The following is a 72089-nucleotide window of genomic DNA, read 5'->3' as shown; positions in this document are numbered from 1 at the left end:
CCTACCTGGGCTTGGTCAGCCATGCACCTTACTCTAAATGGAGCAGGACCATTGTGTGTCACTCCAGGCTGACGTGCTCGGTGTCCATCTTGCCTCTTCCATGTTTTCAAGGCTGGATTTCAGGGCTAAGGATTCCAGAGTGGTGGAGCCAAACGAGGGACACACTGGATCCCTGAGTGACTGCCTAGAGGGGAGCCATCCTGGAAACATGCGAGATCCTCATCAGTTTGTAGGAGGAAGAAATGCAGATTGCGGGTAGGCACTGACGTTTGGGCTTGATTTTTTATGGAAGCTAATTAATTACTCTGAGGAAAACAGATGGAGACTGTTGTCATGCCCACTTTACAGATGAGAACACTGAGGCAAAAAATGGTAAGTAATAAGTCTAAGGTCAAAACTCAGTGAGTGATAGAGCTGAGATTAGACCCAGCTCTCTTGAGCTCTAAAATCTGTGTTATTTCTTTTTATTTGGTCACACCCTGTTCATTTTTTTTGTAGTTCTCATCTCATTTTCCAAGATGGATATCACCTTGTACTTGTTCCAACAGTTAAAGTGATTTCTATATTAGGGACTGAAATCCACGATGTTCTACCTTTTGTCCTCCCTAGGTGTACAGGAGAGCTACCCCCACCAGAAATTATACTGAAGAGGGTATTGAGCACGTTAGAGAACTGTTTGTAATTCCCTTCTTTTTATAATCACACACTACAATCACATCTGGCTAAAGAGAGAATCAATGACCAATAACCTTGCAAACTGTCTCAAGCCTAACGAGTTTTATTTTCTAAATATCAACACTACCATGTACCTTGCAGACCTGTTTCACAGTTTACAGAGAAAATATGCCTATATAATTGGGAGCGAGGAGGTGGTATAGCAAGAAAGTTAATGGCACGAACTTTTTAAGTCAGGAAAAATGACATCGTTGTCTAACTCTTTCATTTACTCCTGTGTGACCAGACATAAGTCACATAATCAGTGCCATCAATTTATTCCTTTTTAAGAACAGAAATTTATCTCACCAGGTTGCTGTGCTAATTCAATAAAACAATGCTTTGGACTCCGAGGTTTGAATTAGAGTAAGCTGGAGTGAAAAAATCAGCATGCACAGATATATTGCCCATTCCTCTAGGTAAGAAATATAGTCTGTGTAATTATTATTCATTCTAATTTTCATTATTCCTTGCGGGCAGGAAACACAGTGGTTTCATTCTGTGGGCCCCTTGTCTTTCAAAAGTATACGACAGAGTAAGTGTTCAATGAATGTTTTGGAAAAAGAGGAAAGGATAAACCATGTGGGTATAAACCACATGAGTAGAGACAGAAGGAATAATACTACCAGAAAAGCACAGCACACCGAGATCGCACACACCAAAGACGTGATGCCCACATCATGGTTGGCTTGGGGGGCAGAAGCCTCCTCCTCCTACTCACTTCTTATCACCATTCAACATGCTCCTGGTGCCCAAGTAGACAGAATAAGAGTTTGACAGATTCTAAGATACCTACTGTGGCATATTTGCAAGTGGGTGTGGTTACCGTATATGCACTAATAGATTAGCTCAAGAGATTGGATCTTCTCTTTCTTCCAACCTTGCGGAAGACGGAAGATGCAGTCACCTGTCCCAGCGACTGTTCTGAGGCCAGTCCTCTCCTAGTTGCCCTTCTGCGTGTTAAAGTCCATATCTTGTGGACTACAGGAAGAGGCAGCAGTGGGAATGTGGAGAAAAGGACAGGCCAGACAGCTTAATTCTTTCATGTGAATTCTCAGCGGTGGATTTGAGGATTAAACCCAGTTAGCAATCCTCACCCGAGTCTCCTTGGACGAAGTTTCCTCTATTCCCTGCGGCTCCAGAGCTCCTGGGGAGGAGTGTCGGGCTGGGCAAGGGAGTTAACACATCTCTGATTTTTAACATTTTATTTATTTTGTTTGTGTTATTTTTTAACATTTATTATCTCATTTTCAACTCCCAAATGACAATGTTACTGAAGGGGTCCCTTTTATAATACCTGGAGGCTTCAGCGCTGATAGACAACATCCCTGGGCCAAGATCACAGGACATGTCTGTAGCCAAGGGGAGCATGGGACTCAGATCTTCAGAATTCACCTCAAACAACTCAAAGCACAATTCTCCCAGGGTTTTTTCTAATAGTCTAATAGACCCTGGGGCATATTTTTTTTTTTTAAGAATTCAAAACAATTTTTTGAAGTATAGTTGATTTACAGTGTTGTGCTAGTTTCTGGTGTACAGCACCATTGTACACATATATATATATTCTTTTCCATATTCTCTTTCATTATAGGTTATTACAAGCTATTGAATATAGTTCCCTGTGCTACACAGTAGGTTCTTATTGTTTATCTACTTTATATTCAGTAGTTTGTATCTGCTAATCCCAAACTTCTAATTTATCCCCCAACCATAAGTTTGTTTTCTATGTCTGTAAGTCTGTTTTTCTTTTGTAAATAAGTTCATTTGTGTAATTTTTTAAGATTCCACATATAAGTGATATCATGTAATATTTGTCTTTGACTTACTTCACTTAGTATGATAATCTCTAGGTCCATCCATGTTGCTGCAAAAGCATTATTTCATTCTTTCTTATGGCTGAGTAATATTCCATTTCATTCATATATATATATATAATATATATATATTATATATATATATAATATATATATACACACAAACACATATACACACACACACACACACATACATACATACACCACATCTTCTTTATCCAATCATCTGTCGATGAACATCTGGGTTGCTTCCATATCTTGGCTATTGTAAACAGTGCTGCTATGAACATTGGGGTGCACGTATCTTTTTGAATTAGAGTTTTCTCCAAATACATGCCCAGGAGTGGGATTGCTGGATCATATGGTACATGGGACCTATTCTAATAGTCTTCTGGACCAGAGAACGAGAGCTCCCCTCATTTATTTTATTTAGAAGAAACATAGTGCCTGGGAAACAACAATGACCATGAATCGCACAGAGTCACATCGGAGCTGGGTGGAGCCCCAGTATTGTATGTTTTCCACTCTCCATCATGTTGCTTATTTTTTAAGGTCCTCGCTCCCCCTCCCCAGACAGGAGCCCTGTCTCTGGGTTCTCACAATAGATTCTATTTTCAAAGATGGCAGCAGCCACAGTGCCTGTTCTGTGGGCTCTTCGGCAACGTGATCTTGTCACTTCCCCACCAAGAGATGGAGCCCACTGATTTGCCCCTTGACTTGCAGCTGGCCCTCTGACCGACTGCTCTGACCCACAGAACGTGGCAGAAGTGACATTCTGAAACATCTGCACTTGGATGTTAAGAAGGCCTGCCAGCTTCTGCTTTTGTGCTTCGGGGGAAGTCAGCCACGGTGTAAGAGGCCTGACGACCCTGAGATCGCGGTGCTAGGAGAAACCAAGGCCAGCCACGTGGAAGGGCGCCATCCTGCTCGAGCCCCATTCCCACCAAGAGCCAGCACTGGTTTCCCAGCCTTGTGAGTGAGACCATCGCAGAAGCAGATCCTCCAGCCGCAATGAGCCCGCTCAGCTGATGCCACGTACATCAAAGTCTCCCTAACCATACTCTGCTCAATTTGCAGAAACAAAAATATGATGGTTATCATTTAAGCCACTTAATGTGGAGGTGGTTTGTTATGCAGCGAAAATAACCACAAGTCCCCAGGGCATCTGCCCCATCAGAGCAGTTATTCTACTGAACATTGATTATCATCTCATCATTCATCTGCCTCCCCAGGGCTTGTTCCCCGTGGAGGACCCAGAGTCCAGAACAGTACCCGGCACGTAGAAGGAGTGCAAAGAATCCTTGCCGAAGAGAGTGGGCTGTGAATATGAACAAGCCTCTGCGCTGTCTAGCCTGCGGCAGACACACTTGCAATGACCCTGCCTGGCTGTACCGCGAAATGGGACCCCCTGTAAAGGGTCCACCCATCTGTCTCCACGTCTCCCTGCATCTCAGAATTCCCAGCTGCTCCCAGGAAACACTGAACTTAGCCAAATGACACGCTTCCTTCCTTCACGCTGCTGTGTTGCAATATAAAGTGCTTGTGTTAAGAGGGCCGTGGAAGGTTCGCTCATTTTTCATCTGCTACATGGCTGCAGATAAAATTTAATTAAACAGATCCCTGCAGTCATGTGCCCACTGCCCCGGATCAAGTCAATTATTTTCCTTTCCTGCTCTTTACTGGAGAAGATGCAGGGGCAGGGGTTTAAGCTACTGATGTGCTGTGTGACTGAGATACAGGAGGGCTTCTCTTCAAAAGAGGAGTCACAGGGTCCATGGAAGGGCCAGATCTGGCCACAGAATATTCCAGACCCTCATTCTCTGACCTCCTCCTGTCCTTGCCTCTACTACCCAGCTCTGGACTCTGATGGTCTCTCTACTGAAATATTGTCATAGCCTCCTTGTTGTCAGTTTCACCCAGATTCAACATCAAACTCACACTTAAATCAGAACCCCCTCACCCTTTTTTTTTTTTAAAGACACACAAATCTAATCACAGCATCTCTTACTCCTGGAAGGCAACCACAGGAAATTAAAGTCTTTACTATTCCAACCTTACCACTTCCCTTTGCTTCATGTGTAGCCTAAGCTAACAGGGCTGGGAGTGAGGGCAACGGACCTAGTTTTGGCCAGTAAGACTTGGTGGTTTCACTCCATGAAAAAAGACACAGAGGGGAGACCTGCCTCTTCTTTATGCCGTGAGCACGGCTGTGTGAGAATGGGATGCTCAGACGTGGGGCAGGCATCAAATGGTCTAAGGCAACAATCCAACTTCCCAGGGGAAGGCAGAGTGGAAACTCAGGCAGGACTACAGTACTTGATGACACTTCTCAGTCACTTCTCAGTCCCAGCTTGGCGTAAGACAATTAAGTATCTTTGGTGTCCATGCCTCCAACTACATTGTTGCTATGAAACTTCCATGACTACTACTGATAGTAACACACTTACAGAATGAATTATGGAATGAATTACGCAGCCAAAGGAAACTGGATACCATATTGACTTAGGTCAACCAAGTTTTATCACATGGTCTGACCTCCCAGAAATGGTGCCATTTTCCCCTGAACAAGAGTCTATAAACATGGAGAAAAGAACAACCCTTTGGGTAGGCTACCAACAATCTGCCATAGCCTTAAAATAGCAATAGGATTTTGCCAACAACAGTAGAGAAGAGAAGGTGTCTAGGCAGAGGCATCGGTACGCAGGAAGGCATGGGGGTGTGTGAAGAATGGGGAAAGGCTTAGCGCTTGTACGAGCTCAGGCAGGTTATCGCTTTCCTAACTCCTCCAGGTGAACTTAGTCACTCGTCCCTCTATCCAACACCTTAAAAAGGTACATACGTCATTGTAATATAATTGAGTCTACTTTCCCCAAGACACTGCCAACTACAGTACCACGTCTTAAGTTATCTTATTCATGTTAGTATCATCTTCCACCATCCAGCGCCTCAAACACACCAATCACGCCAATAAATGCTTGTTGAATAAATACACGAATGACATTATCTCATTAGAAGTGCCCTGGGAGTGAAATAAATCAGACAGAGAAAGACAAACACCGTATGTTCTTTGCTTATATGTGGAATCTGGAAACAAAACAAAACCACCACCAAACTCGTAGAGAAAGAGATCAGACTTGTGGTTACCAGCTGAGGGGATGGGAAGAGGGGAAACTGGAGGGAGGTAGTCAAAAGGTACAAACTTCTGGTTATAAGATCCATAAGTACTAGGGATGTAATATACAGCATGATGCTTAGAGTTAACGTTGCCGTCTGTTACATAGGAAGGTTGTTAACGTACCATCTACTAAGAATTCTCACACCAAGGAGAAATTTTTTCTTTTCTTTTCATTGTATCTATGTGAGATGCTGGATGTTAACCAAACCTACTTGCAGTAATCATTTCATAACATGTGTAAATCATCATGCTGTACATCTGAAATTTATACACTGACGCGTGTTAATTATTTCTTAATAAAACTGGGGGAGAAAAAGAAGTTCTTTGGAAGTAAATCTGCCACTAGACAGCCCATGGCCAAACTCTCAGAGCCCAGGGACTGGAGTGATGCCCACACTGGAGATAAATACACTTTGCACACTCATCTATTTACGGAGCCACTGTGAAGATTCCTAGCTGGGAAATGCGTTGTACATGCTAACAGTAAAGGTGATTGCTTAAAACTCTAGACTTGTATGGGCTTCCCAGGGACAAACTATCAGTGGATGAACACTTGCACTAAGGAAGAAAGGATGCTTGCCCACTGTGAACTGGAAACCCATACTGAGGGCGATTAAGGCAGAGATGAGGTTCATTATCCCTTTAGGACCTTTCTCAGAGCCTGTCATGTCGAGTCTCCGAGCCCAGCTCCATAAACCTCTACAACATCCTTGATCATTTGCCAACCAGCCTCTGTTTGAACACCTTTAGGGTAAATGCTCCTGTGCTGGGGGCCAAGAGTACCTACAAGGTTATCTGGTCACAGGTTCAATGGCTCAGCAAAAGGAGCTTTGAGTGGCAAGGGAGGGAAGGAGGAGGCTTTCCAGAGATGCCTCGTTCCGAGTCCCACTCATGGACCACCGTTCCCTGGCCTGGCCTTGGCCTTGACAGAGTTTCCAGGACAAGAGCTGCTCCTGTCCTTTGCTACAAGCCTCTGACTCAGCTCCTCACGTTGACTTTTTCTGAAAATGACCTATTTCACAAGCACATTCACTGCTTCATCCCATCCCAGGTCTCTGTCTTTGCCAAGACTCAGGCTCTTGGGCATTTTTACGTCAATCCTTCATAGAATAGGATTTCGCTTTTCACCATGACACAGAGGTTAAGAGCGGAGGAGCTGGAAATAGATTAATAAGGGTTCAAATCTTGGCTTTTTCTTTATTTTTTCTCGTTTATTCATCCATTAAATACATATTTTCTGATTGCTTGCCGTGTATCAAACAGTCTACTAGGTGTCAGGCAATGAACAGGCCATAAAAGACCATAAAACTTACCTTTGTGTATGTGTGTGGGGGGTGGGGCTGGGTATATCAATAAGTAGATCCGAATATCATGTTTAATATATGCTGGTTATCTTTATTACCACCACCACCACCACTACCATCACCATCATTTGGAATTAGGTTTGGCTGTGAGTGACAGAAAATCCAACAATGGCTTAAACAAATCTATTAGATTTTTTTTTTTTTTTCATTTGACCTAAACTCTAGAGGTAAGCTGTCCAAGCCTGGTGTGATGGCCCCACAGTCAGCAGGGACACCAAAAACCTTCTTTCACTTTGCTTACCATGCTGGACCTCTTGGTCTAGAGCACATGGTAGCAGTGCCTCTATATCCCTTTAAGTCTTCACCATTCCAAACACAGACTCTCTGCCCCCTTCTCTAGCCAAACACTTGCGGATGAAAACCTGACAGTGCTAGGGAAGTAATGCTTCCCAAGAGCATCCTTCAGCCAATGACAGACAGGTGTTGGGGTATAAATACCCCAGCTCCCCCACCTTTCAAGCAAAATGCCTCTGAAGCATGTGCTACATGATTTCCCAGAGTTCCCCAGCAGGATGGATCTGCCATAATTTCTTCATTAACACACCCTATACTAGCTTCCTTCCCCTCTCCTCTCACTTCCCCATCTCCTATCAGTGCTTTCTGGGATCACCTGCCATGTAAATAACTTGCTCTCAGATCTCTGAGAGTCCACTCTTCTGAGAGAACCTAATCTATGGTATGACTTAAAATGGCCACTTATGCTCCACCCGTCTAATCCACATTCCAGCCAGCAGGAAGGAGGAAGCACTGAAAAGAGGTGAGCCCCTTCCTTTAAAGAACATTTCTTGGTAATTTCATAGGATATCTCTGCTTACACCCCATCAACCAGAACTTACATAGCTTCATTGGGTAATGAAGGAAGCTGGGAGGTTTAGTTCTTATTCTGAGTGGTTGTATGTCTTGTGCAACCAGGCATTCTATCATTAAAGAAGGGGAAAATGGCTTTAATGAGCCAGCTTGTCAATGTCCAGGGGATGTGACAGGCAGAGCCTCGTGGTGAAGGCTGAGGATCCATGAGCAGATGTTTGGGTTCCTGATCAACCATAAATAGCATTTCACAAAGTTCCTCTCTGGCAGCCCCCTGAGCCATCACACCTTGGTGCCTGCCTCCCCACCTGCTCTCCAGCACAGTCTAAGTATAACTTACTCGATCTCTCCAATCCTGGGAGAAAAGCCAGGACTTAGCTACATCAAACCATGCCAGGATGCAATTTGTATATTAAAATCATTCAAGCTGGCTTTTCCTTCACCTTAATTTTAGATTAAATAACAAGTGGCACACAAGACACCCCCCCCCCAGCCCTCAAAGGCTTAGATGTCTTAGATGACTCAGAGAGAGGCATGACAGGTGCATTAAAAAGACGCAAGATGACGGTGGCCAATGACAAATGAGTGGTCCCGGGGTGAAAGCCACAGGGGGAAGCTCTACAGACACTGCAAAGCCCTGGAATATCTGTGCTGCAGGGAAATGGAGAAATTTAAGAAACCACCCACTGCATGCTGACTGCACGCAGCAATGCACTATCTGAAGACACCTAAATGTCACAACCACTCTATGAGGTAGGTTTCTTCTACCGGCACTATTTTAAAGATGAGAAGCTAAGGCTTTGATAGAATAACTTGTCCTCAGTCACACAGCCAGTAAGAAAGACACTGAGAATAAAATTTTTTAAATGTGAATAATCATAATGGTAATAATACACATTTTAGCTCTTTTTTATGTGCCAAGCGCTGGGCTGGGTGCCTGTCATGCTTATGCAATTTAAGCTTCACAACAGCCCTTCAGATTATTATATCCATTTTAAAAAATAAGAAACTGAGACTGAGAGAGATTTATAAGCTTGAAAAGAGTGACACCAGGACTTAAGAGACCATCTTGTCCAACTGCCAATCAGATGTCTGAATCCCCTTTAAGGAAGCGTTTACCTGTTGTCTAAAATGGCCAACGTCAGAGTCTCTTAGACTCATTCATTCCTTTCCTGGAGGAAGCCAGTTGGACAGTCGCTGTTTCTGACATCCTAGACTGTGAGCCCCCATGGGAAGGACCATTTCTTATACTGAATAGCCCACCCAAAAGTTTGCCCTAGGACAGAGCTTGGAGAACTTGGAGAAGGATCAGAGAGTAACTATTTTCACCTTTACCACCTACATCGTCTCTGTCATGACTACTTAACTCCATCATTGTAGCTCAAATGTCGCCAACAACACGTGAACAAATGGGCATGGCTATGCTCGAAGAAAACTTCATTCATGAACACTGAAGTTGGAATGTCATAAGATTTTCATGTATCGCAAAATAGTATTCTCCTTTTGATTTTTCCCCCCAGCCATTTAGAAACGTAAAAAGCAATACTAGCCTGTGGGCAACACAAAATCAGGCAGCAGCCCAGACTTGACTCATGGGCTTGCCAACCTCTGGCTTAGGATCCAGAAAACTATCTGGACAGAAGTGGGACAAAGGAGCCCTGGTCTTCCTCCCTATACTTAAAAAAGGCACTAAGACAGATGACAGTGCATTTGCTTTTCTGATAAAGTGGTAAATGATTAGAGAACTGGGGTATAGTTTGGGGCCAGCCTACCTCAATTTCAAGGGCTAACCTTGAGGTTTGCCTGCTTTCTGAAGACTAGAATGGAAAGTCGAACCCCTATAATAAAAGCCTATAGAGCCTCACTAAGGAGGTTAACGTTTTTTTTAAATCGCCTTTTGGGTGCGTAGTACCATGTGATAGTTCCTGAGATTAGTATGCTAGTGTTTTTTCTTTTTTTAAATCCCTAAATCTTTTTTTTAATTGAAGTATAGTTGATACATAAATTACAGGTGTACAATATAGTGATTCACAATTTTTAAAGGTTATAATCCATTTATAGTTATTCAAAATATTTGCTATATTCCCCATGCTGTGCAATTTATCCCTGTAGCTTATTTAATTAATTTGCTTACTTAATTTTTTTTATTGATGTATAGTCGGTTTACAGTGTTGTGTTAATTTCTGATGCATAGCACAGTGATTCAGTTATGCATGTATATATGTATTCCTTTTCATATTCTTTTTCATTATAAGCTATTACAAGGTATTGAATATAGTTCCCTCTGCTATACAGTAGGACCTGATTATTTATTTTATATAGAGAGTATCTGTAAATCTCGAACTCTCATTTATCCCTCCATCCTCCTCTTCCCCTCTGGTAACTACAAGTTTGTTTTCTATGTCTGTGAGTCTGTTCCCGTTTTGCAAATAAGTTCATTTGTCTCATTTTTTTTTTTAAGATTCTACATATAAGTGACATCATATGCTGTTTTTCTTTCTCTTGTGTGCTAGTGTCTTATTGCCTTATATTGCCATCAGGAATGAGGAAAGTATTATCCGTATTTCATAGATAAGGAAACCAAAACTCAGAGAGGTTAAGTGACTTGCTCAGTATCACCCAGCTGACAGTAGGAATTCCCATCCAGGGTTGCCTGACACCAGTTTCTTGCACTGCAAATCCTGCACTGGGTGAGCAGAGAATTGAGCCACAGTCAGCTTCCCTCTGGAAAGATTGGCAGTGGCTTCAAGCTGGTCTGCAGCAAATCCATTGCTTCAGGCTTGATCCAGGAATATCCACTGCTGACAGCTGTCTCTAATCTAACTCCCCTCTTAGCTTCCAGTCCTACCCAGCAGCAAGTGATGCTGGAAGGCCTATGCCCTGGTGGCAGGTGAGGATCAACCCTACAGAAGGAGGGATTAATTAGAAGACTCAGTGGGGTGCACCTGCACAGAATCCATGCTTCCTACAAAAACAGCTTGTGCTAGGAGTCCACGTGCTGCTCAGGATGAGGAGTACCTGGTAGGGTAGGGGCAGAGGAGTTGATCCATGGGCAGTGTTTTCAATAATAATGACAAGAGTGATCAAAGCTGGCATCATAAAAGGACCTTTCCTCACACTGGGCTTGGGTCAAGAGGCATCACAAATGTTATTTTACTTAATTCTCAAGACAACTCCAGGAGGTGGGTTTTACCACACTTATGTGCAGATGGAGGGACTGAAGCTCAGCTGATCAATGCATCAAGCTGAGAAAGTATGTTGAACTGTAAAGTCCATGCTCTTCTACCTGCTGGGCTCAGGAATGCAGCTCCAAGGTGTCAAACTGGACCTTTATCCTCCTTTGGCTTGCAGTGGCTCAACAGCAATTGACCCAGATATGTCTGAAATGACCCAACAGAACTGGTTTAAAAATAAACATTTCAAGGAGGGGAGGGTAAGATAGGGGTATGGGATTAAGAGATACAAACTACTGTGTATGAAATAGATAAGCAACGAGGATATATTGTACAGAACAGGGAAACATGGTCGTTATTTTGTAATAACTTTAAATGGAGTATAATCTATAAAACTTCTGAACCACTGTGCTGTACACCTGAAACTATTATAGATTGTATATCAACTATACTTCAATAAAACTTTTAAAAGCATCTACGTAGGAAATTTCTTAAAAATGAATATCTCGGGCAAAGAGTAAGTCAAATCCATATGGCATTAAACAAGAAATTTGACAGTCATCATCCATCCATTTGTTTATTCATCTGGTCATCATCCATCCATCCAAACACCTGTCCAACTATCCGATTAATCAATCATTCATTTAAACATATAATCAATATTGCCTGGGTGTCCCCTATTAGTCAGGGGACTACCTTTAAAGAGAGAAAGTTAAAAAAGGAATAAGTCCACTCACAGTGGTTAACAGTTTAAAGAGGTCGCATTTCTCAGTGTGTCAATGGGAGTAAGTTGTGGGAAAGAAGAGCAGACGAAGACCCTTGGAAAAGGGACACTCAAGGCCAGGGAGTCAGATGGGTCATCTACCTGGACACGAATGAATTTGTGTTCCTTGATTACTTCCATCTCTTTTTCCTCCAGCCCACTGCGTTCATTGGTGTCAAAACTATCATTCCTTAAAAGATCGGAATTTGGATCAGCGAACAGATGTCACAAGTTGGTAAAACAAAGGTACTTGGTGAAGTTGTGAAGAATTCTTAACCTGGATTGTCCTGTGAAGGGATATGCACCGGAAGGCACTGGGCTCCTTGGGGGTACTCAAGGAGACCCTGATGACCACCATCCCTGTGTGCAAGAGTTGCTCCCTGACCAACCTTGGGTCAGGGACCATTTTGACAAGGCCCAACCTCGGGCTCAATCCTTGGCTCATTTAGTCCACTTTTAGCAAGAATCCTGCTGACTCAGTTCAGCCAAAATAGCGCTTACCCCGATGTTTCCTCTAGTGATTTTCCAGGCACTGACCCCTCACCTTGATTCTTGGCTATAAATCCCTACTTGTCTTTTGTATTTGGACTGGAGCCGAGTTCTATACTGAAGGCTCTTCCCCTGTTGCAACGAACCCTGAATAAAATCACCTTTCACCACTTTAACTTCTGTCTGGCTCTGGTTTGCTCTGACACATGGATGCTGTAGAAGGAACGTCCACATGGAAAAGATTTCTGTATTTCCTCAAAAACAACTCACTAGAGGATACCTGCTCTGAGAAGCAGTGTATCCTAGTGGCCGTGAGTCACAGGGAGTAAAAAACACCATCTGGACATGTAAAGTCTTTGGGCTGATAGTCAATTCAATACTCTCATCCTCAGATTCCAGCTTTTATTAACTGGCAAGGTATGAAATCCTTCTCTGCTTCAGTTCCCTTATGTGTAAAATAATGGCATCACTGCAGAAAGATGTGAGGATCAAATCGGGAGATGAGTACCTACCAGAGGAACTGACACTGCAAGCGCTCGATAGATACTAGCAACGGTGATTATTGCTGCTAATGGTAACTAGTCATGTAACCAGTAGCGGTCATCAGTACTGGGTGTGGGAAGATGAAGGCATATAGCCTTCGAGTCAGAGAACATTTATGGAGCACCTGCAATTTTACACAATCCCTAAACTCAAGAATCAATACAAGTAATTAGAGCAAAGGGGTACAGAGTGATCAGTGTTGTGGGAAGGCAGCGGAGAAGAAATTATTTCCAGCTTGGGGCATAGCAGGGCTTCAAAGGATGAGGTCATATTTGGGATCATGGCCCAACTAGAATTTATCCACTAGGAGGGGTCTGGAGGGCATGTCAAGGGGCGAGCTCAGCACACACACGCAAAGACCCACTGGCACACCCCGTTTCAAAGCTAACACCTGCCACCACCCTTTTCCCACAAACCTAAAACCCCAAATGCTCTGAAAACCAACATGTTTTCGTAACTAATTTTTGTGACAAACCTGAGCGGATCTCATATAAGTGTTTATACTTTTTATTTTTCCATTTTGGTAATGTTTCATGGCAGAATAGTCAAGACTTTGGTTATAGGTTGTTACCCCAGAACCCATAGGGGATGCTCTGTATTAATACGGTGTGTGTATCACATTGTCTTCCGTTGAAATAATTCTAAATTTCAAAACATGTCTGATTTTGAATAAGGGGATGTGAACTTTTATTAAAACTTCCTAATATTTATTGAGCACTTATTATATCCAAGCATTTCTCTAAGCACTTAACCAAGTTAATCCTCTTGATGTAGGGAGGTATTATTATTATTATTATTATTATTATTATTATTATTATTATTATTATTATTATTATCATCACAGATGAGATACATGATGTACAAGGAGGTTATTAACTTGCCTAGACTCACAAAGCTAGGAAGTTTTAAAGCCAGGATTCAAAGTCACAATGTCTTGACTCAAAAACTTTATTCTTTTTTTTTTTTGAGGCAGGTGTAGGGAGATTTGTGTGTGTGTGTGTGTGTTTTTAATACTATCCTTAGCCACTTCTGCATCCTATAATTAAGTAAGAGCAAGTGCAGCTGATTGTATCATTTACTCACAATTCTTCCATCCTTCCTTCTCTCTCCTCTCTTTCCATACCTTCCCCTTTAGAGAAGGACTACACTTCCCACTGCATTGATGTTGGCTTGCTTTAGCCAAGAAATGGTGTAGAAAGTGACATGAGCAGAGACTTTCAATGTGCTTTTGTGGTTTGGCTTGGCCTCTCATATGCTTGTGATTTATTACGGACAAAGCATGATCCAAGTAGCTGGATGCATCTCAGAATGACAGACAAGTAGACCAACCCTGAACCCAGTCCAGAACTTGAAGCAGAGCCGCCTCTGCCAAATCACAGACTTATGAAGGAGAAAGAAAAAATAAAATAAAATAAAAATAAAACCCAAAAAACAAAAACCAAAACCCCCACAACTGCTCATTGTTGTAAGTCACTGAGATTTGGGGATTGTTTGTTACCTAGCATTAGCATAGCAATAGCTGACTCATTTGAATTGCTGAGCATGAGGTGGGTAAGGGAGCATTTCCTGAGATGAGGATTTAAAGCTGACACTAGCCATAATGGAAAGTATCCTAAAAAAATGTTAAAGATTTTGAATTCTATCCCAAAAGCAATGGGGAGTCTTCAACTGCTTCCATGCACAGGCATAAAATGATATGACTTCTATCATCCACACTGCAACAGAGTTATTTCTTGAAAACACAAAGTGAGTCACTACATCCATCCCCCATCACCACACATACACTCAATACATGTTAACAGCTTTCTACTGGTCTTAGGCTAAAACCCCAAATTGTTAACATAACCCAGCGTCCTTCTGTCTGACCCCTGCTCAGCTCCCCAGTGTCTTTTACCATGCTTCCCCTCTCACTCTGCTCCAACCCCACCAGACTTCTTTCAGTTTCTTGAATGTGCACCATTCCTTTTCACCACAGGACCTTTGCATATGCTTTGCTTGCTGCTAGAAAAGCTCTTTCACTGACTCTTTGCACTTAACTCTCTGTTTAATTGTCCCTTTCTTCTCAAAGCCTTTCCTGAGCTCTTTGGTAAGTCAATTTCCCCAGTTATATGTGCTCTGAGCATCACATGTCTCTCTTTTATTTAACTTATCACAGGTTTAGTTTCATGTTTGTTCATAAAATTTGATTACTGTCCGTCTCGACCACTAAATAGTCAACTTCCTGGAAGCAGCTACAGGGTCTTTTTCTCCCCCTTTATCTTCGTATCCCCAGGATTAGTACACTTCCTGATACGTGGCTGGTGCTCAGTAAATTTTGTTGGATAAAAGAATGCTGTCGGCTGACAGCTTAGGCAGCAGTGAGGACAATGGATTCTTTTGGCTGCCGAAAGCACACAAGAACAGAACTAATCCTTCTTCCTTACATCACCCCTCTCGGCTCCCACTTGCTTTCTCTGAGACTTTGCCAAGACAGATCTCTTACAAAGCAAGAGTGTGGTGGGACTGCGTTATCAATCTGTTATCACCAACCGGGAAATATGACCTCAGTGCAGTGCAATATGGTCCATATACCTGGCAGGTGTTCATCCCCTGTCTCTCAACATCACACCGAAATTTTACAATCCAAAAGACCCCCGTAATTGGAGGAGGATGAAACATCTGGATGTTGCAAACTCTCTCGACAGGTTGTCTATATCATCACCTTCAAAATCGATGCACAAGAAATGAGGGTTTCTCAGACAGCAGAAATAGTGGCTGGCAGAGGAACGAGCTGTTTAAGTTCCCCTGATCGCCACCTCCCGGGTATTAAGCAAAGACCATCTGGATTTCCTTTGGGAGTGACTGGGAATCTGGGATCTGGAAATTGAAGAGGCTCTGGGTAGAACGGAATGATGACTTCATTTCAAATGTGTCTGTGCTAGGGAAAAGGACATCCCTGTCACTCACATAATATTTGTGAAATAAATAAATGACTTCAGTAAATAATTAATCAAGACTCCAGCATCATTTTGACCATAAGATGGAAGTCAGTGTCTGAAGAAAGGTCAAGTGAAGGGTAGTTAAGTGGGAGCAAGAAGGCAACGCGGAGAAGCTAGAGACTGGAACACGAGCCGCAGGCAAAGTAGAGCAGGGGGAACTATGACCTAAACTGACTATGATTCAAAAATCAACCGCGAGGGCACCAAAGAGAGAATAAATCTTAGAGACTATAAAAATCCAACTGCTGATATCCAATGTCGGTGAGGACCTAGCGGGAGTAGAAATTGCCTTGATTCCTTTGGAAGGCACTTTGGCATTATATTTAAAAAACTGAGACGCATATATACTTCATGTACAATTCTTCTCCTCAGTGTATTCCTAGAGAAACACTCATCCAAGCGCCAGAGAAGGCAGATGATGGGACGTTCACTGCAATGCGTTCATCACAGCAGAAAACTGGGAACAACCCAGCTACCCAGTACTAGAGGACTGATTAAACAAAGCCGTCTATGTAGCCAGCTATGGGATACTAAGCAACAATGGGAAAGATCTTCATATGTGTAAACACGTCCAAAATATATTGTAAGCAAGTTGTCAAATGCTGTAGCGAGCATGTTATAGTGATCTTAAACACACATATTTAAAATAATAACATTGTATACTGTGCATTTTTTGCTGACATATATATGTGTGTAATTGTGAAGCGGGTGGCTCAGTGGGTTACACCCCAGATGGTCAACAGTAGTGGGGTGGGGACTGGAATTGGGTGTGGAGGGGGGTCATGGAGATCTTGGCACTGTCTACATTACTCTGTTCATTTCACAAGGGATAACAGAGCCAGACTTAACTAGTGAAATTAAACTTAAAAAAACAGAACAAAACAAAAGAAAAAAGACCCAAGTTGTTCAAAAGCATGAACGCATAACAAAGAAACTAAAGAACTGAACTGAGTGAAATTACACTTGAAACTGCAGCCAGGAGAGAGGGCAGGTTGCTCAGAATGAGACGGAGGTTTCTTGATGCCTGGATGTGGTTCTGAGGGCTTTTATTGACGGCTGGTCTCTCTGTGGACATTCTCAGCCCTGTGTTACCTCCGGGTACCAAGGAACTTCTGACAAATGTGGAAAAGGAGGCTGTTTCATTATGGATCAGCAACTTGGGAGACGGGGGGTGTGGAGAAAAGTAGCAACGAGGAACAGGAAAATCATCACATCTCTCAGATACAGAAAGGTTCCCCAGGCACCACTGCCAACATCGGGCTTATTTAAAGTTTTTACAAATCATCTTAAAGGGATTATGGTTAAATATCGAAATGTACAAAGTACATTTAAACTTTGGTGTAGGAAAATGCCAAGCAGATAAGGATAAACAAACCACAGGGCAGAAACGACCACAGGTCTGACCCAGTCTAAGAATTCTTACATCTCACCACATCGTTGTGGAGGATTAAATACGATTGCTCAGGAACGCCCTTGGAAAATTGCACAACGGTACACAAACGTTGTTTATTACTCTGATTATGACATAGCTGGTTTTACATCAGAATTTGGTAACAGAGCTAGAACAGAATCCATAGTGGAATTTGGTCTTCCATTCAGCTATCCACTCCGACTGCGCTCTATAAGAATGACTTTGCCTTTACAGGGAATCAGCCTCTGGTTTTTTGTTTTTGTTTTTTGTCTGTTTTGTTTTTCAAATAGAAGTACTATATCCAAACTTAGAAGTTGGAGAAGTACAACAGAAAAAAACAAAAACAAAAACAAAAACAACAACAAAAAAAAAACGCTACCCGTAGTCTCAATAGCCCCAAAATGTCACCCAATATTTCCTGTATGAGTAACTGAATAAATGAAAGAATGAATCCACTTGTATTGTTCATTTGCTGCCTTTCCGTTCAGTCTTTCCTCGTTAAGCAGGCTTTACGTAGTGGGAAGTGCAGAGAGCCCTGCATTTTTATAGCCTGCATTTTCCACTGATAACACAAACAGCTCCTTCTGTTGCTCCATAGTCTTCAGAAGTGTGCAATCTTTCCTGGATTGGATGTATTTAATCCAGCCTCCATGCGGGAACAGTTGTCACAGCCTCCACACCCTTTTCCAGGGGATATCTTTGTACAAAGTTTTCCATTCTTTTGCCACCTGATGCCCAAGAACGTCTCAGGGCTAGGGAGGTCTATTCAACATCTTGTAAAAACCCATGATGAAAAATAACCTGAAGAAAATAGAACTGAATCGCTTTGCCGCACACTTGAAACTAAGGCACTATTGTAAATCAACTATACTTCAATTAAAAAAAAAAAAGAAAAAAGAAAAAGAGAAAGTATGTCCAAGTGGCTAAAATATGGTTGATGGCTGGTGGCTGGCAGGGTCCCCATGGTACAGACTTGACTATTAGTGTTCACAGGTACAGTTATTGTTACCATTTTGTGTTAATGAAGGGGGATTGTCTTCTGAACTGCTTGGTTTATTTCCTTCATTTTTAAGCTCAAGAAAGAAAACACATCTCCAGGTGCTGCAGAGTTTACTGTAAAAAGGAGACAGGGCAGAGAACACACAGTACCGTAAATTTCAATATAAAATCGCATCCACGGAAATAATTCTATGGAGAGACAGATGATTTCAAAGAATAAGTCAGCCCGGAGTGATGAAAGCTTTTTCAGTTCTCTTTCAGAAAGGGTATGGAATAGCAGATGACCCTCCTCCCCGAGGCTGTCAAGAGCAGGCAGATACAGTAAGACATGTGATTACAACCCTGTGAGACTAACTGCCCCCAAAGCAGACAGAATGCATCCGTTTGTTCTTGACTTCCTTCTTCCAAGAATTCTGTTATTGGCCAGAGTTTTCAAGACCCACTTTGTATTGTTCACTTTGTGATGGAAACTCGATCAGCTCCTGTTTCTCCTCCCCCTGGTCCCCAGGTTCTGGCCCCAGGTCCTTTACTATTACTGAGTTCTGGAGCCCATCAATTGGAACAGCCCCGACTACCTAAGACTTGCTGCCAAGTAATTCTGGGACCAAGTGACACAGGGGGATTCTATTCATCCCCTGAATTCTCTCAGCCCCTACACTAAATGGGCTAATGTCACCCTACGGACCACGCCGCCATTCATTTGTTGATTCAGAGTCATTTCAGCAGATACTGACTGAACACCCATCATGAGCCACACACAGTCATAGCTCTGAAAATAACTGCGAGAACAAAGATCCCGCCCTCATGGAACTCCATTCTAGCGCTGGGAGATGGATAATAAAGGAGTGAATCCAGAAACAACGCAAGGACGAAAATGCTGTGAGGACATAAAACAGGGTATTGGGTTGCAAGTAACTGGGGTTGGAGGGAGAATGTTCTGGTCTGGATGGTCAGGGAAAGGGATCTCTGAGAAGCTAAGATCTGAGATGAGACCTCCCCAAGCAAGAGCCAGCCAAGCGAAAATCTAAAGTAAGTGTGTCCCGGGCAGAAGAACGGCAAAAGAGAGGCCCCAGAGAGGAAATGAAGTAGATGGGGTCAAAGAACAGCAAAGAAGCCCCTGGTGGGTTTTTCTGGTTGAAGTTCAAAGAGCAAGGGGAAGAGAGCTAGAAGATGAGGATGGTGCCAAGGCCAGAAAGCAAAATCACTTGGGTAATAAAGGGCTTGGTGTAAGGAATACAGTATTCACTAGGGTGAGAAGCATCTGCCTCGATGAGCATCTGGTCAACCTGCTTCACACTCCACTCTCTCAACAGAACTGGTGTTTTCTCCAAAAATCCTGATGGAGATTTTGCAGACTTGCCCCCAAAAGGACATCTCTCCCAGCCCATGGCACAGCTGGAACTGACTGCAACTTTGTGGTTCACTTCGTAAATCTCTGTTCACATCAGGCCTTCTGAACCAATTCTTCTTTGCCTTTGGATTTGACACATCGGGCATTCTGGAAGCGAGTAAGCACCCCTAAGCCCATATCCTACCCCTACTAAGTGGGGTTCCACTTGGCCCTGTATCCTTCCTGCTCCCCACTGGCCAAGGGGCTGGTCCTAGCATCCCTTGTCCTGACCATGCTCTTGTTAAAGCTTAAACTGCACATCACAGTGCCCCCAAAACAGTACTGCTAAGCTTAATCATCAGACCCATTTATTCGGCTTAGCTCCAAATAACTCTTGGCTGTTTCACAAAATCAAATCTGGAGATTTGTCACAATTGAGGACATTTAAAAATTATGTTCAGACTCTGATGGCAATTTCCAAAAAGCAGTTCCCAGAATAGCTGGGAAACTGCCATGTAATTGGAATAAAGCTCTGACCTCCTCAGGGGTCTGCTGGGAAGAAGGACCACATCCATGCGGATGCGTAAGAACCAATGCATTTGTTACTAATCGGCCTCGTTACCGACCTACCACCCATGTGTTTGCGGTCATAACTCCTACAGCACTTTGGGGTCCAGATTCTCATCTGGTAAATTAGGCACCAAACTGGGAGAGCCAGGGCAGCAAAGCTGAATAGTCACATAAAATATCTGCATTTTGGGCAACTGCTCTTTTCAGGGCATAGCTTCCAGACCCTTCATCCTTCTGGCTGCCCTATTTTCACCTGTAGTTTTCAATAAGCATTTTTAAAAAACAGTACAGAGCATAGACTTCTCTCATCCTCGTGCAGTCTGAGCCCTGCAAAGAGGTACTGAGATTTTCTGCAGAGAAGGCCACCCATTTCCCCCAGGGCCAGGGCCCACTTCCACAGGTGATGGCTTTGATCAAGACAGGGTCTACTTTTTAAAACTGCTGTCGTCAGCTTTAAGAAATTGGAAGGGAACCCAGAAAATCAAGACTTCAAAACTTTCTTAACAATATTGCAAGATCTGTGCACATTGAGTCCACTTTGCTTGCCAGGTAACGAACATCTGGATGCCCTGTTGCAACTGTTCCCTTCTGGTCAGGAGATGAGCCCCCATTCGCCACCGTCCCCACCTGGTCCCACGAGGTATATGTGTTTCTGATCTCTGTGTAGGTTTCACAAACCAAACCATGAACAGTGGCAAACATATCTGATTTGGAGTCAGAAGGACCGACTTCTATGCATTCACAGCCAAAAAAGCATTGTCGATCATTTATGAGGTGTCAGATGTCACCCCAGACTCTGAGGATACGGTCATGAGCAAGAGGACACAGAAGTTGCCCTTGGAAAACCTCCAGCTTGGGGTGCGGGGAGGGAGAAAGGACATAAACAAAGTGTTCCCTGCCTTTCTTACTAATTGCAAAGGTGAAACGTGCTTCCAAGGAAAACTGGAGGTCAGGGCAGCCTTCTCTGGTACAGTGACATTTGAGCTGAGGTCTCAAGGACAAGGCGACATAGACAGAGGATGTGAAACACAGAGGAAGAAGAGTCCTGGGATAAGGAAACAGCAGGTGCACGTGCCTTGAGGCACGGAGGAGGCTGGCACAATCTTGGGAATTAAAAGAAGGGTTTTTTTCATTTTTATTTTATTTTTAATACTGTAGATAAAACCTCAGGAGGATTTTATTACTGTTTCTTTCTTAAGAACAGGTCCCAGCTCCCTATCACGGTGACCATCTTTCCAATATGCTCAGCATTGTTGAGCAAGAGACAGGTGTGCGTGCCCTTCCCCCTGTTTTCACACATAGACGCGTGAATCCCTGGCAGGAGAGGCACACTGTCTTTTTTTTCCGCCCTAAAAAGACAATGAAATATATGTAACTCGTAAGTCCCCAACCTCATCAGCCCGTGACTACAAAATGAGATTATGCTCTCTCTTCTTTCATAGGCAAATTATTATGGCCTGAGGCCCTCCAACTGTCTCCCAGCTGTTTCTGAGAGCTTCCCTGGGCCTCCTGTGTGTCCACAATGATGCTTTTAGTTTCAGTTTGCTCTGAGCCTCTTGTCTTACCGGGCCCATCTGTCCTTGTTGGTGACTACAGCTAACGGAGGACTTGGCTTTGGGGAGAGGATGCTGTTGCTTACATCCAGAGGGACAGTCCTGGTGAGTTTCCACACTTGCTAGGGCAATCTGGATTCAGAAGCCTCTTTGGAGCTGGGAAACTTAGCCAGTGCAGCTCCCAAGTGTTGGCTGCCCCAGAAAGCCCAGGCTGCAGGGTTGTCTCCATCCTTCCTGTCCCCTCTTGCCTCCCGGTGGCCAGAAGGCCCCTCACTCCCACCAACGGACCCCTCGACACTGCAGAGCTGGGATTCTTTACTAGATAATCACGAGCTACTCGCTAAATCTCTCCGTTCCTAATTCTGTATTTACAAAACGGATATGCTCACCGACTTCACCGTGTCCCTGGGAGAACAGAAGAAGTAAATGAATGTTGGCGGATTCTGGACCTTGAACAATACCCATCGATGCCTCACACAAGGGATCCGAGCTCTGCCCAGTTAAACGCTGTAACTGACATCCCAGTGCTGGACCAGACAACATGGGACAGTGGAGGCCAGGGGTTCTCAAGACTCACCATAATCTAGCCCCTACCCTCTCTACAGTTGCATTGCCCACCAGTACCCTCTGCAAACCCAGTGACACACACCAGATTTCAACAAGCACACTGTTGCTTCCCTGTGTCTCTGTGCTTCATGCCCAACTAGAATAACTTTTCTCTCTCTCCACTGGCAAAGAAAATCACATGCAATTCCCATTAATTGAAACGGAAGAGATCACTCAACTCAAAGTCATACAAGAAAAGTAAAAGTGAACTGACAGGTTTGTGCAACTGAACAGTCCGTGGATAATATTTCAAGCACCACTCGGTCTAGGGGTCAAATGATAGCAGAGGGCAGAATTTCTCCTTCTTCGTTTCTTGTCTCTTTTCCCCTGATGTTGACTCCATTCTTACCCCCTATAAACTCACCCCCACCACCAGCCGCAACGGTTCCTAGACCAACTTCCTCTCTTGTTGGCCATCAGCTAGACAGATGTTCAATTTTCCTATTAACCCGCAAAACAGTCCCAGAAAGGTATTGCCTTGTCCCTAACTGATCCGACTTGTGTGGCCAGAAAACAACATGCCTGACTGTGCATTCTGCCTGAGATGTGGGAGCTGAGTTAACTTCACACTAAGGGCAAGGCCTCAGAGATCCCCAGAATCTCCATGTCACATGTCAGCTACCTGGTGACAAAAAGCACAAATATTTGCAACGGCTACTCCTTGGACCACACTCTCCATTTTTCACAAGAAGGACTCCTCACCTTCCTTCCAAAATCCACTTTATTAAGAATCCTTATCAGAAAACAATACTTGTAACTCTGTATGTTGATGGATGCTAGCGAGACACATAGTGATCATTTTGCAATGTAGATAAATATCAAATCATTACACTGTCGACCTAAAACTAATACGGTCATCCCTCTGTATCTGAAGGAGATTGGTTTCAGGACCCCAAGCCTCAAGGATTCCAAAATCTGATGTTCAAGTCCTTTATAGAAAATAGGACAGTATTTGCATATGACTTATGCACATATCCCCATATACTTTAAATCATCTCCAGATTACTTGTAGTACCTAATACAACATAAATGCTACGTAAATGGTTGTAAATACTATGGAGAAGTTGGCAGGGTGGCAAATTCAAGTTTTGCTTCTTGGAACTTTCTGGAAAATTTTTTTTTTCTGAATATTTTGATCTGCAGTTGGTTGAAGCCTTGGATACGGAACCTGCAGATACAGAAGGCTGACTGTATAATGTTATGTATCCATAATATAATGTTATATGTCCACTTTAAAAAAACTCACTTTGCCTCCTATGTGAAATTACGTAATGCTAGAAACTCAGGGACTATATATTTGAGATTCCCATAATCCTCTGTAGAAATCTCCCTGGTAGAATTTACCCCACTGGACGGTAATGTATCTGAGTCTGCGGCTGGGAGAGCCTCCAAAGCAGGGATCCAGCCTTACTCATCTCTTTATTCCCTGCATGTAGCATGTTCCTGGCGCAGAGAAAATGCTTAGTAGGAGTGGATGAACGGGGGGAGGTATAGCTCAGTGGTAGAGTGCATGCCTAGCATGCATGAGGTCCTGGGTTCAATCCCAAGGACTGCCATCAAATAAATAAATAAACAAACCTGATTACCTCCCCCACAACAAAAAATAAATAAATAAAGAGTGGATGACTACATATTTTTGGGTCTCAGTTTTTTTAAAATTATCTTTATCAAACTGTTGTCTGTATTCTCATCTTGTGGCTCAACAAATCCTCCCCAGATTTTACCCTTTTCCCCTCTTCACAGGTACACACTCCAGGTTGGTTTTTCTGCTCATCCAGTGAAAATGCAATTCATATTTTAGACCTCAACACACAAGACTTCGCCTTAGCTCCTACTCAGTTTCAGCTTACCTGGTTGTGTCTCTAGCTCTCCAACTTGATCAGACAGTTCTGACTTCATCACTCCTCTTAACAACAGTTATACTCAGCTTGGCATCATCTGCATATCTGATTGGTAGACCTTCAGGGGCCTCATCAAATCACTGTTTAAAACGTTTACTAGGACAGATTCGAACGCAGAGGATCATTAGTGGACCCTTGGATCATAAATAGAAGTCTCCCTCCAGGTGCAGAAAGGACTGTCCATCACATTCCAAGGCTCAACCAGCTGGAAATCTACATGATGATGTCATCATCAAGGAAATACATCACCGTCTTAATCAACAGGGGCATACAGAGATGCTCCCTCAGTTTTCCAGCAGAAGTCAAGAGATCCTGGCACCCTAATGGGCTTTGTTAGATTTTTTTTAAACCTAGTTGACAGTTTTTTCTGACCAAGGCTCTTTTTTTTTTTTTAATTGAAGTAGAGTCAATTACAATGTGTCAATTTCTGGTGTACAGCATAAAGTTTCAGTCATACATATACATACATACATTACATTTTCATATTCTTTTTCATAATAGGTTACTACAAGATATTGAATACCGTTTCCTGTGCTATACAGAAGAAATTTGTTTTTTTAATCTATTTTATATATAGTAGTTAGTGTTTGCAAATCTCAGACTCCCAGTTTATCCCTTCCTACTCCCTTTCTCCTGGGTAAACACAAATTTGGTTACTGTAAACCTAAGTTGACATTTTTTTAATGTGGGAGATTTCACATAAAGGTTTCAATTTCTGGCTTTTAAAACCTGGCACTAGGGGGCCCATGTTATCAAACTGCAGCCACCAGCTGAAACTCAGGAACGTGTCCTCCAGTTTGCCATAGTCCACATCCAGACTCTTCATTTACCCTGCCTGGCCCTCACCCACACTGGAACTCACCAGCCCTGGTCTTTGGCGTTCCTCTTATGTGCTAAATCGATGGTCAAGGGCTTGGGAGATCACCAGGTCCAGACTGCCATGCGTGTACCTCCATCAAGTCTCAGGCAGGAGAGCACACGGCCTCAGCCCGAACAGTCCCAGTGTCGAGCCCACAGCGCTGCAGAGTCGGCTCTGCCTTTTCTAACAGAGCTGATCATTAATGCCCTTGCTCGGGGGGGGGGGGGGTGGAATATACTTCCATTAGACCGAATCCTGTCCTCTGGCGCCATGTTGGAAATCATGACCTCCCTCTTCCACGTGCCAGTGCGTCTACATTTGGAGGGCTTTGCCTCCTAACTCCCCCGGGGGAAGAGTGAGTCTTTTTGTTTCCAATGTAAATAATCTCAGCTCCTTCAATCATTTTAATAGGTCAAGGTTTCTAGACCCTACCTGTGAGCCTGGTCCCCTATCCTTAACCCATGAATCTGTGGCAGTACTCAGAGGACAGAATGACATTAAGAGCCAGACAGAGAGCAGACACTTAGAAACAAGTCAAAAAGGTATTTACTTCTATAATGGAAAAGAATCTGGAAAAGAATCTATATATATATATGTACATGTGTCACTTTGCTGTACACCTGAAACTAACACAACATTGCAAAATCAACTATACTTCAATAAAAAACAGAAAAAGGTATCTACCTGGGAGGCAAGGACCTCCTGCCAGGAATTATCAAGGCGCCTCGAGGCTGGAAGGAGGCTGAGGAATCGCCCAGCCCCTGCTAAGATACGTGTGAAGCTATCACAAGCACTGGGGAAACCAGGTGTGATTTACTCTCCTCGCGGTGATGAGAAGAAACAGCAGATAGACTTGAACAACAAATGACCTTCTGACAACTGCCAGGGAGTTCCTAGGGCAGGGTCAGCCTTCTCCATGGTATCTCCAAGTTCTTTTCTGCCCTAAGAAAGAGCGGAAATAGGGACGTTTCTCACCTGGGCTGAACCTCACTTCAGATGCACCTGAAGGAGGAAAACCAATGCGAGACGCCTGTGTTTCAGATGTTGTTTCACCTGGGAACCAATTATCACCAGGAAGCGGGTTAGAGAATTAGGGAAACTAACCTTTTCTGATCTGCTGTCTGACAGAAAGCTCTCCGCAGCCAGTCAATAACGTCTGTGGTGGAGGAGCACCTGAGGTCTCCCTCGCTGCCTTCACAACAGTAATTAAAGCCAGTTTAATGAGATTGCCCAAGAGCTGGTGTCTGAGAGCAGGAGAGGCAGACAGCTGCGTTGAACGAGAGCGAGCTACTGGGTGTGAATCACCCTGAACCTCTCTGGCAAAATGGGATGAGGAGCTGTGCAAACAGGTCCCTGAGTAAACAGAAGGGCTACGATCGCCTGCCAGAGCTGACGGCCACCGCGCGATGGAGAACTGGAAAAAGATCCACCGTGTCGAGATCTCCACCCCTCAACTACGCCCGCCACTGCCTCGTTCCCATCTCTGCAGAAAACTCAGCCCTGAAATCTCACCGTCCCCTGCGGAACAGGGAAAAGAGCCTAGAGTTAGGAAAAAAAAAAAAAAACTAGACTGTGTTGAGTTTAAAGGCCAGTTCAGCCACTGAGAAGCATCTTGAGCAGGCTCCCTCACCTTCTTAGACCTCCATCGCCTCTTCCCTAAAGTGGGATTATGAGAGTAAGCACTGCGGAAGGACCGTGTGCAGGGTGAGCGGGGTTGTGCGTTTCAAGCCCCAAGCGCGGTGCCTGGCTCCCAGCGAACATTTAACCCATCAGGTGTGCTCAGCAGCAGTGGTTTTCCCTCCACGTCTCAGGCTCCTCCCCTCCAGGTGATGGGAGGGGGAGCACCCCACGGGGGGATGCCGTCAAGCTGACACGAGATGCAGAATCCCAAGGTCTTAACGAGGCCCAGCAGGCAGCAGCCACAATAAACGGCTGTTCTTTCCCTGGGCCGAAAACCGCATATAGAACATCAGCAAAGAATGAGCAGGTAGAAAACTGCTTTAGACGCTGCAAACACTGTGATTTTTCAGGGCAGGGGTGGCAGAGAGAGAGAGAGAGATCAGGGGAATGAATCTTCAAGACGGGGTTTTGCTCCTCGCCTTTCAAAGACCTCCAGGCGAGGGAAACGTCGCCTTTGGAAACCAAGTGCGGGCCAACAGAACTGTTTCCCCACGATCCACCCACTGGAAGCAATGAGGCAGCCTCCGTCTCAGAGATGGAAAGTCTTGAAAGTAGAGAATCAGCAGCCAGGGGTGCTGGCAGGCCCCAGACAGAACCATATGGCTTGCCACGTGTTCCATGTAAATTACCTTTTGGCACTGAGCTGAACAAAAGAACTTCAGCTAATTCTGCATCTTGATAACAGCCTCTTTTTCTGCAGCAGCATCGTTTCCTGCCAAACAGACTCTATCTGCACATGCCTGGGCCAAGCGCATCCTGGTCAGCTGGCCCGTGATTTAAGACCAGCGATTTCTTGCCTCCATCCTACATAATGAAGTCAGTCACAATTTTATTGCCAAATGGCCCCGGTAATGCCTCCGTAACTGCCCATCGGTGGTGCTCCTGCTTTTGGAAATAAAGAGCGCATCTGAATTTCACCAAGATAAACTCGTGACTGGGTCAGTACATCGGATGGTTATCAGGGGTGCCCTGCCTCTATCTATTTTTAGGCCTTGTTCCTGCAAGGAAATAAAAATGTATGACCCGAGTGCGCAAAAGCCACGGGCCTAAGGGAGCCAGGAACGTTTGTGAACTGTTTTCTGTAGGGTGGGGAGCAGAGGGAGCGAGGTCTTCACAGTGGGTAGGAAAAAAAATTCAGTAGGGACGGGAAGGGGCTACAAAAGGAAGGAAAAATCACTTACTCCAGAACGAACTTTGCACCTTATAAAGTCTTTTCTTCCCCCATGGGTGACATTCAATCCTCTAAGAGCTTTGAGCGGTCAGCCTCATTTTACACAAAGGGAAACTGAAGACCAGCAGTTGAAGGGGGCTATTGCAAGGTCACACAGGGATTCTGGAACTTAGATGGGAACCATGTTTCCAGTTCTTTCTCCTAGACATGTGGAGAAGTCATACTTCCCCGGCCCTTTTGGAGTGAGGTGTGATCTGTGACTCATTTTGGATCATGGAATGAGAGCAAAGAGAAGAAGGTGTCATCTCCAGCAGAAGCTTTGACAGCCAGACTGCAATTCACGACTCTCTCTCTGCTGGGACAGAACCAATGTTCCAGAAAGTGGCCGCCCTGGCAACCTGGGTCCTGGAGTGAGAGGATATGAAACAGAACTCCAGCCAAACCACAAAGGACATGAGCAAAAGTGAGAAAGAACACTTTGCCGTCTCACGCCGCTGGGACCCGGGTGCTGCTTGTTACTGCAGCACAACTGAGCCCAGCCTGACTCTCAGCTCCCATGCTGAGCTCTTCACTCCACCGAGCAAAGCCAGAAATGGAGCTCAGGGCTCCCAAGGCCAGTTCCCAATTGTTCTTTGGCCCTCCTTCTTCCAGTAGGAGTTCCTCAGTATTTTTATCCCTATTTTGTAGAAGACAAAATTAAGTTCTGGAGACATCGCTTGCCCAATGGCACAATGCCAGTAAGCAGCTTTACAATGTCTGCTTCAGCATCAGAGCTGCCCTTAGCTTCCCCTCCTTTTACTTCCTGCTCCTCAGCTCACAGGAAGTCCTGCAGTCCAGTGATTGGTGGCACAGGCCGTGGAGCTGGCCTGCCTGGATGCAAATGTGACTTTGGGCCAGTGTCTAATCTTTCTGAGCCTTCAATACTTCATCTACAAAATAGGTGTCAACAGTGATCGCATCGAGCTGACGAAGTTATAAGAGTAAAGGTAAAAGTGCTCACGCCTTTCATGGTGTGCTCTAAGTGCCCACTGCATGCTCACCCTCTCTCTCCTTCATCCAACCATACTTTGGTACTCGCAGAGGATGCCAGCTCAGTTCTCCCCTGTGTCCACCAGCCTGTACTGCTAAGATGCCAGCACGCCTGCCCCTAAACCTCAGCAGTGCAGGAGGGGGACCCAGCTTGCAGTGGGCATCCAGAGGGTCCGTGGGCAGATGGCTTCCGGCCTTGGGCCAAGTTTGCCCAAACTTTGTCCTCCACTGCTCACGTGACTTCACAAACTATAATCATTTGTCCTATTGCTGTTATCATTACTTCCGATCTCTAAGAACTTACATTCCTTTTTCTTCCGTGTTCATTGTTTACTGAGTGCCTGCCAAGTGCCAGGCACGGTGCTAGGTGGCCCGGAATATAAACGGCGATTCAGACACAGCCCCCCCCAGGATTCACAATGCAGCAGGGGAGGGAGACCCATAGGAGAACAAATCTAAAGCACTCTGGTCAGCACTTAATGCTAGAGGATGTGTGAGGTGTTCTGGGGGCGTGTTGCTTTATTCAACAAATATTTATCGAGCACCTACAACATTTGGTTCAACCCTGAAAATACAGTGGTGGGAAGGCCAGGAGCTATTCATTCTCACACGGAGTTTAGAATCTGATCTCTGCACCCGCATCTACTCTCCCCATATACTTTTTTTAAATTGAAGTATAATTGGTTTACAATGTTGTGTCAGTTTCTGGTGTACAGCAAAGAGATTCAGTTATATATATATATTTTTTCTTTTTCAGACTCTTTTCCATTGTAGGTTATTACAAGCTATTGAATATAGTTCCCCGGGCTGTACAGGTCTTTGTTGTTTATCTGTTGTATACACAGTAGTGTGTATTTGCTAATCCCACTCTCCTAATTTATCCCTCCCCCACTTCCTTCCCCTTGGTAACCATGTTTGTTTTCTATGTCTGTGAGTCTGTTTCTATTCTGTAAATAAGTTCATTGGTCTCATTTTTTTCTGGTTCCACACATAAGTGATATCGTATGTTATGTGCCTTTCTCTGTCTGACTTATTTCACTCAGTAGGATCATCTCTAGGTCCATGCATGGTGTGTACCAGCATCTTGCACTTGAACTTCTTTCTTAGGTGCCTTCATGGCTCCCGCAGAAGAGCCTTGGACTAGATGGAGGATGCTCCTGCCGCAGGGTGGGGGGACCATGAGGAACCCCCACTGGGTGCATTCCTCAGAGCCATATGGGAAGGCTAGAGGAGACGACTGGGGGAATAACGTTTGGAACCGCTCAGACTGGGAGGAAGGACAATTGTTGCACAAGGAGAGGTCTGGGGCCATCGGAGGACTCAGGCTGAGGGAGAATAATTGAGGTTATTCAGGGCTTCATCCTGGGGCAAAGCATAGGAGGCCATGCGAATGCTGGTGGATGGTGAATGGTTTGGAGGTATGATCATTACATTTGAAAATCTCCCATTTAGAATTCCGCATCTATAGTATGAGAGAGGCTTTTTTATTTTTCTTGCTATTGTTTTGTTCGTGATGTTTGTTTTTTGCTTTGTGCCAGCCCTGATAAGACCGATTCCTTACATCTGAAAATGAAAATTCCTTACATCCTCTGATGCCTTTTTATGCAATAGCAAAATCAAGTGTGTGTGGTCCTTCCTCCAGCTTTAGAACAGAACTCCTTTACTAAACTGGTAATTTTTTTCCCCCACTGAGCAGGCTGAAATTTGCTGGAAGGCGCACTTTGGAAGTGAACATGTGTGTTATTGGTGGTTTGTGCTCAGTGGGCAACACTAGTCGGGGGGGAAATGCGGTTGCTTGAACATTCTTCCAGAGACAGGCTGCTTGCGGAGCCAGGTTAAGCTCTGAAAACTGGTGGGGAAAGGATGCTCCCTGCTTGCGAAGTGTATAGTTGCGGCAGACTTCCTGGCGTCCAGGGGAAACTGGCTGGACACTGACACCCTCTGTGGGGAGCAGGAAACAGCCGTGAAAGCATCCATGGCCCTCAAGGTCACGGCAGGGAAAAGGCAACTTGGGGTTCAAGCGTCAAAGCCAGAGGTTGCAAACAGGTCCGTGGACCAATCTGACCCGCCAATAGGCTCTGTTATTGGTCCCCATGTTTCTAAAAGCTTTGTCTCTTCTGGTCCATTAGATTCTCAGCACCAAAAGCAGCCTCCTCACATAGTAAGTGCTCAGTAAACACTGACTCAATTGATGAATAAACGGATAATGGAATCAGGTGATTTTCAATAAGCATCCAGACTTCTAGCTTCTTTCGAAAAACCAGAAAAATGAGGAAAACAGTAAGCTGGCACCGAGTAGCAGCCGCTCCCTGAAGACAGAATCTGTTCCCCCCACTTTACCACAGCCCTCCCACCGCTCCACAGTGTCTCAGTCCGGGCCCACTTCATTTCTGCACATCACTGCCAGCGTGTAGGCATTTATGTTTGCTGACCTAAGCCGCTGTGAGAATTTTCCAGGTTAAGTCAACTCTAGTCCCTGATGAGGATGCAGCCAAAGGGCCCAGATTACCACTTGCCTTGCTGGTGGTCCCTTGAGCACCCCCCCCCCCAAGAAAGCTGGGCCTCACTTCTACCAAGGTCCGTGGGCCTTGGCAGGTCAAAATGTCACAAATCCATCCCGTATCTTGTTCTTCCCTTGTTTCCAACATTTCCAAGATGGGGAACACGAATCATTCAAAATTCAAAAGAATCAGTTCAGTTTTTTTTTTAAGTAAGTTCACAGTCTTTTTTTTTTTTTTTTTTTTTCTAAAACGCTTTACGAATGCTAAGTTTGTTACTATTACCTCATAGTCTACTGGGCCATTGCTTGCAAGCAATCAGTGGGGAAGGGAAACATGCAGTTGATTTGGCTGATCAAGAAAATCCAATGGAGGGGAGGGTATAATTGAGTGGTAGAGAGCGTGCTTAGCACATGTGAGGTCCTGGGTTCAATCCCCAGTACTTCCATTAAAAAAAAAAAAAATTAACCTAATTACCTTCCCCCAAAACAAATAAAAAATACATTAAAATAAAAAACCCAGAGAAAATCAAATGGTTTCACACTACATGAGTCAAAGGCTTCAGGTATTCTGAATGGTCCCCCTCCAGCCAGAGGGACCCCAAAGTGAACGCGACATGGGGCACCCACTGACCAGATCACAATTAAAGTCTAAAAAGTGCAGACCGACTGAGACCCCAGGAAACCCAGCAGGCATGGTTCTAGGGGACACACTTTGGGCAGCTGGGAGGCACTGCAGTTTCTCAGCTAAACAGAACCAGGCTGAAGGTCTGGTTTGTCACTTACTGTCTGAAAGTTTTTAGCGTCTCAGTCTCCAGACCTACTGTAAGTACTGCTAATAATACAAAGTACTTCTTCGATTGAAAGGAAGGTTAAATAAGGACTGTGAAGTTTCAGCAGTAATATAAACACTCAGCAGGGCTTCCGGCACACAGTAAGTGCTGAGTGAACGTTAGCTATGTTCTCCTAAAAGAGAAGTGGTGTGCAAGTTTGCCCCCAGATCAAGCAATAAACTTAATTCGTGCCCGTGCTCAGACAGACACAGACAGTTCTATTCGATCTCCTGTGTGCAGGCGTTCTGCTAAGCCCCCAGGGTAAGGAAGTGATCCCGGTATTTAAAGTCTAGTTGGAGAAACACACACATAAACAATAACTATCGGATCATTTTACAAGCTCACACAAAGGATGTTAGGAGCCTAGAGGACGAAAGCACTCTGCCAGGGAGGGCTGAGAGTTCTCAGAGAGGCAAAGGGACAGAGGCAGAAAGCAGATTAGCGGTTGTCCCGGGGGGCAGGGTGGGAACGGGGATTGATTGCAAAAGGGCACGAAAGAGCTTTTGGGAGAGAAGGACATGTTCTAAGTTGGACTGTGGTCATGACTGCTGAACTAAAAACCACTGAGTTGTTAAGTGAATTTTAGTAAATCATTTAGTAAAAAATTTAGAAATTTGCTAAAAACCATTGAGTTGTACACTTAAGTGAATTTTAGTAAATCCAATCTCAATAAAGTGTGGTATGCGTTTTTTTTTTTTTTTAAAGGAGTTCACAGAGGAGGTACCACGGAAGCTAAGCCTGCAAGATGGGTGTCATTCACTACAGAGAGAGGAAGGACTTGGTTCTCCCCGAGATGGAGGGTCCTGGCATAGAAGAAAAGGCAGAGAGTGGGCAAAACTTAGTTGATCGGGACCAGAAACATGGCAGGTGGAGAGAGATGGGTAAAAAAGCAGGTTGACTATACTTCGATAAAAATATACATATACCAAAAAAAACCATGGTGGCTGACAGATGGGAGGGGCTTGGGGAGTAGGAAAAACGCGTGAAGAGGGTCAAGAGGTGGAAACTTTCAGTTATAACATAAATAAGTCACGGGGATGTGATGTAGAGAGAGATGGCTACAGGCAATAATATTTCAGGGCATACTTCAAAGTTGCTGAGAGTGGAAATCCTAAAATTTAACTTTGCGTGGTGATGAGTGGGAACTAGATTTACTGTGGTGATTATTTCGCCATGTACACAAATGTCGAATCATTAAGATGTACACCTGAAACCAATATAAAGTTATTTATTAATTAAATCTCAATAAATTTTTTTAAATGAGAGGAAAAAAAAAAAAAAAAAGGCCAGGTTGAGGCATTCCACCTCGTGTGAATCTGCAGGGCTTCCCCAGGACAGTGACACGGCTGTCTTACTCCGTCCTCAGCAACACCTGGACCCTGCTGGGTTACCTTCTATCCTCTGCGCTAACAGTGGGCTTGGCTTTGCAAGAAAGAAAAAAAAAAATTCTGTTCACGGATTGAAACCAGAAATCCCCTCCGAGGACATGAGAGCAGAGCGAAGTGTTTGATTTCTCCGATGTTTCCCCAGTCGAAGCTTCCCCTTCACTCGTACTTAGGAGATTTGTGGTTTCTTTGCGGAAACAGCACAAGAGGTTTCTCTGCTTAATCCCCAGATCTTCGGGGTTTGGGCTGCATTCGGTTTCTGTTTCGAGAGCGCCACGGTGTAATCTGTGACAGTGAGCTTCGAGCTCTCCGTGCAGGGAGTCAGCTGGGAGAAGTCAAGGTGCTCAGAAACCTTTTCAAGAGCCAAAGCAGCATCTTTCAGAGTTTCTACCTGAATCACAACTTCCCTTCTAGCTGTCCCACCTGCCACCTTAGCAGATGGGGTTACAGTCTCTGACCCCACCCTCCTGACCTACAGTGATGGGATCCCTGGTCCCAGCCAAACACTCACATGATCTCTCCAAAGAGTTTAGAACCCAACTGATGGATGTTCATTGTTCTGGGCTGGTCCACGGACCTGCACCCATGAAGAATTGACATCTGCTCCGGAGAGAGTGATGGAGCCGACCCTTCCCCTCTACCCTGACAGCTGTCTGGTTTCCGGGTCTAGTCCTCTGCAAGGCTGGGTTCCCTTTATTACACCCCTGGGAGTTATTAGATGCTCTCTGAGTTCCCAGGAAATTGCTGTATTTTGCTTACACAAGTGGGAAATGGGTTCCCTTCACTTGTAACCGCAGCGTCCTAATCGAGTCAGAGCATGGTTTGCAGAAATCACAATGCAAATTGACACCTGAATCCTCCTCTTCTGCCAGACCAGCGACCTTGATGTTCATTTTCCCAGATGGCAGGGGTCAGCTGCTCATCCGCCTGGGCACCTAATAGAGAATTCACATGATTGTTTCCAGAAGCAAGTCCACGTCAAGTCTAACCTGAGAAGGGACTGCATTCTATAAAAGAGAGAAAGACTGTGGTGGGTGTGGAAATCACAAAAAGAAAGACAAGGCAGGAGAGGCAGGTAGGGGTCAGAGTAGCAGGACTTTATGGCCATTGCAGCAATGTAGGTTTTACCCAAATTGGGTAATATGGGAATATGGGTTGAAACATGTAAAACACAGAACAAGTGCAAGTTACGATTAAATAATAGTTATCATCCTGAGGGTAAAGGGAAGCACTTGAAAGATTGTTAGCGGAGGTAATATCTTTGCGATTTTGAAAGGTCCCCTCGATGTGGGGTGGAGAATGAACTGGTCCGGAGCCTCAGAGGATCCAGAAGGCAGACAGAAGCTGTCGTCATCCTCAAGATGGAAAAGGATCGTATCTTTAACCAGAGTTGGTGTCGGTGGATAAGAGAGAAGCTGATCATTTAGAGAGATGGTTAAGGGGGTAAAATTGACAGGATTTGGTGATAGGCTGACTATTTGGAATAAAAAAAGCAAGCAGCTCAGAGATGACTCTCAAGATTTTTTTGGACTGGACAGCGAGATGGCTGGTCACGTCATTTTAGCTGAGACAAGCACCAGAAGAAAACTCAGATGTGTGGGGAGGCTGTAAGTTTCGTCTTTGGGCACTTTGAATGTGGGATGAATGTGAAGTAGCCAAGGGAAGATGCCAAGTAAGCATCTAGGTACTGATGTCTCAAGCTCAGACGAGAACGCTAAAAAGGACACATTTCGAGTCACTCTTGTTGCAAAGTTGAAGCCATGGGTATGCATGAGATGTTCCGGTGGGAGTGCCCGGGGTCACTCTCCAGAGAAAGCCCATGGGATCTGCTTAAGCATGATGGATGCTGCGGCCCACGGAGCCCCCCTTCCCCACCAATGCCTCCAGCCCCAGCTCAATAAATAGTTACTTATTGAATAAACAAATCAATCAATCAATCCATGAACGAGATTGAAAGCGAGTGCTGCATATCAGATCCTTCTGTGGGGGCAGTGAGAGGAAACCATGGCCTGGAACCAGATTTGGGTTGTTTTTCTTTTTTTTTTTCTCTCTCGGTTTCCTTGAGAAGTAATTGACATACCTCACTGTATATGTTTAAGGTGTACAAGCACGGCGGTTTGATTTACACAGACTGTGAAATGATTACAACAGCTTTAGCTAACATCCGTCATCTCATGTAGAGACAATAACAGGAAAAGAAAGAAGAAAAGGAAAAGAAAATTTCTCCTCGTGATGAGAACTCCCAGGATTTACGCTCTTAACAACGTTCCTATATATCATACAGTCATCATGTCAGACAGCGCATCCCTGGTACTTACTTATAACTGAGAGTTTGTAAACTTTTGACCGCCTTCCTCCAAACCTCCCACCCCCAAATCTGGTAACCACAAGTCTGATCTCTTTTTCTACGAGGTGTTGGGTTTCTTGTTTTTAGATTCCACATATAAGTGAGATCACACAGTTATCTGTCTTTCTCTGACTTATTTTACTTAGCATAATGACTTCAGGTCCATCCATGTTGTCCCAAATGGTAGGATTTCCTCATTTTTATGGTTGAATAATATTCCATTTAAATATATACATAATACTCCATTTTATATAAAATATATGTGATGGAATAAAATTTATATATATATAAAATGGAATGTATATATACAACTTCTTCTTTATCCATTCATCGGTCAATGGACATTAGGTTGTTTCATGCCTCTGCTGTTGTAAATAATGCTATGAATATGAGACTGTAAATATCTTTTTGAGTTAGTGTTTTCATTTCCTTTGGATATATTCCCAGAAGAGGAATTGCTAAATCATATGGTAGTCCTATTTTTAATTTTTTTGAGGAGCTTCCATACTGTTTTCCACAGTGGCTGTACCTGAAACCAAATTTTATTTCCTGAATTCTAGGCTCTCTTTAATTATCATTCATATATATCAACATATGTATATACATTAGAATTATATATATATATATATTAGAATAAACACAGAGCCAGGATTACAAGTAAACAAGACATGTCTGAAGTCCCATTCCAAAAACAACAACAAAAAACCCTGAACTTGATTTCACTATGGAAATCTATTCATTATAGAAATACTATCCTTCTAAAATATCTTCCTCTGTGATGGACATCTTATGTTTCAGGCAACAGAATTCCAGAAGAGCCAAGCCCTGTGCTTTCTAACCCGGACAAACGGAAACAGAAAAGAATCAGGCATGGTTGGCTGCAAGTAGACACGTAATAACTTTGTTTTAGAGAAAGGCAGAATACAGCCCTGAGCACTGTTATCTTCCAGATAACATTAGCTTTTCCTCCCAACTCAAAAAAAGCTCTCGAAAACCCCTGCCACCACCCCCCGCCAGAAGAAGTTACAGAGTAGAGTAAACTGGAATTTGAGGAGTGTCATCCTAGACTGCTTTGTGTGAAATTCGTTCAATGCATGGATTTGTACAACAGTGGTAAAGAAAATGGGAGAAGCAAGAGCGATAAAAACCAGGTTGGTAAACCTGACGGAGCAGAGTCAGAAAACTTAATTTCTAAGGGTGGCTGCTGTGGGCAGCAAGCAAGTGTGTATTTATCGAAAAAGTTTCTATCATATTCTAGATGTTGCTACTCCATTGGGAACTGACCCATGGCCCTGGCCTTCTGCCACAGCTGGGTGGACCAGGGTGAGACACAGCTCAAAGGCAGCTATTCTATGTGGCAACAGCCGTTCGATTTTAATGTGCGAAAGAATCACCCAGAACATTTGTAAAAAAAACACGGTTTTCTGGGACCCAGGCTCAGAGACTGGAATCCAGTTGGGCAGCGGGCAGCCTGTAAATCGGCATTTCTAAGAAGCTCCCAAGTGGTGATGCCGACGCCGCTGGTGCCCAGGACTGAATGCAAGCACTTCGCTGAACAGCTGCCATATGCAATGGCAGTGAATGAATGAGCGTCATTTCCTTGATAACATGCCGAAGGTCTGCTTCCCCATCAGTACTATGGTGACAAGGATATTTGCCCATCTTCGGGCCCGTATTACTCGACTGACCAAATAAAACCACGAGGTAGCATAACATTCTATTATATTTTTATTCTCTAGGAGAGAAAGGCTGTTCTAACTGTATTTGTATCAACAGCACCTGGGACAAAGCTACTGGCCAACGAATGTGTGAACTGAATCACTATTATTATTGGTCTGCAGAAAGATAAAAACAAAAGTTGATGTCACCTCCCTGGTCCACAGTGAATGCTCCTAGCCATCTGTCTCAAAAAGATGCTTTGACCTGATCATAAGGTTTGGAGATCTTAAGAATGTTGGGCTGAATCAATACATTTATGGCCTAGGGCAAAGGTTGTGTTTTGTTTTTGGAGGGGGCCCTGAACAAGTTTCTGTTTCCTACCTGTTTTTTTTATCTTTGGGAAGGCACCTGAAGTTCATCAATGAAGGTGGTGTTCTTTGCTTGAAGATTTGGCCAGTGAAAGAAAACAGTTGCAGATTATAGAAAGTCTATTTTCACCCAAAGTCACGTGTCTAGTTCACAAGAACAGCCACGGTTAAAGCAAAGCTGTACAGCCATGGGGAGGGGACGCCCAGAGCTGGCCTGTGGGTGTGGTCGGCCTGAGGATACCCACATTTATCCAAAAGGCTCGCCTCCATGACTGTCCACTGCACGGGGGAGAGTAGCCCACAGGGATTCAGTCTACACAATCCATCTGTGGCTTCCCTGTCCTGTTCAGGATGCACGGTAACAGAATGCAGGCTTGTTGAGCCCCTGTTACGTGCCAGAACCAAGCCAGGCATCCTCCCAACTCATTTAATTCCCACCTAGGAGGGATCATCATCTCCTTTTAGAGATGTGGAAATGGAGGTTCCAGGAGGTTAATTTGCCCAGTATCACAAAATTGGCCAATGGCAAAAGGCACTGGTACCTGCACTGAAGAACTGATTCAAAGACCAGTGGCAAAGGACATAGTACGCTAGACACCCGCACGTTTCAGAGTTCACGCTGCCTCACAGAGCATCACACAGCCAATCACTTTCTGCTTGAGTGACATCTCAGCGCACAGCACGATGCTGTTGAAGAAACATGGGTTTTGGAGTCAGATCTAGATTTGAATTCTTCCTCTGCCACTAATGAGCTAGCTTCGTGATGCCAGGGTACTCGTCTCTCTGTACCCCTGGGTCAGGAGGTCAAGCGGTCTGCGGTGGTCTGGCCCGTAACATACACACAATGAATGGCAGTGCCACATTTCCTCCTCCCTGTCTCAAGGGAGTAAATATCACCATGATGTGTCCCCGAAAAATTGACACTGAGAACTTACTTTTTTTTTTTTTTTAACATGCCAGGCACTCACTCAGCTAATCCCTTAACATACCATCCTTGCATTTAATCCTCATGAACCCTTTTTCTTCCAGATCATGGCACTGAGTCTTGGAGAGGTTAAGTAGCTTTGCCCCATCTTAGCAACGGGACCAGGACTCTGACTCAAACCCTATCCTGTTTCAAGCTGCAGCCCATGCTATCTAACCATTACCTCTCTCTCCCTGCACTCCAAGACCATCAATACTGAGAAAGTGTAAGGTTATTTTTGTTGTTGTTCATTCATGTTTTTCACAGTTAACACTCCCTAGCCTGGCATGCTACGTGTACGCAGCATCACTAGGCAAAAGTGAAGGCAGAAAGATCAGGAGACGTCAGCTCAGGTTGTGTGAACATCAGCCAGCCTGATCTGATCTGACGACGGGCAGGAAATTACTAGACGCTCGCTATCTCTGTGGGAATCGACCTGGGTATCATCCTACCTTAAAAGTGTTCTTAGAACTCCAAACACGTCCACAGACATTAAGGACCTGGAATTTTCATGATGCGCCTATATTCTCCTCGACAGCTCCTTGTGCATCCAGAAGCGGGAAAGGGCTCAGAAGTGGAGGAAAGGGGCAGATAATTCTATTACTTTTAAAACAGAATTCATAAGCAGGTGCGTTCGTGTTTCTCACTCCAGACCAGGCTCTCCTCTCCTCGCTGCTGCTTCAGAGAAGCAAGAAGCAGATCGATAGAGCTCAGAGGTGATGCTCTTCAACTGAACCTCTTCCAGGAATCTTGCAGGGCTACTGAATATTTGAAGGATCTGGGCTTCCACGAAGGGGATACAAAGAAGCATGAAACATTTCATGCTTGAGAGCTGTGGTTCTCAACCGGGGGCTGTTTTGCCCCCCAGCGGACATCTGGTCATATCAGGAGTCATTTTCGGTTGTCACAACTGGGGACGAGGATGCTCCGGGCATCTGGTGGAGAGATGCTAGTAAATATTTTACAATACATAGGACAGCACCCCCCGAAAAAAGAATTAGCTGCCTGTAATGTCAACAGTGCCCAAATCAAGAGACTCTGCTTTAGGGGAAGTGTCTGGTTTTGAATTTTTAAAAGATTATCATTGGAAAAGCAAATTACTATCAGCCTGTCAATGAAATGGTCTTTCTAAAACATTATCCTTTAGATGGCTGCCTGAATGAGCCTCCGTGGCTCCCTGCCCCTTACAGAGCCGTCCGAATCCCTTAGCACAGCGTCCAAGCGGCCACCTCACCTCCTACCCGACCAAGGGCCAATCGCGTTGTACTTCCCACCGTCTCCCAGGCCAGCCTTGAACTGCACCCCTCTGGGTACCACTCTCTCTCAGCCTGGGAACCCTTTCCCTTCTTCTCCACCTTGCAAAGCTCGATTCACCCCTCGAGGCTTTATCACGTCACCTTCTCGTTTCTGCAAACTCTAACTCAAAGCAGGGCTCCTGGACCAACAGCATCACCATCCCGGACCTAGCGAATCAGATCTGCCTTTCAGCAAGATCCCAGGCGCTCTACCTGAACATTAAAGGGTCAGAGGCGACCCTGTTGTAGGCGATGCGAGCTGCCTGCCGTGCTCCTGCCTCCCAGAACTTCCTAAGTATAGACCCGTACACCCAGATCATGGGCCACTCAGCCACTGTCTGTTCGTGTGTCTGTCTTTCTCTCTACTCTGTGGCTGATCTGGAGAAGGATAATCTTTTATTTATCTTTGTATCACTGGCATCAAAACAGAAGAGACACACAGCAGACACCCAAAATATGACAGCCAAACAAATGAACAGCCCACCAATCCATGCTCCCCCAGCCCCGCTGGATGGAAACACTACAGCCTCCTCCAGACAGCTGAGCCCATTGCCGGTCCAGGACCAGCCACAGGGGTCTGATAACACCCTCAGCAACCCCATCTTATTAATCTTACTAATTACTTATCATTTGTTAATTATAATTAATAATTAATATAAATTTATTGGTCTTATTAAGGCTTAGAATTTAAAGGACCTAGGATCCATCCTGTAAAGTCCCACTGAAGCTTCCTGTGTGCCAAGCCCTGGGCTTGGCAGTGGGGCCACGATGAGAAGGAAGACACACCTGGTCCCTGTTTGCTGGAGCTGACGGTCTGGGGAGGAAACCCGAAAGGAACAAGTAAACCCAGGGTGGTGAGTGCTATGGAAAAGGAAGTTTGGGGTGCTGGGGGAACAGCTGTGATGTGAGGGGGTGCAGTGCTCCTGTTAGCGCAGTCTTCCCCCTGAAAGAGTGACATTTTAGCGTAGGGGTTAAGGGCGAACGGTGGTTAGCCAGGGGAAATGGGGTAAAGTCTTCTGGGTTGAGGGGAAACAGCAAAGACCCTGAGACGCAGAGAGTGTGGTGAGTTCACAGCATTTTCTACCACGCGGGCACGGACGGTCTCATCATTAAAATCCTCTCTATGCACCCTTGTGCCTCCCTCCGACGGCCCTTACCTGGACTAGTGCTTATTTTTCTAGCTGGACTTGAGACCTTCTGAATCAACAGCCCTCTTAGCCCTCTCCATCCTTTCCAGGCTGGACCACGCTTTTCCCAAGCCCCATCTTGTACCTGCTTCCTGTCAGCATTTAGACAGGTGGCTGTCACTCACTCATTCACTCACGCCCTCAGTCACTCACTCAGTATATTTATTTTGAGTTCTTCTCCGGGCTAAGTCCTGGGGACACCGAGGTGAATAAAACAGACATAAAACCAAGCCAAACCAAAACCTGTCCTTTTCTGGTCTCTGCAGGGACTGGGGAGCAGGAGACGGGGACGAGGGAGGGGAGAGCTCCCAGGTGAGCTCCACCTGAGTGAGTCCCAAGATGCCCCGCCTGCCCATAGAACCATCACCGCGGCGCTCAGACCTCCCCGCCACCTCCTCCAGCCCACCGCGGTGACCTCCATTTCTGCATCCCCCCTAAATAAAAGGGGGACCATTTTCTAGGGAGCCAGACTTCATAATTTTTTAAGGTGCTGCCGGGCACGGGAAGCACGCAGGATGGAGCGGCCTCCCCAGACTGATAACACTTATCTGGTCTCCCTGTCTCAGGGAGATTCATTCCATAATTTCTGGGGCCTCGGAGGGACCGTCTTTGCATTTCTCAGTACAATACACAGCAGTCACTATTCATGGGCCCTAGCAGCTCCATTATCAAAGAGTCCAGTATGATTACCACGCATTAAGTTACCTACAATAATTCTGTTTTATTCTCCATTTTGGTGAGATAAGGCGTGCAGACTGGCAGAGTCTGGGCGTCGTTTGCAATTTGTATCCAGAGCCTTATCTGCACTCTTTCCTGGGCTCTCTCACTGGATCCCTTGATGTGCCTTCTTAGTAAGAATATCATGATGATACTGCTCTGTATCCGGGGTTGGCAAACCATGACCTGGGTGCTGATCTTGGCCCACCGGCTGCTTTTGTAAATGGAATTTTACTGGAAGATGGTCACACCCATTCGTTTAGCTGTTGCCTAAGCTGCTTTCATGATTAAACAGCAGAGACGACTAGTTGAAATAGACTACAGACTTTGAAACCTAAAATATTTACTATCAGGCCTTTTACAGGAAAAGATTGCCAACCTTTGCCAACAGCTAATGTTTCTCGTGTCTAAGTCCAGTGCAAAAACCAATCACGCTTCAGTAAAATAAAAGTAAGAATTAAAAAAGAAAACAGGAAAACAAAAATCCTTTACATGGTTGGTGTCCTTTAATCCACGTAAGAGCCCATTTTAGAGATGAGACTATTGAGGCTCCGAAGTGATGGCCTACGGTCCCATCAGTGCTGAAAAGCAGAATTGGGGTTCCAGCCTCCGTGGCATCAGCGGTATCTGACTGCCATCTCCACAAGCCTTGTGAGATCTGAACCTGCACTGACCTTCACCAGCTAAGGGACCTTGTTAAATGAGGCAAGGCACTTTGTCTCATTTTGCACATTTGTTCAAAGGGGCCCCTGCTACAACCTAGTGGCACCTAGTGTTTGGAGAGTTAGATGAGGCATGGAGGGTAAAAACATACTGAGACTTGGTTCAACATTCTCCGGTGGTTGCCTCCCAGGTGACCTCTGTCCCATTTGTAGATGGCGGGCTGTGTCCCTGATCCCCACCCCCCAGCTGCATCCAGTCTGACAAGGCTCCTCTGCTCCCTTGCTTCTCGAAGTATAGCCCGCACACCACCCGGATGCTTGTTAGAAATGCAGAATCCTGGGCCCACCCCAGACCTACTGAACCAAGACCCGCACGCTGACAACACGCCCAGCGACTCGGTGGGGATGTGAGATGCTCTGCCTGTATCCCCCACCTGATGAACTCCTGACGGCAACGCCACCAGCCTCCACCGCTGTTAGGGACAGGAGCATCTCCACCACCTCGCCGCGCTGGCCACGTGGACTTCTGTCCTGGTTTGCTCCCTGTAATCCTTTCAAAAAAAGGGCACCCCATGCTGTCCCCTAAGACCTTCTGGTTGTGCTCTGATGCCTTCCCTGGGTCTTGGGGGCTTCCTCTCCCAAGGATTTGCCCTTTCTATCCCTTCCCCTAACTCCTCCGCACCTGCTGTGCTGGGACTCTTGACATTTGCTACGCTCCCAGCAGTGGGTACCACCCTGTGTCGTCTGAGGGCAAGAGAAGCCCCCGGGACACTCAGAGTGATGAGTGGGTGCTGCCTCCTTACTTTCTTGACCCTAAGGGCTCATCCTCACCCTGGCTCCAATTCCTGATGTCCCAGCCAGGCTCACGCCTGGGACGTGACCCTCAGTAACTCTTACAGGCGACGCAAAGGAGGTCTGCCTTCACCTTAGGGTGAGCTGCCTTGTCCCCGGGGAAGTGGAGTCCACCTCACACGGCCCCAGCTTCCAGCACAGGGCTCCACGTACAACAGATGCTCAGTCACGACCTGATCATCCATCAACTAATCTCTGTATCTGTGAATCCCAGCGCTGTGTTTCTGGCCTCCGGTCTCCCACCCACCTTCACCTCCATCCTTTTCAAGCACGTAAGAAAGAAAGGCAGTCCTGTTAACGACCGGAGAAGTGAGGTAGCACTATGGCCAAGCGATGTCAGAAAACACATCATTGGCTGAACCTGACCCCCTTCCTGCTCCGTTCTTCGGTATCTCGGCTTCTGAGGGACTCAGCCGTGGCGGATGCCACCAGGTCCAAGCAGATCCAGCTAGGCTGAGCCCGCAGTGTTTGCCGACCTCCTCAAATCAGTCAGATGTTCCAATGTGGACGCCAGCAGGTTTCTCCTCTCTCTCCCCACGCCTCGGATTCATCCTCCTCCTCCCCTTTTCTATCACAAACACACATCTGTTCCGACTTAGGATAACAAAAGGAAAATTAAATGAATCTGTTTCGTGTGTTGCCAAGGTTATTTATAGGACTTGAATACAGGCAGATACGAAACAAAGAAACCAGGAGAGAAATAAAAATAAGTTATCTCCTCAAGAAGCCAAGCAAAGTTCAAGGAAAAGAAAAATAAGTCATGTCCTTCGGGCTGATGAAGCTGTACACGTCTTTGGTTTATCACAGCCTTTCTTCCAGGTCCTGGGAAAAATCAATGAGGCCTGTTGGGTTTTGAGAGATCAATATGAAAAATACGCGCTTTGCAACGCAGAACATGTGCGCGGTGCATGTGTTTCAAGGGGCCACAGGGCCGACAGAACAGTCCTAATCCAGCCCTCGGAGGAGTGTCAATATTGATGGTGGGGATGAGGGCACGGCCAGGGCTTTGCGCTGCCCCCTCAGCTCTTCTCCGTGGGCTTTGCGCTGCCCCACGAGGGCAGGTGGCGGAGGCTTTGGGACATTGATGAAATCTGCTGCTTTCCTTATGCCCTGCGTGCGATGATGCCTTTCAGGAATACGCAGGTCAGAGACAAGATTTTATAATAACTTTGGATGGAGTGTAATCTAAAAAAAAATTGCAAATTACTATGCTGTACGCCTGTAACTAATGTAATATTGTAAATCAACTATCCTTTAAATAAATATATGAATGAATAAATGAATGAACAAACGAATGAATGAATGAATCAATGAATGAATGAATAAAATTGGGGAAAACGCTATTAGGGAATTGCATGGGCACAGGGATCGAGTCTGTTGCTTCCAAACCAGCACATTCTGAAATGCCATGTTATTGGAAGTAAATACAGAGTCACCTCTGTTTTTTAAATTTCTCATGATGGGAGACATAGAACTAGCCAGAAATGGGGCATTTGACAATAAAGAACACAGAGACGGCTCCTGGACAGGAACAGGAAGAGACGGCGTCGGACCCTACGAAGAATCTTCGTGTGCAATTTTGGGTAATAAACAAGTATGCAATACCTCTTTCTTTAAAAAAAAAAAAAAGAAAGAAAAGAAAAGGAAAGGAAAGGAAAAAAAAATAGGTCAGAGAGAGAATTGTAGGCTCCAAAGGAAATGGCTACACTGTCAGGATGAATGTTACCTGTAACTTAGGGAAGTAGGTAACAGGTCCACACCTGGACACCTCTGACTCACCTCCCTCCTCCCCAGCGTCCCCATAGCCACTCGCTCCTTGAGCTCCTCCCCAGCTGACGTCTGCCAGAACCAGCCCCCAGGTCTCACTCAGCCTCTCCATCTCTCCACCACGGTCTTGGTTAATCTCTCCATTAAGTCCACATCTGCCTCCTATCTGTCCTCATTTCCTGATTTTCTTCAGCAGATAAAAATGTTGACTTTTTGGTGATCCCTCTAGTTTAGCATTTACTCCATTGCGTTATATTTCATATTTATCTGTTTACTTGTTTCACTGTCTTCTTCATTGGAATAGAACCTCTTTGAGGTCAGTGATTTTGTTATGTTTAACGGCTCTAACCCCCCACACCCTAGAATTAGTGCCTGGACTATAATAAGCACTCAAAATATATTTGTTGAATGAATGAATCAAAGTCAATGCCCTCCCCCCAGGCTAGTTTGTGAGTTCACTAAAGTCAGAATCTCTTGTTCATTTCATATTCCTGGTACATAGTTAAGTGTCTGGCACAGGGTAAGAATCCAAAAAAATAATTTTTGTTCAACTGAATTGGCTGGAAAAGCACTTTGCAGGGGGAACTCACCAAGGGGGCCCTCAGAATTGCTTCTCTGTCTCTGTGTACAAAGCCAGAATAAACGCTTAGGAAGTTGAGACCGCCTTCCACAGCAAGAGAAAGGAGTCTTCCATGAGGCTCAAGGACAAAAGATCCCCAAATCTCAACACCCCAAATTGGCAATTACGCTTCTCGGGCCTCACAATTCTATTTATGAACGTAAATCCTCACCTTATCTCGAGGAAACATACTGCAATGTCAACTCGATTTTAAAAGACCTTTATGGTCGCCACAACTTTGATATATACATTTTATTGTGGCACCATTCGCCCTGATAAAGTTAAGGTTGAGTCAGCACTTCCAGAAGGAAATCCATGTTGGGGGGATTTACAACTCAGCCATAAACACGTAGCTTTGGCTTTGGTGATAAAGAAAGGAAATTCTGCCCCAATGTGCAAGGATGTGTAAGTGAAGCCAACAAGCTCAAGGAGAAATCCTGGATCTCCCTTTTTATCACGTAAGTTCTCAGTCAGTATCAAGGAGAACATATCATTAATGAGAGCTAACAGCTTCTTCCATTTCTCGTAAAGCAGAATCCAGTAAGCGTGCTCGACTTTGTGGACTCCCAAACTCCTAACTAGTTATCCGCCTTTCAGCCCACACTCAGGTGGTCACCACATCCCGGTGAGTGTCCCTGCAGTCCTTCTCAAGCCTTAATGCACCCATGAATCCCTGGGGAACCTTGCTGACCTGAAGCCCGGGGCGGCACCTAAGAGCCTGCATTTCTAACAAGCTCCCAGGGGAGGCAGGTGTCGCTGTTCCACGGACCAGTCTTTGAGAAAACCAGTATTCAGTTCAGGAGGCCCCAGATGTCCACACCTCTGCCTCCTCCCTCTTCCTTAATGCAGACCCTCCTCATTTCATACCTGGCCTATTTCACACCTGCTCCTCCATCTACCTTTCTGCAATCTCACTTGCCTTTATTTTTTCTCCTCCTTCTTTATGTTGCCGAGGACATTTTAGCGGAAAAATAGAAATCCTATCACTTCCCAGATTAAACCATTATATCATCTCAACATTCCCTTCCCTCCACAGTAGAGCCCAGAATTCTTTAGCCATCCCCAGCCAAGCTCCCCAACGCCCCACAGGGAGGCTGAGTTATTCCCTCCTCAGTCCTACCACTTTCCACGCTCTGCCATTAAATCTGTCCAAGTGTCTAATAATGGACCCGTGCATCTGTCAACTCCACCTGACTGTGAGGTCTTGAGAGGCAGGAAGCATACTCCATTCAGGGTCCGCCAGTCAATATGAGTGCAGTAAGTATTTGATGACAGGAGGAATGAATAAATTAGGGGGTTTATAATAAAAACTAACATTTATTGAGCACTGCCTGTTTACCGGGCACTGTGCTTTATGTTTATTGACTCATTTCATGCTCAGAACAGCCCTGAGAGTTAAATACGATGAGGCCTACTTCAGACATGAGCTAAGCGAGGCTCAGAGATACCAAGTAACTGTCCCAGAGATGCACAGTACCAAGTGCCACAATCGAATCCAAACTCAGTTTTATTTAAATTCCCAAATTCTTTCTCTTAATTGCCAAGCTATGGTGAACGACCGACTGAGCAGACAAATGAAGGCAGGAATGAAGGAATGAATGACTTCTGTTGCCCTTGGGGATCTGTGAAGCCAGGCCGCCTCTTCCCACAAGTCAATGAAAGCAGCCTATTCAGATGGCCGAGTGCTAATATAGAAAGACAAAAAAAGGTGAAGTGTGCTTCTGGTTTACTACTCTGACCTCTGGCGGCTCAAAATAAGATTTGACTTTTGAAAAGCAAATGCCTCCACCTGCTATGTCAGCTCCTTGACACCGAGATGAAGGACATGAAGACGCCTGACTCTGCATCAGAGCTCTGGACCCAAGGAAGTTGAAGAGCAGCGAGTAAGTCTTACCTAGTGATAGCACTAGGGTGTGAGAGGCCAGAACACTGCATATCATTCACTCACTCATTCATTTATCCATCCACCCACCCACCCATCCATCCATCAATCCACCCACCCACCCATCCATCCATCCACCCACCCATCCATCCACCCATCCATCCATCCATCCATCCATCCTTTCACTCACTCATCTATCCATTCACTTAGTCATTTTTTATTCATTTACCCATTCATTGATCCAGCCTGATGTTCATTTTTTTCATTCATTCAGTATTTATCAAGCCTTCGTATGCTTTAGGACCTACTGAAGTCTAGAAACATGGCAAGGCTGGAAGGGAGTGGCTGAAGGAATTTTCCTGAAAAAAAAATTACCCAGGCAAATAGGTATGTGGATTAGAGTGTGTTACACAATGGATGCAGGGGGATGAAGGTAGTTCTGGACATAAGCAACAACACGTGTGCAAGCTGTGGGTGTGAGAGAGTGTGAGCCTAGCAGGCTGGAGGCACTGAAGGAAGTTCAGGGAGACTGAACAGGAATGAGAGTCCAGAGCAACAGGAAGAAGGGAGAATGATGAGCTACAAAGATGCGGGCAAGAGTGCTCAGGCCTCCTCTTAGCTTCTAGTAACTAGAGGGTGTCAGCATCCCTGTGGGTCAGCAAGGGATGCTCGGAGAAAGGACTGTGCCATGTTGAAGGGACTTGATAAAACGATACTCATGCGTATGTCCACATCCTTGTAGATTAGCAATGAAATGAGGAATCAAGTCTGTATACAGCACTCAAACATGGAAGGACAAATGCATACATACAGGCATATTTCTTTCTCTGCCTGTCTGTCTGTCTATCTATCTATCTACCAATTATCTTCATCTTTCTGTACAGCAACTTCAGGGCTGACCCTAAGTCTTTATTATGTAGAGTGCAGTGGGGGGGAATCCCAGGTTCTTCCTGATGCCATCCCCTGACCTTGAGGTTCCAGGCCCTGGTGCTGGGAGTTTGAGGGTTAAGGTGCTAATTACTCCAGTGATCTATCCGGCCGGTGTGGCTGCTCTAGCATCGCCCTGCTGCCTCAAACGCTCTCCGCTACTTCTGCATCATGATCAGTATCCAGCAATACTGTTTTGTTTTTTTTTTAAAGCTGCCTGCAACACCTTTTGCCTAGAAGCTCCACTTTGACATTTTCTGGTGGAGTCTTGTGGCCTCCTATGCATAGATCCAGGAGGTGTGGGTCGCCTCTCTTTGACACCCAGAGATCTCACCCTCACCACTCTTCCCTCATTCTCCAGCTAGATGGGTTGAAATGAGCGATTCTCTTTCCAGGATGGTAAGGAGGAGGCCCAAACTCTCCCCATGATGCTACTCTCCAGCCCAAATCCCTGCCCCATTCAGGGCTTCAGCTTTTGAACACAATAGCCACAAAGAAAGTGTGGGGCAGGCAACATTGTTTTTTTCCGACCAGATCCTTCTCCTGAAGCAATGAGTACTGAGCTGAGTATCTCCTTTGTCGGGGCAGGATTAGGAGAGAGGAAAAAGAAAAGGCAGGGGGCATGCAGAAAAAAGAAACATAATTAATATCCGTCTGACCACCGACCTGTGCTGTAGAGGTGAATATAGATAGAGATGCAGTGACAGAACCAGTAGATAGTAGACATACGTATACGACAAGATAAAACAATGTTAGATATGTTCGGATTTCCAAACTTCTAATCCCTGCAGGCTAAACTCATTTTTCCCATTTCCGAAAACTCTTAAGGATGGCCCTGCCTGGGCAGACACATTTGGGGGAAGTTTCGTAATGGAAAAAAATGAAAGTAGGGGCAGGCAGAGGACAAGAAAAAGCAGACAGAAGCAAGGGCGGAGGAACACTGGTATACAGTCCAGGAGGAGAGGTGCTGAAACAGCTCTTCTGTGAGAACAGGGAATGGAGGAGAAAGCAGTAAAAGAGCATTTTAAGAATGTTTGCTGAGTATTTCCCATTACTCCCTGGAGCTGGATGGGGGATACAGCACTGCCAGCTCCCACGGTGGGTGGTTAAGTGTCTGCTGATGCTGAGTGCTGCTCTCAGATGATTGGACCTGGCCCTGGGACCTGGTGGAGCACAGCGACTCAGTGAACAACCTGGGGCAGAAACAGAGCAATGTATTCAGGGTCAGGGATGAATTTTGTCCCAGGTTCTTCACCAGGAACCTGCAGGGGAGGAGGAAAGGTAACTACCAGTTATGGACGATTCAATGCACATGAGCTCAGGGAAGCCAGAGAGCCTCTCCTAATACCACACAGGCACACACTCCAGGGATGAACCTGGGGGTCCCTGCCCTGACTTCCAAGAAGAGTAGATCAAAAGCAGGGTATCACAGGGTCCTCAAGCAGCTGTTATCAGGTGACAGAGCAAGAACAACATGCGATCTGGAGTCTCATAGGACTGCATGATAATATTCAGTCTTTCTAAAGCTATAATCTCTCTGGTGACAGCTACATCCCCGGCTTGTTATGTTACATTAATGCACACACCCAACTCACTTGGCACATAAGAGGATCTGAATCCACCCTAACATTGCCCCTTGTTACCCTCCTAAAAGCTCAGGAATATACATTTCCATGGGTTCGGATAAAGGATGTTAGGAAAAAAAAAAAAACTACGGAACAAATGACAGAGCCTCGTGTTTTAAAATCCTAATATAAATTCTAATAAAGCGGTAAAGTAAAACTGGCGTAGAAACCAATTTCTGCAAATCTTCCTGCTGGTAAGTTATTCATGCCTTTATTCATTCATTCCGTTTTGATCCACCACCAGAATTACAACATAGTGGTGAAGGAGGGAGGCTCTGGAGCCAGACACACACAGAGTTTAAATTAATATCAGCTGTTTCTGTTGGTAATAATAAAAATCAACATGCCCCTGCTCCAAGCCTGATGTGAGTGAGGGGATTATAAAGATAACAGTCTACTCCTACCTGAGAATTGCTCAAAACCCAGCAAGGGATGGAGACCAGTAAAGAAACTCTGTTACGGATGCTTTCAACGGCATGTAACAGAACTCTTAGTTAATAGCGGCTAAAACCATGACAACATTTGTAATTTTTTTAACAAAAAGTTTGAAAGGAGGTGGTCCCAGGGTTGGTCTGGCAGCTCTCTCATCTCCCAGTAAGATGTGTGTCTTTCTACTCCTCCTTCCTTAATGTGTCGACTTACTTATCCTACGCATGTTGCTGTGTGTTCGAAACAAGGCTGCCATCAAAGGAGGTAGCAGGCTTGCCTTTCTAGACAGGAAGGAGGAGGAAGGCGTAGTTCTAGTGGCTCCTTCTCTCGAGCTTGCCCTTAACACCAAGAAGCAAAACATCTTGGGGGCAGGTATAGCTCAGTGGGAGAGTGTGTGTCTAGCACGCACAAGGTCCTCGGTTCAATCCCCAGTACCTCCATTCATAAATAGATAAATAAACTTAATTACCCCAGCAACAAAAAGAAGCAAAACGTGTTTCCAGAAGTCATTCAACAGTCTAGTCCTGACATATTATTGGATAGAGACGGATCGCAGACCCCCCCCCCAAGTCTCCCCCGCTCCCCTGCTCCTGGAGGTTCAGCAGAGGCTGGGGAAGCACAACTTGAGTTTTTCAGCTTCTGGAAGGTGTGGGGATACCTGTTGGGTTAGCCAACTAACAGCACCTCCCTCAGAAACTTCCAGCAGGTAGGGACCACAGAGGTGGAGGAGGGGGCACGTTTAAACTGGGACCAGAGGAGAGATCGACTGATTCTCTTTTGGGACTTGGGGAAGATCTTACAGAGAAGGCAATGTTGGAGCAACACCTGGAAGAAATGTGCCAGCTGGGGTCGGGAGGGCTTCCAGCGACAGAAAAGAGCGATGCAGAGGCAAAGACAAGAAAGAATAAGGAGATCAGAGAATTGTGAGACTGGAGAGGGTAGAGGGAAACTGTGCCAGGAGTGGAAAGGGATGGGGACTGTCCAGCTGGGTCCCTGCATGTCAGCTTATCACATAGTACTTCTCAACATAAGGGACCACTTTGAAGAATATGAGATGATTGTAGAAGACAGAGGAACTCCATACTGAAGAGCATTGAGTCATACAAATAAGATCCTTTCTTACAAACTCTCCTTTACATCTTGTTTTCGCATCGGGGAGGAAGTCTTGGTTTGGGGTTGCTGTTATCTTTAACATCTCTCATTCCTCTTCAAGTCCCTCTGTAGCACAAAGAATGGCAAGCCTCAGGTGGGGGACCTTGCGGGCAGTCCCCAGTTAGGATTTAATAATGCTCTTTTGTTCTGTTTGCATTGTATTTATGCTTAAAGTTACCTGCCAGTGATGGCAAAATGACATTGCATTTGAATGACACTCTGCACTTCTTTTCTCTTAATCTACGTAATTTTGGTTTTCAAAAATGAGCTAATTTACAGAAGAAGCTTGAGTAAATAAAGGGACGGGTGGTACACAATATGACAGGATTCAGGAAGACCACTCATATTAGGGCATAAGGGGATGATCCCATCTGTTTCCCAAAGACTTGCTGTGACCAGGACATGAGTTCATATATGCAAAGAGCTTAGACTCATGCCTGGGACAGAAAATAAATACTGACTACTGGAATCCTGTCAAGGCTGCTAATCATCAGCTTAGAGGCAAAGTGAGTTCAAGGGTGGGAGACTGGACGCAGGAGATGAGTCAGGAGTTTGTAAACTGGATAGACACTGAGCAAAATCTAGGGACAGTAGGGCTGGGGAGAGAGAGACGGGACACATTTAGGCAGAAGAATCTGCAGGTCTCCGTGGGACAGAGGCCACGGTGAATGTCTCCTGTCTCTCTCTGCGGGGGTTGAAGCTGTCTGGGTCCCGGGCTCGCCGTGACATATTACTGGGTCTCTGTGCACAGACTGACTCAGATGAACACTGTGCACACACAGATAAGAATCACCAAGCACATTCTGTCCCCAACGAGGCGCCTTGTCATTTTCAGAATATCAGCTGTCACACAGAGCGAGAGTGCTCTTCTGCTGAAATGAGAGAGGAAGGGGAAAGAAAAAAAAGGGAAAAGAACCTGAACATAAACTAAAAATAGACCTGAAACCTTGATGGGAGGAACATTCCATCAGCCACAGAGCCCACTCAACGAGGCACCCTCTCCAGGCACAGACTCCACGTCTCACCCAGGCGGGAGGAAGGTGGGGGGGGGGAGCCTAATTCAATGGGGTTTACGTGGCTAGCAACGCCCCCCACCCACCAGCCGCCCACTCCCCATCCAATTCAGTCCTCACCACGGTCCTGTAAAGAGACCAGAGTGCAGAGGAATTAGGTAACTTGCCAGTGGTGGCCCAACTAGCAAATGACGTGAACCCTGTTTGACCAGCCCCACATTTTGCACCTGTGGGCCACTTTTTAAGGAAACTGGAGATTGGGTGAAATGAGGGCTTGGAGGCTCATAGAACCCCATAGTATTATTTTTGGCTTGACTATGTTGAATCACCCAAGACATATAGGCTCACTTTTCTCTAATCAAGTCACAGCATCCTTGAATAGTTTTGTAGTTAGGTGTGCGGTAGGTGAGACAAGCAACAGGGCACTCACAGATCACCTTGGTTTCAATCCCAGGAGAGTATCTAAGGGACGGCGATTCTGTTGGTTGGGGGCAGGGCCCAGAGGGATGTGGGGTGCTGAGCCTAGCCCCCAGCCCCTACTTCCTAAAATAAGTCACTCCACAGGGCTGTTGATATTACTCCCATCCCATCTCCCATCACTCCCCATCTCTCTGTCTCCTTGGCGGCTGCTATGAACGGAATGTTTGTGTCCCTCCAAATTCACATGTTGGATCCTAATCCCCAGTGTGATGGTCTCTGGAGATGAGGCTTTTGGCAGGTGATTAGGTCATGAGGGTGGAGCCCTCATGAATGGGATTAGTGCCCTTGTGAGAAGAGACACAAGAGAGATGATCTCTGTCTCTGTCTCTGTCTCTCTCTCCAAGAAGGTGACTGCAGGCAAACCAAAAAGAGAGTTCTCCCAATCAGCTGGTACCTTGAACTTGGACTCCCCAGGCTCCAGAACCGTGAGAAACAATTTTCTGTTGCTTCACTCACCCAGTCTATGGTGTCCTGTGACGGCAGCCTGAACTGGCTAAGACAGGCCGTGTCTCAGCTCTGGTTTTCCTCCTTCCCTGGTCCACTGCCTGCTCCTCAGGCTCCTGTCACTGGTCCTCTGACCACCCCAGGGTCTGTCCATGCTCTACAAATTCATCAGAACGATCTCTCCAGAACAACTCCGATCATGTCACTGCCCGTGATTAAAACTCTCAGTCATTCTGCACTGCCCTCATACACCAGGTCCTGATCTATATTATCTGACCCTTGTCCTCCGACCAAGCTTAATATCCGGCCAAATCCCATCTATCCTTCATCCCAGTCATATTTTAACTCACATCACTCTATTCCCTCAAGCCCTGGTGCCTTTCTTGGTTTATACTTTTCCCACTGCCCGACATACACACACGCACGCACGCACGCATGCACGCACCCTGCCTCCCCCATCTATTCACCTTGTCAGCCCCATCGTCAATGTTTATTGACTAGTGACTTCTTTGTCTAGAGCTGGGAACAACTTCATTTGCATACTATACTGCTTTATTTCAGCCTCACTCAGGCTTAAAGTAAGAAATCACTCCAGTTAAACTAGCAGCCCCCTCACCACTAACAGATCAGAGCATCTTAAAATTTGATGACGTCCAGAGCCCGCCAAGGAAAGCATCTCGAATGGCAAAGAAACTGTGACCCGGGTAGAGTAAGACATGAACTGAGGTTATCGAGGGCAGAAGAATAAATATTTGAGATGTTGTTGAGATGTTATTCCCTTCAAAAGGGCTGCAAGGAATGGTGTTTGGGCGCACTTGACAGGCTTCAGAAGGCAGAACAAGGGCCGCATAGGTGGAAATTGCCCTGGTTTAAAACCTGGAAGGAATGCCTTGCCATTCAAGTAATTCCTTAGTGGCTACCCTGGTGCGTGGCGGAGCGGGGAGGCAAGGAGGAGGGAACTCCCTAGACATCACTGAACGTGTGCAGGCCGAGATGAGATGTCTACGCTTCAGGAATGCCACTGAGGGGGCAGACAGGATTCCTATTACTTTTTCTTGTCTAACACCCATCACCTCACTTGTTAAGTATATCCTCAGTGTTCATTTAAGGAATTCGTTCTTCATTCTCAGTGGATGGGATGGGGTTAACCCCACTCCCAGGCTCCAGAAGTGGATATGTGCTCATTCAAAACACCACATCATCATGGTCACGGTGACTGGTCCATGACTTTGCAGGCTATGCAAGGCTGGTCAATGAGATCCCTCCTTGGGACTTTGTCTGGAGGGGTTGCTAATTGGGAAGGATTTCCGCCTGGACTCAAGAATGTCCATCTTTGCCACGACATTCCCTACAAAGCTGAAAGAGTGATCTTTTATTTTTTTTTAATTTTTTAATTAAAAAAATTTAACACCTTTATTGTGATATGATTCTTGTACAGTAAACTATGCATATTTCAGATGTATAATTTGATGAATTTTGTTAGGTGTACACCCATGAAACCACCACCACAATCAAGATGGCTAACATTTCCATCACTCCCCAAGAGGAACAAAATTCTAATTTGCAATTTATCCCTTCCCACCCCCTTCACTACCTGGTAACCATGGAGGCGAGCAGTGAGAGCCACGGATTGGGTGCTCCACTCCTGGGGTCCTGTGCAGGGGAGATGAGCCCCCTTGGCTGGCTGAAGGACCACTGGGACTAGCAGGAAAGCTGTCAGAAACCTGGACAAAGCACTGGCCTGCCCCTGGCAGAGCAGAGAGGGTGGATTGAAGCCACAGTGCTGGCTGACTCCTGAGGGCACACCCCAGTCCAAGCCAAGCAAACACTCCAGCCCCACCACAGTGCAGCACTGGATCTGGGGCAGCCATGACCAGGGAAAAGACTGTGGGATGCAGAGGCGATCCATCCTGGAGTGAAGCCTGGGTGGGGCAGAAGTGGTCATTGCTGGTGCTTACTCAAGCAGCACATCAGAAGCAGCCCAGTTCTCTGACGGTGGCTATTCTAACACAGCTCATGCCCCCAGTACACACCAAGAGGCAATGCGGGCACCATCTACCCCGCAGTGTGGCTCCACAACAGGGCAAGGGCGGTGGAGGCTGTGGGGAGTAATCAGCCCTGAAGGACAAAGAGGATTTGGACCCAGGACTGCATCTGAGCAGAGAAAAAGAAACAACTGCTGGCACCTGCATGGGCAGCACATTGGAAAGAGCTCAGATCTCTGTCTCCAGCCAACATAAACTGAGAGCTGGCACAGCTCCCCCACCCCCGCTTTGGTGCTCCCTCCGTCTAGGGCAAGGGTCCCAGTGCTGGGGAAGGGGAAAGTGCGCTTTTAAAGGGAACAGAGTCACTTTGGGACCGACCCTCAGGGCTTCCGCTCCAGCAACTTGGGATCAGACCGCACCTCCAATAAGGCAATGATGGCAAATGAACAAAGGAGAAACCTTGCCTCCCACCCGGCTCCAGCTCTAGCCCCTCCATCTCCAGCCCCACCTCTACCTAGGTGACAGCTGCCAGCACACCCTGGGGAAAGATGTGACTTGCATCCACATCAAATCCAGCTTTCTCCCCAGACGTACTGGCCATAGCGATGCTCCCACATAAGAACACCCTTTCAAGACTGTACTAGGTGAATTTCACTTAGTGAATTTTGTCAAATGCTTTTTCTGTATATATTTTCTGTAAAATATATTCACAGACACAGAGAAAGTTAAGCAAAATGAAAAAGCAGAAGGACTGGTCTCAATGAAAAGAGCAAGAGAAAACCTCCTGGAAAAAATAAATAATGAAACAGATAAACTTCTCAGGTAAAGAACTGAAAGCATTGGTAATAAGAATGTTCACTGAATTAGGGAAAAGAATACATGAACACAGTAAGAATTTTAACAAGGAACTAGAAAATATTTTTAAAGCCCAAGCAAAAATGAAGAATTCAATAACTGAAATAAAAAGCACACCGAAAGGAATGAATAACAGACTAGGTGATACCAAAGAACACGTAAGTGATCTGGAAAATAGAATAATGGAAATCCCTCAATTAGAACAGCAAGAAGAAAGCAAGTTTTAAAAAATGAGAACAGTTTAAGAGATCTCTGGAATAACAAAAAATGTACCAACATTCCCATTAGAGGAGTCCCAGAAGGAGAAGAGAGAGAGAGAAAGGGATCAAAAATGTATTTGAGGAAATTATGGCTGAAAACTTCCCAAACCTGAAGAAGGAAACAGATATCCAGGTACAGGAAGCACACAGGGTCACAAACAAGATGAAACCAAACAGACCCATACCAAGACACATCACAAATAAAACAGGAAAAGTTAAAAATAAAAAGAGAATTCTAAAGGCAGCAAGAGAAAAACAAATAGTCATTTACAAGGGAGTGCCCATAAGGCTGTCAGCTGATTTTTCTGCAGAAACTTTGCAGCCCAGAAGGGAGTGGCACGACATATTCAAAGTGCTGAAAGGATAAAACCTGCAACCTAGGATAATCTACCCATCAAGATTATAATTTAGAATTGCGGGAGAGATCAAGAACATCTGAGACAAGCAAAAGCTAAAAGAATTCAGCAATATTAAACCTACTCTAGAAGAAACATTAAAGGGTCTTCTCTAAGTGGAAAAGAAGCAATAATCTACAAGAAAGGGAAAAATCCCACTAGGAAGGCCAACTATATAGTAATGACTGAGAATCAACCACTTAAATAAGCTAGTACAAAGATTAAAAGACAAAAAAAAATTGTAAAAGCAATTATAAATACAATAAACAGTTAAGGGATAAACATGAAGATGTAAAATATGATATTAAAAAACAAAAAGAGGGGAAGGGAATAAAAAAAGTAGTACTTTTAGAATGTGTTTAAACATAAATGACTACCAATTTAAAACAGGTTGATAGTTATAGGTCAACATATTTGAACCCCATAGTAACCACCAATCAAAAACTTCCAGCAGATACACAAAAAACAAAAAGAAAGGAACACAAACATACTACTAAATAAAATCATATGCCAACAAATTGGACAACCTAGAAGAAATGGACACATTTCTAGAAACACCAGCCTGCCAAGAATGAATCAAGAAGAAAACAGACAATTTGAAGAGATGAATCACTAGCAGTGAAATTTAATTTGTAATTAAAACGAAAACTCCCAGCAGACAAAAGTACAGGACCAGACAGTTTCACAGGGAAATTCTACCAAACATATAAAGAAGAGCTAGTAACTTTCCTTCTCAAACTTTTCCCAAAAATTGAAGAGGAGTGAACAATACAAAATTCATTCTGAAAGACCACCATTTCCCTTATACCAAAACCAGACTAAGACAAAAAAAAAAAAAATTACAGATCAATATCTTTGATAAATATAGATGCAAAAATCCTCAACAAAACATCGACAAACCAAAATCCAACAATATATAAAAAGATCATATACCGTGATCAAGTGAGATTTATTCCAAGAACACAAGGATGTTTCAATATTTGCAAATCAGGCAATGTGATACACCATATTAATAAAAGGAAGGATAAAAATTACATGATCATTTCAATAGACGCAGAAAAAGCATTTAACAGAATTCAACACCAACTCATATTAAAGACTCTCATAAAAGTTGGTATAGAGGGAACATATCTCCACATAATGAAGACCATTTATGACACATTCACAGCTAACATTATACTCAATGGTGAAAGGCTGAAAGACTTTCCTCTAAATTCAGGAACAAGTCAAGGATGCCCACGCTTGCCACCTCTATTTAATATTGTATTGGAAGTTCTAGTCACAGCAATCAGACAAGAAAAAGAAATAAAAGGCATTCAAATTGGAAGGAAAGAATTAAAACTGTTACTATTTGCAGATGACATAAAACTTTAAATAGAAAACCTTAAACTCTCCACCCCAAATCTATACAAACTAATAAATGAATTCAGCAAGGTAGCAAGATACAAGACTAATACACAGGAAATCTGTTGTTTCTCTTTACAGTAATAATGAACTATTAGAAAGATTAAGTTTTTTTAATCTCATTGAAATTGCATCAGAAGGAATGAATAAAATACCTAGGAATGAAATTAACCAAGGAGGTAAAAGACCTATACTCTGAAAACTACAAAACGCTGGTGAGGGAAATGGAAGATGATACAAAGAAGTGGAAAGATAGTCTATGCTCTTGGATTGGAAGAATTAATACTGTTAAAATGGCCACACTGCATATAGTAATCTACAGGTTTAACTCAACCCCTATCAAAATACCCAAGACATTTTTCACAGAACTAGAATAAATAATCCTAACGTTTATGTAGAACCACCAAAGACCTCAAATCACCAAAGCAATCTTGAGAAAAAAGAACAAAGTTGGAAGTATCACCCTTCCAGAGTTCAGACTGTAATACAAAGCTACAGTAATCAAAACAGCAAGGTATTGGCACAAAAAGACATACAGATCAATGGAACAGAATAGAGAGCCTAGAAATAAACCCACACACTTATGGTCAATTAATCTATGACAAAGGAGTAAGAATATGCAATGGAGAAAAGACAGTCTCTTCAATGAGTGATGCTGGGAAAACTGGACAGCTACTTGTAAAAGAATGAGATTATAGCATTTCCTCACACCATCTACAAATATAAACTCAAAATGGACTAAAGATATAAATGTAAGACATGAAACCATAAAACTCCCAGAAGAAACACAGGCAGAACACTCTTTGACATAAATCATAGCAACATTTTTTTTTGATCTGTCTCCTAAAACAAAAGAAATAAAAGCAAAAATAAACAAATGGGACCCAATTTAACTTAAATGCTTTTGCACAGCAAGGAAAACCATTAGCAAAAAAGAAACCCCAAAAACTTAGAGAATGGAAGAAAATATTTGTAAGTGATATGACCAACAAGGGGTTAATATCCAAAATATATAAACAGCTCATACAACTCAATATCAAAAAAAAAAATCAAAAAATGGACAGAAGACCTGAACAGACATTTCTGCAAAGAAGACATACAGAGGGCTAACAGGCACGTCTGAAAAGGTGCTCTACGTTGTTAATTATTAGAGAAATGTAAATCAAAAAAATGAGATATCGCTCCACACCTATCAGAATGGCCAGCATCAAAAAGAACACAAATAACAAAGGATGGCGAGGATATTAGAAATGGGAACCCTTGTACACTGTTGGTGGGAACGTAAATTGTTGCAACCACTATAGAAAACAATAAGGAAGTTCCTCAAAAAAATAAAAATAAAAACAGATCTACAAGTTCCACTCCTGCATTTATATCTGGGGGAAAAGAAAAAACTAATTTGAAAAGACACATGCACCTCAATGTCCCCTGAGAGGTCAGATCTGAGAAAGTTGAAAGTTGAAAACAAGATAAATTACAGATTCCAAGATGGAAAAGCCACTGCGTTTTTCTCCAGGCAGAGAGTCCACCTGATATCCCAAGAGAACAACAGCCGTGGTCCAGATCGCCTCTACTTTGGAAACACACCTTGCATCATAAATACATCTAGGGAAGAAAGATGGTCCTTCCCCGTGAGTTGGTGTGGTGGATGTAACTAAGAGGATGTGTACTGGACAGATTCCTCCAGATTTTCTCTCTCTCTTTCTGTTGCATTCCAACATCTGCAAATCTGGGTCCTTATGGTATGAAATCTGCCTCTAATGAGTGCCTTCTTATGGATGTAAACATATAGGGGCAGCTAAAAGAACAGCCTTTGGGTGTCAAACAAAGGTATAAATACATGCCCCTGCTACTCACCAGTAATACGAATTGTACGACGTGGGACCAACTAAGTAACCCGGCGAGTCTCCGTGCTGTCATCAGCACAGTGGGGATAAGAGGACCCATGTCATGGGGTTGTCGTGTGGACTAAATGAGATAATGCACAGATTAGCATATAATAACCCCCCCTAAAAAAATGACCAGTATTATTGTTATTATACATGGAAATGGAATGATTTCCTGCCAAACAGAAGTAGGCAGAATCTTACCACATCCTGGGAAAAAACACCAAATTATCTCAAACTACAGTATTAACAGTCCCTTAAATCCCACAGAAGCAAGAATGCCAACTCCGACATTCCCAAGTGTTTATTCACACAATTCCAGCCCCTTGTTGCTAAGAAACATTTTGACACTCGTCATCCCCTGCAATCTCAAGATACGAATCACCACATTTCAATCTTCTCCAGTAAGTCTAGTAGTTGGAAGACCCAGCTTCTGACCTAGAGACTGGAGGTGGGAGCCCTGACCTTCTTAATCTCCAGTTAAAAAAAAAAAAAAAGTTAGGTAAATGATGAGAGCAGCGTTCCATGCTTCTGGCAAAGAGGAGAGTCCATAAAAGCGAGTGAGAAAAGATTCCATTGTAGGCCAACTAATGCATCTCCAGAAGGGTTGCTCTCTGCATTCCCATTTAAGAAATCAATTCAGCATTCGACTTCTCCTCCTGTGGCGCATACTGAAGTGGGATCTGACAAGGATGGAAAACAGATTTGTGTTAAATACTGCCAATAAAGCCTGTAGCTCAAGGTTATAGCAGTCAATGGAAATCCGTGCCGCGGAAACCCTGAGACCCTCATCCATCAGCTAGAGTCGGCAGCTTTGAAAGGAAGCCATCGGTCTGGCTCAGGAAGAGGGACAGTCAACAAAATTGGGTTTGGGGAGGCCACGGTAGCCTAAGGTGCTGATTTTGCATTGGGTCCTTAAAACAAGCTGGAGCTTCCAGGTCTCCAAGCATCTCGTTGGCTTTTCTTGGTTGTAGTGGTTATCTCTTATTTTTGCTTTCCTCGCATCTATTCAGCTCATCTTTTTTCTATCAATAGCACCCACTTTATCTCAGGAAACAGCTCTTTTTCTGCTTCTCAGTCCATGGGATTTGGCTGGAATTTAGCCCACCTCCAGCTCTAAGGATACGTTGGCACGTGAACTCACTCTGGCCAGTCAGAGCTAAACAGCATCCTGACCTCAGTGAATTCTTCCGGGAGGTGTACCATGACCCACGAAGGCCGATCAGAGCCAGTGTGACTCTGGAATTTATCATAGTTGTTTGTTAAAATAAGTCTTCTTTCGACTGGGTTTGGTGGGAAGACAGGAGGCAAACCTGAAGCTTCTGGAAAACCATCTTATCATAATAAGGGAAGAATGGAATCAGCCCAGAGAAAGAGAGAAAGAGATGGACAGAGATAATCCAAAATCTGATTAGATCCCTGGAGCTCCTAGAACTAAGCTGTACCTGAAGACCATCCTTGGGACTTTACAGTTTCAAGATCTAATAAATTTGATTTTTTTTTTTTTTTTTTGGTTTTAACCAATTTGAGTTAGTTTTTTTGTCACTGCAAGTAAGAAAGAGCTGATGACGTCAACGTAGCTGTATGTCCCAGGTAAGGCAGGCCTGCGTGGACAGTTCCAGCTCCCTGGGGGGCCAAACTGAAGGCCGTACTCAGCAATTAGACACATCTTCCAATCAGATTCAACTTCCCAATATATTAAGAACATCCAGGCATATTACGGAAGCTGGCACGCAATTCCTGGGAAAGCAGACACCACGTCCCAAACCAAGAGGGTGCTGGTGACCCTCCGCACACCCACTCAGATCCCTCACCACTTCCACGCACTCCATTCTGCCCTGAGCAGACAAAGCTTCCGTCTTCCCGCGAAGGCTGCCCCAGGTTTCAGAATCCTGCTTTGCCCTGCCTATGACGGGTCGGCAGTGCCCAGGGAACTGGGCACTCCTTCACCGTTCACTTCCCCTTTGGCCAGGCTGATGCAGAGGCATTTTATTCCATTTTTTAAAATTGAAGTATAGTCAGTTTCCAATGTTGTGTCAATTTCTGGTGTACAGTGTAATGTTTCAGTCACACATATACATACATATATTCCTTTTCACTTTCTTTTTCATTATAGGCTATTCCAACATATTGAATAGAGTTCCCTGTGCCGTACGCTATAAACTTGTTGTTCATTTATTTTATATACAGCAGTATCTGCAAATCTCAAACTCCCAATTTATCCCTTCCCACCCTTCCCCCACCCCATAACCATGAGTCTGTTTTCTGTATCTGTGAGTCTGTTTCTGTTTTGTAAATAAGTTCATTTGTGTCTTTTTTTTTTTTTCAGATTCCACATATGAGTGATATCATATGGTACTTTTCATTCTTCTTCTGGCTTACTTCAATTAGAATGACGATCTCCAAGTCTATCCATGTTGCTGCAAATGGCATTTTCCCAGAGTTTCTCCCATAGGGTTCGGTTTTAGACACCCACAATGACGGCTGGCTTACTAATGCACCCCAGTCAGCTGTCTTCCCTTTCCCCATCACCTCCCCACTCCCTTCGTGGTGTCCCCGCACCTCCCAAATCACCTACACAAGCTCAGTCACTGTCTGCTTCTGCGTCTGCTTCTGCCTAGAGAGCAGAAAGGTCATCAAGTTTCCCATCAGACTCGTCTGTTCTCACCCTAATGGAAACACCACCCCCTTCTCTTTTTAGGCTGCCCAGCCTTTTACAAATCCCCTTTCATGATTCCTAGAAACTCATCTCTCCCCTCAGCCTGCATATCCTATGAAGGAAAACAAAATCCTAGAAGCTCTCACAACCGCTCCCACCCATCCCCAAAACTTATCAATATATTCATGTAGCAAAAATAGATTCCCTCCAGAAGGGAATGCTGCTGCCACCCAAATATGATGTACCTATAAATACCAGTGCAAAGGATGGCAGCCAGCACTCAGCTGACGCCAAAGCTGCAGTCAGAAGTTCGGAGCATGGTCTGCTGTTTCCCGAGGGTCCGTGCTGCCCCCCACCTCACCTCTCCCCTCTCCCCACCTCCCCTTTGGCATTTTGTGTAGATCCAGCCATACTGAATTAACTACTTGCAGTTTCCCTAAAACAGGCCACGCCGTCCCCTTCTTTCTGCCTAGTTAAATGCTGTTCCATCTGCCTAAAATATCTTATCTTCCCAGAGGCTCCTAAGGACGTGTTTCCTTCTCACTCTACTCAGGACTCCCACGTTCCAGGACTTTCTCACCCTAGAAAAGAGAGGACTTGGAGGGGATTGGGCCAAAAGACTGAGCTTCCTTCAAAGGAGATGATCAAGATGGGTCTGATGATAACTTGGCCAGATGTTAGAGCTAAGACTGCAGACTTGGATAATGAAGTGGTTGCCAAGTTCTGGCCACACAACCGTTAACATCCAGTGTTTTGCCAGATGTCTTTAGGCGATACAGAAATACAGCAGTAAACAATATTAAAATACACAGTAGGAAAGATACTCTTTCCAAATTGCCTCCATTCTTTCTGACTACTTTAAAAAAAAGAAAGTCTAATTTTCGTTATTCATGTTTTTAACACCGAACATTTGTGAATCTCTCATTTTCAAAGGGCACAGAATTAGTAACATTGTTTTCTTCCCATTGTATTCTAAGTCCCGTCTACATTAGGTTAGTGATGCCTTTTGTTTTTTTTCCCATTTATGAATGATATAAAGTTTTCATTTAAATGTAGAGTCAAAATAAAGATATTAAGTAATTGTTCACACGCAGAGATATTTACACATATATGGGTGATAGACTTATATATCATATATAGAACATAATGTGATATTATACATATGATTGCATATATTAACCTCAGGTGGTGCCTGGATATGACAAAAAGTTGTGACATTAACACTCAAACTAAGTCAAGTTTAGTAAAAACCCCCACAAAATTGTGAAGTTAACACTCAAGTCAAGTTTAGGGAAACAACAACCTAGAAGAATTAGCTAGAGTGGCTGACTTTTAAGATGCCCTCCTTCCTTGATATTTAGGAAGGTGAGACAGGAGGGAAGCGGGCAGGGTACAACCATTAAAAGAATGACACAGCAATTGAGGACAGGACCGAAACTGGTCAGAACCAACTAAGCCCAAGATGGCAGAAGATTCAACTTCCAGTAGACCTTAAGCCTCATTATACATTCACTGTAATACATCAGCGTGGTAAAGGACACACCCACAGGCGCCATGACAGATCCCAGGCTGACTATAAAAGGTCAAAAAGTGGGTGGGGCCCAATTCCTGGAAATCCCCGCCCCCTTCCCGGAAATCCCCGCCCCCTTCCCCCAAAACAGCTGGAATAAACTCATTACCATATGAAATTACCCAGACCATAACGGCTGACAACCCCATAGCCTGGGGATGCCTCCTTTGCCTTCGGAGATGGCCTGCTCTCTGTCTATGGACTGTGCATCTCCTTGAATAAACCTACTCTCACTTTACTGTGGAACGTGTATCTCCTAGGCCACTCCCACTTTCCTTATGCTCTGGGGCCTCTCCCTTCTGAGACAGACCACGTTCTCTCTATGGAACGTGTGTCTCTCTGAATAAACTTGCTTTCCCTCTACTCGGGCTGACTCTTGAATTCTTTCCTGCAGGAGACAAGAACCTACTGTCCGGCAGCAAAGGGTTTGGTGATCTGAGCCCAAAAGCAAGTGTACTCCCAAATCCTCTGAAGAAGCAGAATTTGAGAAACAGGCTGGAGCTAGTCTTCCCAGCTTCATAAAGGGCTTCAAAAACCAGCTAACAATTTGAACTTTCCTGCATTCCCTCCTCTTAGGGTGTCTAAGCTGAATTTTCACATTTCTGGATTATTTCAGAGTTGAAACACCACTGCTCTAGCTACATGTGGCTCCTCTGATGTACAAGGCAGAGGAAGTCCCCGTCTTGCCAAATCCCAGCTGTGATCCCAGCTGTGATGTAGGACAAAGGCTCTTCCGTCTTTGATAAACAAATGAAGCTAAACATTAAAGGTGCTTTCTGATCCTCACTTAAAGAGGCAGCCCCAAAGCCAGCCAGCCAGCCCTTCCTAAGCAGCTTTTTGACGCCCAGGTTGAAAAGCAATGAGTGGTTAAGCTTGTCATTTTTTATTCTGAAATGTGGCTCAGAGATATGCAAGACGAAACTTTCCTCTTCCTAACCTTTCTGATTGCTCCTTCTCACTCGACCAAACTCATTCAAATATATTTACCGAGTAGGTTTTCCTGAGTCAGGCACTGTTCTAAAACACCAGGGATAAACAAGAGATCAGAACCACGAAGTACCTTACTCTCCAAAGGCTGTCTGTGCTCCAGAGAGTCTAGAAAGGGGAGACAGACAGTAAACACATACAATAAATGAACAGATGATTATTAATCAATAAATGAAAAGGTGATTCCAGAGAAGGCGGTGTTATTTAAAACATAAAATCAGATTCATCAAAATATGTCTGAGGGGGTGTGTACACGCAGTGGGTGGTTCACTGAGAGGTAGTCAAGGATGATCGCTACCTTTTGATCTGAAACTTGAATAATAAAAGGATCCAGCCTTATAAGATCTGAAGAGAAGGTGTTCCTGGTAAAGGGAGATACGTGTACAACAGCCATGTGATGAGACTCCTTGAATTTACCTCTTTATTCACCTTCCTCAAGTAATGACCCTCCCTAGGTTCCTGCCACTTCTTTTCACACAGCTCAAAGATGGGGCTGTAAACTGGCTTTGATTCCTGGTTCCATCACTAACTAACCACGTACCTCAACTCTGTACCTCAGTTTTCCCATCTGTAAAATGATAACAAGAATAACAACATTTATTTCATAGGACTGCTGTGAAGACAGGATGATGTCTCTAAAATGCTCAGTTTTCTTCCTGGGTAAACATAACTCAACAATGGTTCCTTATGCCTCTAATTTTCTTGCTTTCCTTAGACAAACTCCAGAAGGCACTTAGGTTCATTTAAGCTACAAGATGAATCCTTTGTAAAAAGCCATCCTGAATTTGAATTCTGAGTCCCTTCTTGTTTGAATGACTTTGGGACTGATGACTGTGCAATAGAAACTGATGTAAATTTTATTTTAATTTTTTGAGTTCCACGTATTTTCTGTTACCCCTTCAACAGCTAGAGCATTCTATGCCCACTGTCTTCCCTGTAGGTTCCCCGCCCCCCCCCCTCCTTAGCAGGGATCCAAGGAGAGAAAGAATCAATGTTTGGGGACTTTGAGGTTCAAAACAGGTCTTTGAAACTCAAGGCAAGGACTATAGTGTTGAGTAAAAAGGTTTTTTGAGTTTCAAGAGCTCATATCCTTTGAGTTTCAAAAGACCAAAGTCCTGTGCTAAACAATCGGCATGAAAGAATATTCTCATTGATCAGTGAGAATGAGATTTTCCTCTGCCACAAAAAAAAATCCCACCAGCTGGGGAGAAGCCACAGAGGAGAAACATGAGGGTTAGAATCTGGTCAGGGGACCTAGAGAAGCCAAGCCCAGTGGAGTATGAGTTCAGAATAAAGTTGCAGATATGCGGGGACAGGTCTCCAAGTGGAGACCAGGAAAGTGAACAGGATTCAAGACTTTGCCAGCACCCTCCTGAGAACCAACATCAACCTGGTGTCACTGATGAGGACAAGAGGCTAAGGTTCCCGGAACAGAAGGCACTTTATGGCTAGGGGCTGAAGCCAGTACCTGCCCGCACCTTTCAGGTGAGCACTGGGCATCACCATGTTAATTGCCCTTCTCCTGGGTATCTGGTAAGGGCAGCAGCCAGCGTCCTTGACAAAGAGAAACCTGCCTGTGACCTAAGACTTGGCTTAGCACCATCTGAATTACACAACGTGGACAAATCCCCTTTACAACAGCCCAGAGTAGTCGTAAGCCATCAAGATGGAACGGAGGCTCTAAAAATCAAGATGAAGCAGCCTCAGCACTGATACTTCAGTGGGGATGAAAGGAACCAGCTGGAGATCCCGCCGGAGCTCGAAGGACACTAACGCACCTTCATTATACACTTGCAATCAAAAGAGATTTGCTGGAAAGACAATCCACCATCAATAAACCCATGGTCTAGAGAGAAAGTAGCCGGAAACTGCCTGGCACGAGGCTGGCACAGCCCTCTACCTACCTGTCGTCATTCACCTTCTCTCCTAGAACGGAAATGAAATTTCAGGAACATAAACTCCTGCACCGTAGAGTCAGCTGGAGGAGCGGGGTGCACTATGCCCCAGGGTCTCCCAAGCTCATTCCTTTCACTTTCTGGACTCCACGCCCCAGAAATCTTTCACGGGAGCTCTAACAAACAACTTGACAAGGGGAGGATGGAAGAAAGTGCTCGAACGTGTATTCAGCTGAGGAACTGTGCCTTAATCCTGGGCTGCCGCCTGAGCGCCGTAGCAGGTGGGACACAAGCCACCAGCTTGACTGGATTCACAGTGACTCTGTGTACGTGCACATCAGCGACAGAGAAGGACGGAAGGTGACTGCCTTGGTTTCCCCAAGGGGACTACTCTTCAGGTTTGTGAAAACCAAACAATCTGAAGACACTGAAAGCAGACCCTTAAGAAGCAAAAGGTGAACTGACTTGACTCGGCTCAAGAAATAGAACTTTCCATTAAGACTGCCTGTAAAAAGCACTGTTGGAGGCCAGCCTATAAACCTGAAGGTCTTTTTTTTTAAAAAAAAGTAAATTTAATAAAATAAATTACATAGTCAATGTGACTTACACTTGGTATGAACTTGTGGGTCACTGAGTGTCCTGAAGTCTGAGTCCCCGGTTGCTCTCCGAGGTTCCAGTGTTCCAGGGAATGTGGGCTGTTCTCCTCCAGATGTGGACACCAAGGTCCCAACCCCGGAACCAGCCCCACCCAGCCTAGCGGAGCACGACAGGATATACGAAGCCCAACAATTGCACTTCTAGGAATGTATCCTAAGGCAATAACCATGCACCTATGTGGAGCTTCGACTACAAGGATGTTCATCCCAGAATTAATTATAATAATGAAAACTGTAAATAACTGAAATATGGGACAACTGGGTAAGGATGAACTAAATTACAGGAGATATGCGGGGTAGTATGTGGTCCTTAAATGTTCTGTTCTGAAGAATATTTAATGATGTGGGAAACTGTTAAGAGTGTCACATCTTTATATTAACATGAATGCGCGTATGCACAAGGTTTGCAAATATTCACATAAATAAAGTGGGTTCACCAAAATACAACAGAGACTCTCTTTGAATGGTGGGACTACAGGTGTAGTTAAGTTTCCTATGTGTGAAGGTTTAGGCCAACTGTGAAGTTAGGGGGCACGGTTCCCAAGACTGCCCTCACTTCTGACGCCAACTACAAGTTTGTCAATGTCCAGTTCTTTGGTGGCTCCATTATGCAGGCATGACTGGTCCACAGGGCTGATCTGTCTCCCATCCCCACCCTACTGGACATGACCCAAACCCCCCCTCTCAAATCACATTGTTGGTCTTTCTGGCATGGCTCACCCTCACCCTCAGGTGTGGCCGCCCCCCACCCTAAATCATATTGTTACACCATCCAGTGTGACCCAAGGTCCCAAGCAAAGACATTCCAATCACGCATGACATTAGGTGACCTCCCAGTAGCCAAAAACAAAGACTGGACTTCTTGGGCAAGATTAAATTCTTTACTACGTGCTATGAAAAAGAATAAAAGTTATTACAAACAGTGATAGTAAGATGCTGCGTTAGGTAGCTACCGTGTTTGAAATCTGATCCTGGGACACTCAGACATGCCCAAGAGCTGGTTCTGACCCCTCCTTATCGCCCGGGACACTAGCTAAATGGGCTTCTGCCTTTCTTTGGGTTGCACCCTATGCCGTCAGTGGGGCTCTGACCCTGCTGTCATTTTGTTGTTGCTATTTTATTCTTCTTGTAGCACAACGTCAGTAATGCTGACTGTAATAAGAGCAACTACTGCGATCACGGATTTGATCACTGACAGGGTTCCAAGTACTGAGATAAGTTTTTAACATACGCCATCAAACATTTTCCTTTAGAAAATGTGTTCAGTTGATATGATTTTAGCCCCACTCTGCAGATGAGAAAACTGGGGAACACACGGGTGAAGCTCTTCAACCAAAATTCCACTGCTAAGAAGAAACAGAGCTCAGACTCAAACTCCAATCTGTCTCACGTCAAGGGCCCTTGATTTTGCTGCTGCACTAACAGCCCCTCCCCCTCCCCGGGGACCACCACTCTCTGGTTCATGGCCCCCTCAACTCTGGCCAGTCCTTCATCAACCCAAGATGATCACCTAGGAAGCCAGGCAGCCACTCACTTGAGGCCAGTGATGAAGCTTCCACCAGCCACCGTACATCGTTCTGAAAACAGCCCCATGCCAACCACAAGAGCCAAGAGCCCCTGTCTAGACGATGGACACCAAGATGCAGCCCCCTGCCCACTTCACCCAAATAACCACTGCACCTGGACCCTGATCCCTCCCCAAACTTCAGTTCCCTTTTGGATATCTTGAATTTCCACTCATCCAGCTAACCTTTATGGCCAGTCACTGACATCTAAGGATTTTTTTGTTTTTAAAACAAATTGTCTGAGGACAATTTCATCAAAATTTTACATGTCTAATAAACACCAAACAAATCTCAAAAACATTTTAGGAATGTTCTATATCCTGAGGGACTTCTTTGTCTGTTTATTTTTATTTCACTTTGATTCTGTAAAAAGTCAAGTTCTGATTAAGTTCCATACTTCAAAATTTATTTTAATTCCTACTGACAGACGAAAGGATGTGAAAACACACAAAATAAGATGCGGAGTATCTTGGTCATTAAGAGAAAGAGTTTAGACATATTTGCCTGTAAGGGGCTTTCACGGGGTGAACTGGTCCTCACCCCTGTCCCCTGACTTCAGCGGTTCCTGTTTATGTACCTTTCCCACTGGACCAACACCTCTGGGCACCTCCTGCTTGTTTTCAATCGTTGTCAAAAAGGCCTTTCCCATCCCTGTTTTGCCCCTGCTCCAGAAGCCGGCTAGTTCTTTCTCCCTTCCCTTCTTGACGGGTGAGCCCTCTGTACTTAGAGCAGAAGATGACAGACGGCCCCCAAGACTTCAGACAGAACCAGAGGAGACCACCCATCAAACACAACCCCCGCGTCCTCCCACAAAACCACTGAACTAGCAGCCCCGAGTCTATAAAAATCCATTCTGGCAAGCCCAGCTCGAGTCATACTCTCTATCTCAGAGACACACAGGCAGAGAAAACCTCCGTATCGGGACGTCTCTATTCATTCCACACGCCCGTTCCCATTCTCACTCTATTATTTCATCTATTAATTTAGCAACCCAAGCACTCTGTGAGTTGCTCAGCAATTACTGGGGGCCACACGGGTCTAACACACTGTGGAGGGGGAGGAGGTTGACAAACACCCATTAGCACCAAAGCCCAGTAATGGCTCCATAACGCCGCGGTGCACTTAGCCAGATGAAAGCAGCTATCTATTATAAGGAGTTTTAAAGGGTGTCACAAACCTTAATTAATTCTCAGTTCTCTGGGAGGAAAGTATTTACCCCCCTCTGGGACTCTGGGAAGGGGCGCTCAGAGATGGTGGCATGTCAAAAGAAAAATACCCTAAATCTAGTTTATCTTAGAGTCTCTTGAAGTGTTTCAAAGCCCATTTGCATCTGAAGCCCTTTGCTCATTCAACAGATATTTACGGGGGGCGGGAGATGGAGGTGGCCATGTGCTGGGCAGTGTGCGAGGCTGGAGGGGGACAAGGGTAAGTTGAGTAGACGCGGTCTCTGACCAAACACATCTGAGTCTCACGGATGAAACTGCCATGAAAGCAACTATCTTTCATGAAACTGATGCATCACACAAACATCCTGCTGAGCTACGTAAAGAAGAGTTGCTTGGTGCTTAAGAGAGGAGCCTGAGGGAACCCGGAGTCTCAGGGAAGAGATGCCCGAGTTTGAGCAACTGGAGGACCCGTGATTAGCCACGTGCCCTCAGACAACGTTCTTAACCTTTCTTAGACTCAGTTTCCTCCTCTACCGAAGAGCATTCACATCAAAATTCCTTTGAAAGGATTAAGTGAGTCCGTGTGTGGTGTCTACCCCAGAGTAAGTGCTCCATCAAGGGGAGAGGTTATAGCAACAACTGTTACTCTCCATTAACCTCCTAAAGTGTGGGGTCATTGCTCATCCAAAGACACATCACTTACACCTGGAAGAAGTTTCTGGAATCCCTTAGAATTAAATGGAGGTCTAAAGGTCTCCTATGTGCAACTGTGT

This window comes from Camelus dromedarius, chromosome 24, assembly GCF_036321535.1.
Source record: "Camelus dromedarius isolate mCamDro1 chromosome 24, mCamDro1.pat, whole genome shotgun sequence".
In the NCBI taxonomy this organism is placed as follows: domain Eukaryota; kingdom Metazoa; phylum Chordata; class Mammalia; order Artiodactyla; family Camelidae; genus Camelus; species Camelus dromedarius.
The sequence above is the reverse complement of the archived record's forward strand: the minus strand, read 5'-3'. Positions refer to the sequence as shown.